The sequence below is a fragment of the Pistacia vera genome, unplaced genomic scaffold, assembly GCF_008641045.1.
Source record: "Pistacia vera cultivar Batoury unplaced genomic scaffold, PisVer_v2 Contig461, whole genome shotgun sequence".
NCBI lineage: Eukaryota > Viridiplantae > Streptophyta > Magnoliopsida > Sapindales > Anacardiaceae > Pistacia > Pistacia vera.
The window spans coordinates 723986-796074 of record NW_022196292.1 but is presented as its reverse complement, the minus strand read 5'-3'; the positions used below and the strand labels follow the sequence as shown (position 1 = coordinate 796074).

The following is a 72089-nucleotide window of genomic DNA, read 5'->3' as shown; positions in this document are numbered from 1 at the left end:
AGGGTGTGTCACGTATGCGCACCACAAGAGGCATATGTCCTTGGTGCGATGCACCGTTGTGTGGTGTAGGATAAACACCTGGTTTGAACGTTAAAAATTTCAAGACGTTCACACCTAAAAGTCTTCGAATATTTTAAACGTCAATTTGAACAGTGTTAGTTTGATGTAATAATATACAGGAAGAACCTTATCTAAGGCAAAAAGAAAGGAATCTAACGTCAAAATCTGGAAGAAGCCAACAAAATCTATGAAATTCACGAGGCCTCAAAATTAAAAGGCAAGCCAATAACAGGTCTATATCTATACATATTTTTATATTATAAAGAATTTAACATCAAGAATCAAAGATACCATTTCTTGAAATTATTGGGTCCCTAGTCCCTACATTGTCCCTTTGTTCTTCTTTTTTAATTCCCTTTATGCTTTAATGGCTATATATATATAACCTACTGTAAATTTGGATTGTTGCTCATCATGAAACTGAAAACAAACATAAATTTAGTACGGTATTGTATTGTTTTTATGCAATTTAGGAACCTTCCACTCTCAGTCTCTCACGCAAAGCTCATATGTTATGTATATGTTGTAGTACTTGGATTTATATTTATGTGCTTGAGATTGAGATTTCATATTTAGGGTTTTGAGAAATATTTGAAGTGTTCACGGCTTGTACAGGAAAAGGAAAGAGATGGAGAGAAGTGATTTAATTTGATGGGATTTCTGGAAAAAGTTGAAGAGGTGGGAATTTTCCCAGAGAAAATATTCTAATTAATGAAAAAAAAAAAAAAAGGAGTTTTCAATGCTCCATAAGTGGGAAAATTACTATAAACTTTAATCCCTTTTCATGATCTTAAATTTAATTAGATTTAGAGTTCTAATTGTTTATTTCTTCAAATCGTCACTCTGAGATAAGTTCAGCGTCACATATCTCAAAACTACAAAGTTTTTTTTTTTTTTTTTTGGGAACTCTTTTCTGATATGAATTTATCTATACTTTAAATGATTTTAGTTTACAATAATTCAGAGTTTGAATTGTCCAGGTTTTCAATAAACAATGTATGGTAATATTAACATATTTACAAGACATATAGATACACATATTTATGCAAGATTTGGATCAATTTCTGGAGGATTCCGATCTCTATAAAAATGACAAAAATCAGACAGATGATGCTAATTAAGGAAACTCATGAGCAACAACAAGATAGAGATCAGAGAGAGAGAGTACTTTGGATAGTAATAATAGAGGGGTAAAAACTGTTTCTAAGATCGAAGATGGTAAATTTATCCATCCATGCATCAAATCAAACAATTCAAAAGTTTTTGCAGAGAGTTACTGTTTCTTTAACTTGTCTTACATATAACTACTGGAAAATGATATTTCATTTCCAGTTTGTGAAACAAAAATGTCAGAAGTTTGAAGCAATGAGAAGAAACGAGAAAGCATAACTGGTTTTATTGTATTTTTGTACTATTGGATATGGTTCATACTTTTGTACTGGGTTGGATAGATCGGATAAACCTAAATGAGGTTAAATTTTCTATTATATGTATTTTGTAATAGTGAAAAACCTAGACTTAAAAAAAAAAATAGAGAACAAGAGTGAACTGTTAATACTTTAAAATTATTGTATTATGTAAATTTTTGAAACTCAATAAAATTACTCTATTTGAATGTTGGACGTAGTTCCTTTGGTGGAATGAATCAAGGTAAATCGATTGTCTTCTTTATTTTTCTGCTTTAAAATAACTGTTGATTCTTTCTTCTGAAATATTCCAAATCTTTTTTCTATGTTGGCAAGAAAACTATTGTATATAAATTTAGAAAGAGAAGAAAGATTCGATTCTTCATTGAAAGAAGATCAGTGCTATGCTTACAACTGAGTAATATAACCAGACAAAAAACAAAGGACAAAGTAGTTATTTTACATAAATTTTATATAATTTTTGTTTAGTTGTATCACTCAATTATAAGTAAATCATTATTGTTGAAAAAATATATTCCTATCCTCAAAATGAATTGTACTAACTATACACCTTGGTCTTGTGACGGAGTTTATATATAAGTTCATTTTATCTTTTGAAAATTTTGAGATTTGGGTCGAGTTATATATTATGTATATAAAAAGTTGATAAAATACATTTAATTAATTGTGTCATTAAATTGATCAATGAATGTGTAGGTAGAGAAAATGAATTTTGATTCAGATCGATTAAATTATTACTAAGAAGCATTAAACGAGTTCATATGAATCATAGATTCATAATTCTATCTATTAACCCATTGAATATCAATCTTAATCTATCCCTAATGAACCCTAATTCAACGTGTTATTTAAACTAATCTATGTTATTATATATAATTTATCAACCCATTTAAAATCAACTTTTAACCGTAATTCCGAATAAAGGTAATTAAATTTTACCTATATCTTTCAGTACACGAAGAATTCTATAATAAATCATGATACAAAATATACATCAAATTAAATACGTAAGTTTTAAGATAAATGAAACGAGGTGAGAGAGACAAGACGTATTGAATTATATATACATGTGCATACATATATGAACCTTCATTTTATGACCGTACATAAATCCTTATCACTTATTAGAAAACATATAATAATACCATTTCCATGATTTTTAATTTTTTTTAAATTTTGTTTTATTTTATCTTCTTTGAAATTGAAGCTATACCTCTTGATAGAGAGGTTGATTTTTATCTCTTAATTTTGAAACTTGTATCTCAAATTCAACCCCATACGTATAATTGAAGATATTGTAATTAATTTCTTGCCTAAATTGTTAAAGGCAAAAGACTTGATCTATAAATTTAAAGTAATACAAAGACATAGGGACCCAAAAAAATATGCTTTGAAATATATACGATCTCATTTGTTCTCCTCATTACCATCAATTAAAAAAAAAAAAAAGAAAAAAAAATCTAAAAATGAAAAGCTACTTTGACCATACCATTAATTATATTTTCCCATTTATTTTGCTAATATTTTAATTAATTAACAATAAACCGATATTAGTTAAACAAAGAAGAGTACTACACACCATTACATAATTAGAATTAAATATATAGAAAACAAAAAATTTGAATAATATTATGAAGGACAGGACAATGAATGAATCCATTCTTGTGACAGACACATGTTTAACCAACTGTTTACTTACCTTCCTAAAAAGGTATCCTTTTAGTTTACTTTACTTTGTTTAATAAATCACGTCGAATCTACAAAATATTGTGTCCAAAATCTAGAAACTCGTGTTAATGCACTAACTTCATTTTCAAACTTTTTTTTTTCCCTTTTTTTTAACGATGGGATGAAAGAGCTAACTAGTATATATCTTAATTAATCTGTTGGGGTCTTTAAAATTATAGACCGAATAAAAGTTTCAATGACTACTCCTATTAGAAGCTGAAATGAATCGACCTCAAGAATTATTAAAATATTGTGTCCAAAATTTAGAGATTTATGTTAATACACAAACTTCATTTTCAAACTTTTCTTTTTTATGATTGAGGTGTTCGGATCAGTATGTGTGCACCTCAACTAATCTTTCAGGATCATAAAACTACTAGTTGGATAAGATTTTCAATTATCACTCTTATTAAAAGCCAAGGTAAATTAAACTTAAGATCCAAAAATTTTAGTTAAACACTCAACCACATAACGGTGTTTTCCATTTCCAAACTTAAATCAATGAAAATGTAGGGTAAATTGATTAAAGGGATTCCAGAAACTACCTCAATTAGCATTTGTACTTTTATAAAATGGGGTTTTTTTTAATTTAAAAAATATGTGTTAAAGAGATGAGCCAAAAAAAAAAGTATTGGTAATCTCAAACACACAAAAACACATGCAATATAAAGGTGGCTCTTCTTCTTTACGGCCAAGACACCCACTTCATGCACTACATGACACTCCCCTAATTTCACTACAAATAAACTTCCCAATTCTCTCTCTCTCTCTCTCTCAACCTTCTTCTTCTTCCGCCATGCCTCTCTCTTCCATTGAGCTCCATCACCTCTCCCCTACAAGGTCTTCATCACTTTTCATTTTTATTCATCTTCATCTTCTTCATTTTCTCATTTAGAAGGAAACTCACTACTTTATTCGCATTTTCTTGGGTGGGTTGATTCTCAAGCTCAAGCTCAAGCTCAAGCTTCAATGGTTGAAGCCACCAAGAGTTTTTCTAACTCTGTTGAGTGCTACACTTGTAGTACTCAACCGGGTATTCCTTTTTTCCACTCTACTACTGGTGACAGTGCCCACCGCCCCAAATGGCAGGCTTTAGCTGGGTCATCCCTCATCCCCATCCGGGTCGAACCCGAACAACCCGACATGAAGACTGTCGTCGGTTCGACCCGAGATGAGGGTTTTCTGGTTCGGTTCGGTTCGGTTTTGGATCCACGAAGCGAGTTTGTACGAAAGTGGAATAGGGTGTTGTTGGTGGCACGTGGTGTCGCGTTGGCCGTCGATCCTATATTTTTCTACGTGTTCTCGTTGTATATAGGCGAGCGTGGGGTCCCGTGTGTCCACTTGGACGCTGAGTTGGCAGTGCTGTTGAGTGTTATTCGCACGTGTGTTGATGCGGTGCATCTCTTTCACATCTGGCTTCAGTTCAGATTGGCTTACGTGTCGAGGGAGTCCCTTGTTGTGGGGTGTGGGAAACTCGTGTGGGACGCACGTGCGATCGCCCAACATTACGTGAAGCCTCTCACTGGTTTTTGGCTTGATGTTTTTGTCATACTACCAATCCCACAGGTAACCGATTTCCCCTATTCAATCATATCTCGACACCTCATGGTTTCATAATACCATAATATACATTCTAAAACAGGGTGTATATATATATGAAATTAAGCAAGCATTATATCTTGTTTCTTTGATTATTTTGCAGGCAGTCTTGTGGTTAATAATTCCGAAGCTCATCCGAGAAGAAGAAATTAAGCAGATAATGTCAATTCTTCTGCTAATGATCATGTTCCAGTTCTTCCCAAAAGTGTACCACAGCCTGACTTTGATGAGAAGAATGACCAAAGTTACAGGTTTCATTTTCGGAACCATTTGGTGGGGCTTCAGCATCAATCTGATTGCCTACTTAATTTTCTCACATGTAAATATAATCAACATCAGATTCTGCAGCAACATTCGATTCAATTTCATTTCATTAATCCTGAGGACACATTGAGCAAAAATGGGTTCATTTTGCAGGTTACAGGGGGATGCTGGTATGCTTTAGCCACACAACGTGTTGTTTCATGCCTCCAGCAACAATGTGAAAGGAGTAAACACTGTGGTGATTTTTCTCCGTTTTGCTCGAAAATCGGCGACGGTTCTCAAACGTTGCCAACGATGATCGGGAGATCATCGTGCTTGGATGACAATGGACCCTTCAAATATGGGATATATGCTGCTGCCCTTCCTGTCATTTCTAGTAATTCTCTTGCTGACACCATTCTTTATCCCATATTCTGGGGATTACTAAACCTGAGGTAATTATCCTACCATCAAAGAATCAGAATTAGGTCTGTACCTGAGAAATTTCCGACGCTGATCATTTGTTGTGCTAACATTTTGCAGCTCGTTTGGCAATGAACTTGAGCCCACAAGTGACTTGCTAGAAGTGATGTTCAGTATATGTATTGTGCTCTGTGGCTTATCCCTCTTCACATTATTGGTTGGGAATATCCAGGTGATTTGAGCTTTAATTTTTTTTTCTGTAATGATTGATGAACATTTCATGAATTCTTAGTCTAATTAATTAATTAAGGACCACCCTTTTATTTTGCTTGAAGGTGTTACTTCATGTGGTCATGGCAAGGAAGAAGAAAATGCAACTGAGAAGTCGAGATATGGAATGGTGGATGAGACGGAGACAATTGCCCTCTCGTCTGAGATGGCGAGTACGCCATTTCGAACGTCAGAGATGGGCAACGATGGGAGAGGATGAATTGCAATGGATAGATGACCTGCCTGAAGGACTCCGGAGGGATATTAAACGTCATCTTTGTCTAGACCTCATAAAAAAGGTAACTTTATTATCTTTGTGTAAAATTTACGATTTCTAATTATCTTTAGAAATTATCTTTAGATGGTTGGTTGAGTGGTTCGATAAAGACACTTAAGTTTATTACACAAAAGGTCTTGAAATTGAGTTTTTTCTCGATTGTTAATAAGGGTAACCACTGAAACTCTTATCCAGTTAGTAGTTTCAAGGTTCCGAGAGATTAGTTTAAGTGTACGTAATCTGATCCGAACACCCTGAGCATCGAAAAAAAAAAAAAATTTACCATTTCTTTGAAATTGAATAATCCTATGGATTCTATCTCTATCCTCAGGTGCCATTATTCCACAACTTGGATGATCTTATTCTGGACAACATATGTGACAGAGTGAAACCCCTTATTTACTCTAGGGATGAAAAGGTACTATCTTGCAACTTTACATTACCTCAATCCATATACTGTGTATATGTATTCAGAAAATGTTTGTGTAAACAGGTAATTAGAGAGGGCGATCCAGTGACGAGGATGTTGTTCATCGTTCGCGGGCGAATAAAACGGAGCCAAACTCTAAGCAAAGGCAATGTAGCCATAACTATGCTAGAACCAGGAGGCTTTTTAGGCGACGAGCTGCTCTCCTGGTGCCTTCGTCGCCCTTTCACAGACCGTTTACCGGTATCATCAGCGACATTTACTTGCGCAGAAGCGATGGAAGCATACGCTCTTGATTCTCACCATCTGAGGTACATTACGGAACACTTCCGGTACAAATTCGCCAACGAAAAGCTGAAGCGAACAGCCAGATATTACTCATCGAATTGGAGAACCTGGGCAGCTGTGAACATACAATTTGCTTGGAGAAAATACAGGATGAGGATTAGAGGTCCTATGAATCCTGAAATGGGCAGTGGGGGCATCGAGACTAGGCTTAGACAATATGCAGCAATTTTCATGTCAGTAAGACCACATGACCACCTTGATTAGTGGCAAAATTTCGGTTATTGTAATTCCCAATAGGAAAATTTTATTAAAAAAAATATTTGTAACTTAGAAAAAAATTAAAAGATTTTTTTTATTTCTAAGTTACAAGGACATAAGAGTTGGGCTAGTAGTGGCAGGCGATGTAGTGGGTCTAGTTGGGCTGGATTAAGAAATTGGCAATATCCTCATTTAAATTTACAATACAACTTTTTTTTCTTTTTTTTTTTTTAATAATTATTTGTATATGAAATTCAAGCATGTTATGTTATCTATTATTTTTTTATTATAAGTAATCGGGCATTCAGACCAGCTTGCGTGCATACTAACTAATCTCAAGATCCACTGAATACCCTACAAATACGTTAGGTAAGTCACAAATGTAGTAACATCCTACAAATACGTTAGGTAAGTCACAAAATGTGGTAGATGACCACTTGGTGGGACTCGAACACAAAATCTATGAGTAACCTAAAGTTTTGTCCATAAGCTAAGTGGTTTAAAAACTCATTTTCATAATTATAACAATTAAAATGAAATTTTTTTTGTAGATACTTTTCAAATGGTCATTGCTAGAAGTCAATGGGTGTGTTTAGATTATAAAATTGTTTCAACGTGTGCTAAAAAATTGATCATATTGAGATATATATAATCTTTTTTTTATTCGTTAAGGATATTAATATACACTTTAAGACAACTATTAAAGAATTTTTATACTGAACACTAGTTATTTGATTGAAAAATTGGTTCTAAAATTGAATTTAAGAAAAACCCACTTTGAAAATATCATAATCAAACATGCAAATCAAATTGCAATGTCATAATTCATAATCTAAGTTGTTATTTTAAACCATCGGTACGTAGTATCCGCGATTTAAGTGAGAGGTCGTGACAGTGAGTTGTTGTATTAGTCTATTTTGAAGATTAGTTGAAGTGTACGTAAACTGGTCCGAACATTTGGTGGCAAAAAAAAAAAAAAGTTGTTATTTTAATATTTGAAACCTGCAAATTGAAATATTTAACCAACATTCTAGGCTCCGTTTGGCATATTATTTCTACCTATATTCCAAATCCTATTCTCAAAATATTATTTGTTTTGTTATTTGAGAAATATTAGTACATTTTTTTAATTACTTTTAGACCCCTTAATTTTATTAATTTCATTAAATACCCCTAAAAAAGTTTAAAAATTAACAAAAACATCCCCACCCACCCATACTTGCCAGATTCCGGCAACCACCGTCGGTGGTAGCCAGAATCTGTCACAATGGTCTACAAACGATCGGAACTGGCCAATAATTCACCGATCTGGCCGTCGTTGACCGACAACGACGACCACATCTTTGGCCGTTAGCTTTGGACTTTTTCGACCGTTGACGACCAGATCTGGCCTTTTTCGACCAGATCCGTAGTGGATTTGGCAAGAAGAGGCCATATCGACGTCTTACCCGCCAGATCCGACCGGTCTGCGTCGTAACACCATTTTTCGGTCAAATTTTGACAGTGGTAGCCGAAATCTGGCATTGTGTGTGGGTGGGGGTGTTTTTGTCATTTTACAAAAAAATTATATATTTGGGTGTTTAGTTAATTAGCAAACCTAAGGGTTTTTTTTTTGNCCTCATGAAATATTAGAAAAGTTCCTATGACCCTTCAATATATAGGGGCAACCTTAATTAACTTTGCAGGGACACTTTTACCTCGTTGAAGGAATTTAGACTTGTAGTTTCATGTTTGTTCTTGTTTCTTTAACAATATGTGAGACTCAGAACAAAAATATATGTTGAGGTCCACATAATTTTTTTCCCCATTGTCATGCAACATAATCAATAAATCGAAATGAATTCAAAATTTTTAAGGAATATATATATTTAGAATAAACCAAATTAATTAAAAGATATTGACTTAATCAAGTAATTTGGAACCGAAACCGACATCTCGGGTACCCTGTCGGTTCTGATTTCACCCTAAAAATTTTATCACCCCTAGAGAATATGATATGTTTAATCTCTTAATTAATATTGTTTATGAAATAGCACCTCTTGTCTTTCCTGGCACATAGAAGATTTTGACTATAACGGTGTGTTTGGTTTAGGGAATATTGCATTACTAGGAATGTTATATTAATTGAAAGAAAGATTACCTTAAAGATTACTGGAAATGTTTAGAGAAATGTCTTTGGGTGGTTGGAATAAATTGGTGGGTATGTTATATTAATATATTTGGTTGAGAGGAATATATTGGTGGATATGTTATTTAAATTACTGAATTATCCTCTAATTAAATATTATTTTTTATATTATTTTTTAGATTATTATACAAAAACAACTCCATAATAAAAGTTTGGACAATCAACAATGCACCCCCACCAATCTAGCCATAGCCGGCAACCTAACGGTACAAGGAAGGCCGAAAATGGCCTTTGTGAGCCAATATGGCCATTTCCAGTCAAAGATCTGGTCAAAAATGGCCAGATCAGGCCACAGCGACTATTTCCAGCCTTTTGTGCACCGTTCTGATGGCAGTAGCGACTGGCAACCGGCGGTGGTTGTCAGCAGCTTGCAATGGCAGGTGGGTGAAGGTGGTGGCTTAGGTGGACTGCAATTTGTTTTGAATTCAAGGGTAATTTTATCTAAAAAGTTAATTAACTAAGGTAAAATTGTAAAATTCAGATTCATGTAAATTGATTTTAAAACAAGGGCATTATTATCCAAAAAATTTATTAATAACGGATAAAATTATAACCAAGTAATCTTACTATATTTAAGAAAATGGAAGTAATTAGATTATCTCTGGTATTGGAAGATTACCGGAATCTTATATACTTGACAACTAAACATGGTAATTAGGTAATATAAGATGATATAACCTCAATAATCATATATAACCCCCAACCAAACACTCCCTAATTATTTAATTAATTCTTCTCTTTTTCTTTATTTTTCTTTATATTTTTATGTATATTTTTAATTGTTAATTAATTTGCTAAATAATAACTTCATCTTGAATCATTGAAATGGTTTCAATTTTTGCTAGAAATTTCAAACTATATACGGCATCTCATGTGTATAATATTAGCCAAATTAATTAGGTACATGTCCTAATTAATTATATATAAATTAATTGAAGAAGGTTTATTTTAGCCATTATGTATTTATTTAATACTAAATTGGAAATTGTGGGTCGTAACGATGTGATACTTGCTATGGTTATATATATATATAGGATAAATATATTATCTATAATATATATCTAGCATACATGATGATCCTAAAAATTTGGATCAAATTATAATATAATTATATATTAGCTTTATTTGCAAGCCGTTTTTATATATTAAATAATCTTTCCTTACCTCACAAATTCACCATTTTTTTTTTCTATTTTTAGTTCTTCATCCTCCAGGATTTGTGTTTTGGATTTTATTTAAAAACGAATCCAAAAATGAAAATAAGTAGCTTGATTTTGAGCTAAAATACTTCGGTATCATGTTTCAAATAGGTAACATAGCAAATGTAAAGTGTTCCATTTCGAAATTCAATTCTCTTTTGAAACGTGCAATATACGATAGTTTTTTGCGTCATCTATCTTTCAGCGAAGCAACAACTAAGATCGTGAAATGGTAAAAAACAACAATAATGCATTAATTTCCATTCTTTAGGTTATAGTTTCAATTATTTTATTTTGGTATGAAAGATATTAATGGCTTTTGCTTGATAAAGTTGAAAGTGATTTTTATGCAACACAAAGTGTTTTGATGATGATGCCTCAAATAATAAGTTTGAAAGGACTTTGTTTATAGTTACAAGGCACTAAGGACACACTTAAAGCATTTTGATTTCTTTCTTCTCCCCACTTTTAATTGAGATAATATGAAATAATTGAATATCGCACGTACCACGTTTTTTCTGGCATTCAAACTATCACTTAACCAACTCCAACTACAAACACTAAATTGGTATAGCTTTGAACGTATTTTACTATTGCATCTTCATTCATTGTATCAAATATTATACCAAAGGAATATTTTTTTAAAATATTTCTTTTTTTTATTTTAGTTAATAATCAACAATCATTTATTTTATTAAGTTATTTTTCCTATATTAATTAATATTGAGAATGATATTTTTATTAATAATACAACTTTGCAAAATTAAATTTAATAAATAATAAGCATTAATTTAGTCAATAAACATTACATTTAATATATAAAAATTACATCTAATATAAATATCACCAAAAAAAAAAAAAAAATGACACCAACCACATAAAAGTAAAATTCCATATTAATAGTAATTTAATTTTCCGAATTAGTATATTATTCTCACAAATGATCAATTAACGCATTTTGAAAGAGCATGGTAAGCCTTCGTACCGTTGATTAGTCTATAATGAGCTCTAGTTCTTTCCAATATTTTGATGAATTTAGAGGACCCAGAACTAATCTACCAGAATACTGGATTGTTATTTTAGTTTATGTTGTATTTTCTTTTAATTTTAGTGTTTTTAAATTAGTGTTAATTTTTATTTTCAGTTATTGTAGTTTAATATTTGCATTGAATAAAATTTTGCTTTTAATTTTTCATCATTTTTTGAATTATATAATTATTATGAATTTATTATTATAAATAATAATCAAATTAACATAAATACAAATTTAAAAAAATAAATAACAAAACTAAACAAAACCTAAAATAGATTGGATACAAATTATAATATATAGTTAGCTTTATTTGCAAGTTGTTTATATAAATTAAGTTCTTGGTTACCTTCTTAAATGAACCCATTTTTCTATCTTTGGTGTTTTTTTCTTTTTCAAAGTTAAATTTTTTTTAAAAAAAAAAATTGAAAATACATGTATTATCTTTAAAGAAAAATGAGAATAATATTATAAGGGCATTTATTATCATTTTCTTTTGTTAAATATTAGATCTAGAGAACAAAAAATAGAAATATCCTTTGTATGTTTAATGGGGTTTCAATTTTTTAGTTATACAATGAATTCTCAATTTTTTCTAAAAAAAATATTATATATTTTCTTATAAATTATTGTTATACATTTTACGCGATAGAACGTATCATTTTTTGTATTAATATTGATGTATCATTTCCCTTATCAATTATTCATTTAAACGTATCACTTGATAAGTTTAAAACATCATTTTGAATGTATAACATTATAAATAAAAATAAAACCCTATATTATTGGATTGATCAAATACTTAAATATAAAATTAGTCCAAATATACTTAAGTTATATTTTTGGATCGAATACCTGAACATAATAAGACCAAATGCCTAATCTGTCCGATAAACGATTTCATATTGGAAGGTGAGAATGAGATGAGAGACGTATACAAACTAGATACTTCTTGAATTTTTGTGAATGAAAACTATTGGCTTTTAGTCAATTATTTCATGACTCAAATTAACAATAGAGGTACGGTTATTATTATAGGTACGGCAATTGAAAATGACCATACTCTAATTTTTTATTTTATGACCCCCCCACGTGTAAAATCCAAAGAAGGTCGCTATTTTTTTATATTTTTGCTCAATTATTTGAGTATCTAATCTTGGCTGGATGGATATTGATTTGACGTGTATACTTTTCAAAACAATATTAAAAAATTAACAAAAATATCTTTTTAAGTTTATTTATTTATTAAATACCCCTATAATAAAATTTTAAAAATTAATAAAAATATCCCTATTAAATATCGACAGTTGGCCGCCACCGTCAAAGGGGGATCAGAGTCGTCGTGTCGGTGCACGACTGGCTGGATCTGACCAGTCGTACGCCAATATGGCTTTTCTGGCCAGATCCACCGCATTTGGTATTCAACAACAACTAAAGATATGGTCATCATTACCGACCAGATCTAGTTGATAGTACGCCATTATACCAAATTTTGACCAGCTTTTGGAGGTGGTGGTCGGAATCTAACAAATGTGAGTTACTGTGGTGTTTTTGTTAATTTCTAAAAAAAAATGTTGGGGGTGTTTAGTTAAATTAACAAATCTAAGGGGTTTAAAATGAATTGAATAAAATAGAATAATATTTTGAGAATAAGGAAATAAATGTGCATTTTAGATAAGATAGGGAATATGGTAGGGAAAAATTGTGTACCAAAAAGGCACCTATATATTTTTTTGCTTTCTATTTTACCTTAAAAAATCCAAATTGAAGTGGGGCTTAAAAAATGTAATATTTCTGTATTTTTCCAAGCATACATGTTTGGTAAGCAATTTCTTTGCTTTGTAATTTCACATGGGAAGAGATTGACATCCATAAAATTAAAGCTTATTGTGATGTGAAAAGCTCGTTAGAAGAGAACAAGAATAGTTGCTACCACTAGCCACATTTTACCCTTTTGGTCCACATTGGAATAGTTTAGGTTTTCGTTCGAAATACGTCCACATAATTCATTATCGGACTCAGTTATGCAATCAGGATGTCTCCATATGGATTTTGTCAGAATTATGTTTGAATACCGATAAATTTAAGCATTATTATTATTATTCTTTTTTACTATTCAGGATATCAACTGAATAAATACTAATTATCGAAACAAGTCAACCTAGTTCAGGGGATTCATGATTAGACTTTCATTCACCAACAATATGAGATATACATTAGATTAAAATAGAGAATGTGGGAGAATAATATAGACAAATAAAGATTAGCTCACAACCTAATCTTACAAACTTTCTCTCACAAATTCGACATGACAACTCACAATTGGTCAGCTTATAATCGAGTAGACAAAATCTATTTGCGAACTGATTAATTACGAACTATCATATTGAGGTTATAAGAAAAAATTTATGAAATTGAATTATAAATATAATATTGTCCCATATGGAAATGCAAATGGAGGCATTGTTATCAGAAAAGATTTTCAAGTATCAATAATGTTGAAAGAGTTACGAAAATGGTCCCTGAATGGAGCCAGTTTGGGTAACCAATCAGATGCACAAGGGTCAGTTTTTATGCAGCAACTATTCAAACAAATTCTCGATAATGATATATGCCTGTGGCCCCCTTTAATTCATAAGTTTATAAAGTTAATCATAGTTGAAGATTCCAGACTCTTATGTCCATCCCTTCTTCATTGTGTACTTCCAGGAAAAAAAAATGATACGTTCAAGTTCATTTGATTCGGTATTTTCGAGTAGAGCTCATAAAAGTATAATCTGAACCTGGTTCGTTGGATTTATTCTAAGAGCCAAAAGAGTTTATTTCAAGCTATATTCTCTTTTGAAGAAAGAAAGAAAAAAACATATGTTCGAGTTTGTTTAATAAGTCTTATTCAAGTAAATCTTACTAAATCATATATAATCTCCATCTGCACTTTCGTGATCATATAGGGTGTGTTTGTTTTATTATTTTGAATAGTATTTTAAAAAAATTAAGTTGAGTTATTATTACGAGATAAGATTTGAATTTGAAAATATGTTTGGTAAGATTATTTGTTAATCCACTATATTTGTTGATTTAGTAAATACCCCTTACAATAAAAGTTTTAAAATTAACAAAAATATCCCCATCCACCCATTAAATGCTGGAAACCGGTGGCTGATTGCTGGGAATATGTGGTTGGATGGGAGTGTTTTTGTCAATTTATAAACTTTTATTGTTAAGGGTATTTAGTTAAATTAACAAACCTATTGGGTTTTAAAAATAGTTGAATAAAACATAATTGAATTTTCAAAATAAGGAAACAAATATGTATTTTGTGTAGGATATGGTAGAAATAATGTCTCAAACACAATCATATATACTTCTTAAAAATAAAAATAAAAACCCTAAAAAAGATTTGAGTTTTATAATTTAGAATACAATAATGTTAAACGTACAAGGAAATTTACAAAGACTATTTGTACAAAGTGAGGTGGTAGGAGATGAATGGAAGAGTGAATACAGAAAGTCAAACTCATCATATTCAGTCTTCTATTAATCTTCTGATACATCATTTTGTATAAAAAATTTTTGTATAGTTATTTGTAAATATAGTATTACCCTTTAGAATAATGCATTCGGGTCTGTTTGGTATGGCTTACTCGAGCGGAATTTATTAGAATAAATCTGTAACGAGGTATTGAATAGTACCCACCATGTAATGGTCCTAATGGAATTTCAATTGGGACCCTTAGCCAGGTAGTTCATTTTGGTTTCTTTCAACCATAAATTAATTACATAAGAAGAAATACAGCTATATATTATATAAAATTAAATTGACATTAATTAATTTGTCATGATATATATTTTATTTTGGAGTATTGGGCCGTAGCATGACATAATAATAATAATAAATTAATAAGAATAGTGCCCATCACAAATACTTGGCTGGCATTGTTCATAAATTCAACTTCTTACCCCCCTTCAGCTTCATGTGTGATCTTTCACCGCTGAAAATAAGGCTTACCCGATGCAGAATTGGTATGGAAATCCGCCGCGATAGGGTTTTACCGGTGGAGGAGTGTGTCAACATTTTGCGATATAAAAGATTAAAGGATTTAATCGGGTTCTTGTTAAGAAATATGGGTTATTTTGTTTTATTGCTTATTAAGGGTAGATTTGTCTTTTCATTATTTCCTTTGTTTAGCCTATATATATATCTTTGTATTTAGGTTAAATCATACTTTTTGTATTCAATTAAATTGTGCAATATTAATGAAACCCTAGCCTCCTCTTTTTATTATTTTCTTTGGATTGTTTAACATGGTATCAGAGCAAAGTTTCATGGGACGAGGCTTAATTTTTGGAGAGGGTATTCGTTCAGTTTCTGCAATCTGATATTTTGTTGGTATTCATTCAATTTCGGCAATCTGGTATTTCGTTTTCCTTTCTTTTGCATTCTGGTTTCTTTGTTTTTTTGAATATGGCTACTGAAAGAGACGATTCGCTTCAGTCTGTAAGTGTGAGGTTAGATGACAAGAATTATTCGTATTGGAGTTATGTGGATGAGAAATTTTCTTAAGGGTAAAAGATGTGGGGATATGTTAGTGGAACTTCTGTGAAACCTAAGAATACTGAGGAGGGTTATGATGCTTTGATAGATGCCTGGGAAGCAAACATGCAAAAATTATTACTTGGATTAATAATTCTGTTGGGCATTCCATAGGTCACACGTTACGGTATGAGACAGCAAAAGGGTTTGGGATCATCTACAAAGTTATTTACCAGTCAAATTTGCAAAGCATATCAATTGGAGAATGACATACGAGCTCTTCAGCAGAAGAATATGAGTGTTCATGAGTTTTATTCTGCTATACAGATCTTGGGATCAATTGGCTCTTACAGAATCTGCAGAATTAAAAGCATGTGGTGCTCCTATTATGCTCAGGGAGCAGCAACGGTGTGGTACGTTTTTAACGGCACTTCGTAGTGATTTTGAAGGCCTAGAGGTTCAATTTTGCATCGTTCTCCAATGCCTTCTGTTGACTCAGTTGTCAGTGAGTTATTGGCTGAAGAAATACGTCTTAAGTCTCATTCTGAAAAAGGAATTCTTTCTACTTCGACTTCTAATCCTTCTGTGTTAGCAGTACCTCGAAGCCAGTCTTTAATAATCAGAATAAACCTTACACAAGGGTTGCCTTCGACGATTGCAGTTTCTGTAAGCAAAAAGGTCATTGAAGGCCCAGTGTCCTAAGTTGAGACAGCAGAATCAATCGCAGCAAGCAATCTCAAGCTGGAAGTCTGCAACCAGTCACAATCTAATGCTCATAGACCATTCCAGGGTTACAAACCACCACAGTCTAATACCGCAGCAGTAGTTTCATCAGATCCTTTCACCCGATCCTAGTACTCTGGCTGAGCAATTTCAGAAGTTTCTCTCTCTTAAAGCACAAGCTATGTCTGCTTCTTCTTCCGTAGGTCAGTTACCCATAGTTCTTCAGGTATGTCACTTTCTGTATGGGTTTTGGATTCTGGTGCTTCACATCATATGTCCCCAGATTCTTCATCTTTGTGCTTCTGTGTCCCTTCGTCTTCTATTCCTGTCACTGCTGATGGCACTCCTATGCCTTTAGCAGGTGTTGGTTTCTGTTGTCACACTCACTTGTCTCTCTCTAATGTTTATCATTTCCAAAACTTACATTAAATCTTGCTTCTGTTGGTCAGTTATGTGATTCTGGTAATTTAGTCACCTTCCCTCTTCTTTTGTATGTGCAGGATCTACAGTCTTAGAAGCTGATTGGGACAGGCCGTAGGAAGGGGGACTATATATTTTGGATGAGTTAAAAGTGCCAGTTGCTGCTGCTACTACTAGTGCTGATGCTGCGCTACTAGTGTTGATTTGTCTTCTTTTTTCGTTTGAGTCCTTCTTCTTCTAGTTTTTATTTATGGCATCTCGTTTAGGTCATGTTTCGTCTTCTCTCGTTTGAGATTTTTGGCATCCACAGGGGCTTTAGGAAATTTCAACTTGTGATATTTCTGATTGTAGTGGATGTAAACTGGCAATTTTCAGCTTTACCTTTAATCGAAGTATTTCTGTTTCTTCTTTTCCATTTGAGTTGATTCATTCTGATGTATGGGGACCTTCTCCTGTTGCCACAAAGGAAGGTCTCGATATTATGTCTCTTTTATTGATGATCTACTCGTATTGTTGGGTTTATTTAATGAACATCGTTCTGAATTTTTTGAAATATATACAGCCTTCGAGCTCTTGTCAAAACTCAACATTCTGCTATTATCAATGTTTTAGGTGTGATTTGGGTGGGGAATACACTTCTAATAATTTTTTGAGTGTTGCTTGCATTAGATGGACTGTTCACCAAACCTCGTGTACAAATACTCCTGAGCAAAATGGTGTGGTTGAAAGAAACATAGGCACATTGTTGAAACTGCTCGTTCTCTCTTATTGTCTTCCTCTGTTCCTAGTGTGTTTTGGGGTGACTGTTTCTACTGCTGTAGTTTGATTAATACAATTCCATCTTCTCATATTTCAAGTTTTTCTCCTTTCGAAAGTTATGGGTATGCCCTGATTTTTCCTTTAAAGTTTTTGGTTGTACTTGTTTTGTTCTTCGTCCTCATGTAAACGCAGCGTTGTCCTCTCGATCTGTTATTTGTGTCTTTCTTGGTTATGGTGAAGGTAAAAGGGGTTCGTTGTTTTGATCCAATAACTCAAACTTTATGTGTCCGTCATGTTGTTTTTCTTGAGCATATACCTTTCTTTTCTATTCCATCCACTACTCATACCTTGACTAGATCTAATCTATTCGATAGATCCTTTTTCTGAGGATTCTGATAGTTTGTCATCAGGTTCCTATTACTGATCATTCTGCAGGTACTGCACTTTACTCTCCCCCAGCACACTTGAAGCTCCCTCTTCTCCTATGGTCACTCAAGCTTCGTCTGAGATTGTGGATCCACCCTACGTCAATCCATACGCATTCATAAGTCCACAAGTTACCAGATTTTGCTTATTCTTGTTATTCTTCATCTTTTGCTTCTTTTTTAGCTTCTATTCATTGTCTCTCTGCCCTCTTCCTATAAAGAGGCAATTCTTGATCCTCTTTGGCAGCAAGCTATGATGAGGAACTTTCTGCTTTGCATAAGACAGGTACTTGGATTTGGTTCCTCACCTCCTGGTAAGACTGTTGTTGGTGTCGTTGGGTGTATAAGATCAGACAATTCTGATGGATCATTGAGCGATACAAACTAGGTTGGTTCAAAAGGGTACTCTCAACAGTATGGTATGGATTATAGAGACATTTGCTCCGTTGCAAAAATGACTACTATTCGTACTCTATTGCAGTAGCTTCGTTTCGTCAGTGGCATATCTCAACTTGATGTTAAAATGCATTCTGAATGGGATCTTCAAGAAAAGTTTATATGGCGCCCCCTCCTGGTGTTTCACATGATTCTGGGTATGTTTGCAAGCTGAAGAAAGCGTTATGGTCTTAACAAGCACCTCGTGCTTGGTTTGAGAAATTTTCTATTGTGATCTCTTCCCTTGGATTTGCTTCTAGTAGTCATGATTCTGCTCTTTTTGTTAAGTGCACTGATGCAGGTCGTATCATTCTGTCTTTATTGTTGATGACATGATTATTACGGGTGATGATATTGTGGTATTCAGTTTTGAAGACAAAGTTAGCTCAACAGTTTGAAATGAAGGATTTGGGTTCTCTACGATATTTCTTGGTATTGAGGTAGCCTACTCACCAAGGTTATCTTCTCTCTCATTCGAAATATGTTGCATATATTCTTGAACGCTAGACTTACTGATAATAAGACTGTCGATACTCCGATTGAGGTTAATGCAAAATATTCTTCTTCTGATGTTTACCTTTGTCAGATCCACTTTATACCGTACTGTTTTGGGAGTTTGGTATATCTCACTATTACTCGTCCAGATATTGCATATGCTGCTCATGTTGTTAGCCATTTGTTGCTTCTCCTACTAAGTTCATTGGGCAGCTGTTTCTCGTATTTTGCGGTATCTTCGGGGTACATCTTTCAAGTCTTACTTCCTCACCTCTTCCTTGGAGTGCGGCATACTCTTGCTGATCATGGCAGTGATCCCCAGATCGCAAGTCTGTTACTGGTTTCTGTATCTTTTTGGGTGATTGTCTTTATTCTTGGAAGAGCAAGAACACATCCATTGTTTCTCAATCTTCAACCGAAGTAGAATATCGTGCTATGGCATCTACTACCAAAGAGATTGTTTGGTTACGTTGGTTACTTGCAGATATGGCGTTTTCTTTTTCTCATCCCACTCCTATGTATTGTGACAACCAGAGTTCTATTCATTGCTCACAACTCGGTTTTTCATGACGAACTAAGCACATTGAATCGATTGTCACCTTACTCGTCATCATCTCAAGCATGGCACCATTACCTTGCCCTTTGTTTCTTCTTCTTTGCAGATTGCAGATTTCTTTACCAAGTCGCATTCTATTTCCCGTTTTCGTTTTCTAGTTGGCAAACTCTCGATTTGTAGCGCGCCGCATCGTGATTTTGAGGGGAGATGTTGAAATTGGGTTATTTTGTTTTATTGCTTATTAAGGGTAGATTTGTCTTTTCATTATTTCCTTTATTTAGCCTATATATATATCTTTGTATTTGGTTAATCATTTTTTATTCAATTAATTGTGCATATTAATGAAACCCTAGCCTCCTCTTTTTTTATTTTCTTTGATTGTTTAACACTTCATATATCGTAAAATCATGCGAAAAATAAATAAAGTTAACTCTAATATATAATCATAAGTGCAATTAAAAAAATTTAATTAAACTTTATCGTATCAAATTATATAATATGATTTTTGTGTTTATTGACGTTATAAGATAAATTAAATAATAAAAAATAAAAAAGGTAGACTGCCATACTTGAAAACTTTAGGAACACAAGAGATGTTTAACTGACAGTAAAATTTATTAAAACTATATGACAATGTTTCCAAAAAAACAAAAAATGATGTAGGGTTGCAAAGGTTGAATAGTGTTGACGATGTCAGAATGCGATGATTTTTTATTGGGTACTCTGAGACGGCCAAATGAAGAAAACTCGTTTTTTTCATGAGAGTTGTCATTTTTTATCCTTTCAAGGTCGTTTTGAGGGCTTTTTGGACTTTTTAAATTTCTAGGGTCTTTTTTGTAAGTTTCTAAATGTTTTGGTACTGTTATGTGATAATTGTTTAATTTTCACTTCCTTTGTTTTTTCATTACCATTTGAAAGAGAACTATTTAAAGCCTGTTCAACCCTAGGAACAACCATTTTTTATTATTATATGTTAATGAAGTATTGACGTTTACAATTTATACAGTATCTGAATCTTAATACAATTTGATGGTAGTTTTTTGATAGTGGTTTTTCATATCACTTATTTATCTTTAGTTTCAATCATCTCTTTACTGTTTCGACACCATAAAATAATTTAAAAAATTCTTAACTTCTATTCACGATGGGATCTTGAAAATTAAACCTTGCGTACAATTATTAGTCACCTGCGTGCAACACGTTTTGCTAAAGGCCAAGACCAAAAAAAAAAAGAAAAAAAGAAAAAACTTGAAATTTATAAAATTAATTAATTGCTGTCGGCTTTAAAAGATCTACATTATTCCAGTATCTTTTTTCAGATTAGACTAAAGAGAAGATCGATTGTCAAAATCTTGTATCACCTTTCTTAAAAGAAGATAAACAAAATGGCTAAATTATTTAACTTGGTGGGTCATTTTAATTTACAACTCAATAATATATTAATTTATTTGATCGAATCAACTAATTAATTAACATATTATATACTTTATTATATTCCTAACTTATTGTATAACCATCCTGAAATTTTTAATCATCTTCTTGACAAAATGGTTTTGTATTGCAGTACACCTTAGACAGTGGCGGATCCAGGAATTTCACTCGATGGGGGTAAAAAATAAACAAAAAAAAAAAATTGAACCAATTATAACTATATTTTTTTTTTTTTTTCATTAGGATGAACTTCAACAAAAAGTTATAAAATACAAATACATATATTCAAAAAACACAACTTTTTTATAATTGTCCTCGACGAGTTTTCATATTCTGAAAACGTCCTTAGAGTTGCCATACACTAACCCTAGAAACTCTGCGAATATCAGACCGTCTAGCATTATAATTGTATCGAACGCCAATCAGGGCGTGTCACGTATGCGCACCACAAGAGGCATATGCCCTCGCTGCGACTCACCGTGGTGTGGTGTAGGATAAACACTTGGTTTGAACGTTAAAAATTTAAAGACGTTCACACCTAAAAGTCTTTGAATATTTTAAACGCCAATTTGAACAGTGTTAGTTTGATGTAATAATATACAGGAAGAACCTTATCTAAGGCAAAAAGAAAGGAATCAAACGTCAAAATCTGGAAGAAGCCAACAAAATCTATGAAATTCACGAGGCATCAAAATTAAAAGGCAAGCCAATAACAGGTCTATATCTATACATATTTTTATATTATAAAGAATTTAACATCAAGAATCAAAGATACCATTTCTTGAAATTATTGGGTCCCTAGTCCCTACATTGTCCCTTTGTTCTTCTTTTTTAATTCCCTTTATGCTTTAATGGCTATATATATATAACCTACTGTAAATTTGGATTGTTAACGTTGCTTATCATGAAACTGAAAACAAACATGAATTTAGTACGGTATTGTATTGTTTTTATGCAATTGAGGAACCTTCCACTCTCAGTCTCTCACGCAAAGTTCATATGTTATGTATATGTTGTAGTTCTTGGATTTATATTTATGTGCTTGAGATTGAGATTTCATATTTAGGGTTTTGAGAAATATTTTAAGTGTTCACGGCTTGTACAGGAAAAGGAAAGAGATGGAGAGAAGTATTTAATTTGATGGGATTTCTGGAAAAAGTTGAAGAGGTGGGAATTTTCCCAGAGAGAATATTCTAATTAATGAAAAAAAAAAAAAAAGGAGTTTTCAATGCTCCATAAGTGGGAAAATTACTATAAACTTTAATCCCTTTTCATGATCTTAAATTTAATTAGATTTAGAGTTCTAATTGTTTATTTCTTCAAATCGTCACTCTGAGATAAGTTCAGCGTCACATATCTCAAAACTACAAAGTTTTTTTTTTTTTTTTTTGGGAACTCTTTTCTGATATGAATTTATCTATACTTTAAATGATTTTAGTTTACAATAAAATTAAGATTAAGAGAGAATCCTGAACTTTAAACATCGGCTACTTCAGAGTTTGAATTATCCAGGTTTTCAATAAACAATATATGGTAATATTAGCATATTTACAAGACAAGACATATAGATACACATATTTATGCAAGATTTGGATCAATTTCTGGAGGATTCCGATCTCTATAAAAATGACAAAAATCAGACAGATGATGCTAATTAAGGAAACTCATGAGCAACAACAAGATACAGATGAGAGAGAGAGAGAGAGAGAGAGAGTACTTTGAATAGTAATAACACGGGGGTAAAAACTGTTTCTAAGATAGAAGATGGTCCATTTATCCATCCATGCATCAAATCAAACAATTCAAAAGTTTTGCAGAGAGTTAAAAAAATAAAAAATAAAAAAAATAAAGAACAAGAGTGAACTGTCGATACTTTAAGATTATTGTATTCTGTAAATTTCTGAAACTCAATAAAATTACTCTATTTGAATATTGGACGTAGTTCCTTTAGTGGAATGAATCAAGGTAAATCGATTGTCTTCTTTACTTTTCTGCTTTAAAATAACTGTTGATTCTTTCTTCTGAAATATTCCAAATCTTTTTTCTATGTTGGCAAGAAAACTATTGTATATAAATGTAGAAAGAGAAGAAAGATTCGATTCTCTATTGAAAGAAGAGCAGTGTTATGCTTACAACTGAGTAATACAACCAGACAAAAAACAAATGACAAAATAGTCATTTTACATAAATTTTATACAATTTTTGTTTAGTTGTATCACTCAATTATAAGTAAATCATTATTGTTGAAAAAAATATATTCCTATCCTCAAAATGAATTGTACTAACTATATACCTTGTTCTTGTGACGGAGTTTATATATAATTTCATTTTATCTTTTGAAAATTTTGAGATTTGGGTCGAGTTATATATTATGTATATAAAAAGTTGATAAAATACATTTAATTAATCGTGTCATTAAATTGATCGATGAATGTGTAGGTAGAGAAAATGAATTTTGATTCAGATCGATTAATTTATTACTAAGAAGCATTAAACGAGTTCATATGTATCATAGATTCATAATTCTATCTATTAACCCATTGAATATCAATCTTAATCTATCCCTAATGAACCCTAATTCAACATGTTATTTAAACTAATCTATGTTATTATATATAATTTATCAACCCATTTAAAATCAACTTTTAACCGTAATTCCGAATAAAGGTAATTAAATTTTACCTATATCTTTCAGTACACGAAGAATTCTATAATAAATCATGATACAAAATATACATCAAATTAAATACGTAAGTTTTAAGATAAATGAAACGAGGTGAGAGAGACAAGACGTATTGAATTATATATACATGTGCATACATATATGAACCTTCATTTTATGACCGTACATAAATCCTTATCACTTATTAGAAAACATATAATAATACCATTTCCATGATTTTTAATTTTTTTTAAATTTTGTTTTATTTTATCTTCTTTGAAATTGAAGCTATAGCTCTTGATAGAGAGGTTGATTTTTATCTCTTAATTTTGAAACTTGTATCTCAAATTCAACCACATACGTATAATTGAAGATATTGTAATTAATTTCAAGAAGAAGCATACAAAGACAGAGGGACTCAAAAAAATATGCTTTAAAATATATACGATCTCATTTGTTCTCATCATTACCATCAATTAAAAAAAAAAAAAAAAAATCTGAAAATGAAAAGCTACTTTGACCATACCATTAATTATATTTTTCCCATTTATTTTACTAATATTTTAATTAATTAACAATAAACCGATATTAGGTAAACAAAGAAGAGTATTACACACCATTACATAATTAGAATTAAATATATAGCAAACAAAAAAATTGAATAATATATGAAGGACAATGAATGAATCCAAATTAAGGACATTTCTTGTGACAGACACATGTTTAACCAACTGTTTTCTTACCTTCCTAAAAAGGTATCCTTTTAGTTCACTTTACTTTGTTTAACAAATCATGTCGAATCTATAAATTATTGTGTCCAAAATCTAGAAACTCGTGTTAATGCAAACTTCATTTTCCAAAATCTAGAAACTCGTGTTAATGCAAACTTCATTTTCAAACTTTTTTTTTTTTTTTTTTTTTTAAATGATGGAAAAGCACCTCAAAAATCAAGGGACGGCCATCCATAATTTATGGACGGTCATCCCTAAAGTTTTTTTTTTTTTTTTAAATGATGGAATGATGGAGCTAATTTATGTGTACTTTAACTAATTTTTCGGATCTTTAAAATTACATATTAGATAAAAACTTTAGTGACCATCCATATTAGGAGCCGAGGTGATTCGAACTCAAGACCTATAAAATATTGTGTCCAAAATTTAGAGACTTATGTTAATGCACAAACTTCATTTCCAAACTTTTTTTTTATGATCGAGATGTTCGGATCAGTATGTGTGCACTTTAACTAATCTTTTAGGATCATGAAACTATTGGTCGGGTAAGAGTTTTAATGACCACTCTTATTAAGAGTCAATGTGAATTGAACTTAAGACCTGTTAAGTAATATAGCAAAAAATCCTAGTTAGAGACTCAACCACCTAACAGTGGTTTCCATTTCCAAACTTAAATCAATGAAAATGTTGGGTAAATTGATTAAGAATAATACTACACATACATCATTCCCATACAACATTTCTCATACAACATTATATGACAAGATGTGATTGGGTGAAAGTTTAATTTTAATTTTAAATTAACTAATCATATCTTATCACATAATGTTGTATGAGAAATATTATATGTGTAGTATTACTCATTGATTAAAGGGATTCTAGAAACTACCTCATTTAGCATTTTTGAGTAGAAATACTTTTATAAAATGGGGTTTTTTTTTTTATTTATTTAAAAAATATATGTTAAAGAGATGAGCCAAAAAAAGTATTGGTAATCTCAAACACACAAAAACACATGCAATACAAAGGTGGCTCTTCTTCTTTACGGCCAAGACACCCACTTCATGCACTACATGACACTCCCTGGCCTAATTTCACTACAAATAAACTTCCCAATTCTCTCTCTCTCTCTCAACCTTCTTCTTCTTCTTCCACCATGCCTCTCTCTTCCATTGAGCTCCATCACCTCTCCCCTACAAGGTCTTCATCACTTTTCATTTTTATTCATCTTCATCTTCTTCATTTTCTCATTTAGAAGGAAACTCACTACTTTATTCGCATTTTCTTAGGTGGGTTGATTCTCAAGCTCAAGCTCAAGCTCAAGCTTCAATGGTTGAAGCCACCAAGAGTTTTTCTAACTCTGTTGAGTGCTACACTTGTAGTACTCAACCGGGTATTCCTTTTTTCCACTCTACTACTTGTGACAGTGCCCACCGCCCCAAATGGCAGGCTTTAGCTGGGTCATCCCTCATCCCCATCCGGGTCGAACCCGAACAACCCGACATGAAGACTGTCGTCGGTTCGACCCGAGATGAGGGTTTTCTGGTTCGGTTCGGTTCGGTTTTGGATCCACGAAGCGAGTTTGTACGAAAGTGGAATAGGGTGTTGTTGGTGGCACGTGGTGTCGCGTTGGCCGTCGATCCTATGTTTTTCTACGTGTTCTCGTTGTATATAGGCGAGAGTGGGGTCCCGTGTGTCCACTTGGACGCTGAGTTGGCAGTGCTGGTGAGCGTTGTTCGCACGTGTGTTGATGTGGTGCATCTCTTTCACATCTGGCTTCAGTTCAGATTGGCTTACGTGTCCAAGGAGTCCCTTGTCGTGGGGTGTGGGAAACTCGTGTGGGACGCACGTGCGATCGCCCAACATTACGTGAGGTCTCTTACTGGATTTTGGCTTGATGTTTTTGTCATACTACCAATCCCACAGGTAACCGATTTCCCCTATCCAATCATATCTCGACACCTCATGATTTCATAATACCATAATATATCTTCTAAAACAGGGGTGTATATTTATATATATATATATATATTTTTTTTTTTTATTTGATAATCGGAGGTGTTCAAAACCAGTTTATGTACAATTTAACTAATTCTTCGAGACTTTAAAATTGACAACCAAATAAACCTTTTAATAATCATTCATGTCCGTGAGGAATCAGGAGCTTATGAAATTAAGCAAGTATTATACCTTGTTTCTTTGATTATTTTGCAGGCAGTCTTGTGGTTAATAATTCCGAAGCTCATCCGAGAAGATGAAATTAAGCAGATAATGTCAATTCTTCTGCTAATGATCATGTTCCAGTTCTTCCCAAAAGTGTACCACAGCCTGACTTTGATGAGAAGAATGACCAAAGTTACAGGTTTCATTTTCGGAACCATTTGGTGGGGCTTCAGCATCAATCTGATTGCCTACTTAATTTTCTCACATGTAAATATAATCAACATCAGATTCTGCAGCAACATTCGATTCAATTTCATTTCATTAATCCTGAGGACACATTGAGCAAAAATGGGTTCATTTTGCAGGTTACAGGGGGATGCTGGTATGCTTTAGCCACACAACGTGTTGTTTCATGCCTCCAGCAACAATGTGAAAGGAGTAAACACTGTGGTGATTTTTCTCCGTTTTGCTCGAAAATCGGCGACGGTTCTCAAACGTTGCCAACGATGATCGGGAGATCATCGTGCTTGGATGACAATGGACCCTTCAAATATGGGATATATGCTGCTGCCCTTCCTGTCATTTCTAGTAATTCTCTTGCTGACACCATTCTTTATCCCATATTCTGGGGATTACTAAACCTGAGGTAATTATCCTACCATCAAAGAATCAGAATTAGGTCTGTACCTGAGAAATTTCCGACGCTGATCATTTGTTGTGCTAACATTTTGCAGCTCGTTTGGCAATGAACTTGAGCCCACAAGTGACTTGCTAGAAGTGATGTTCAGTATATGTATTGTGCTCTGTGGCTTATCCCTCTTCACATTATTGGTTGGGAATATCCAGGTGATTTGAGCTTTAATTTTTTTTTCTGTAATGATTGATGAACATTTCATGAATTCTTAGTCTAATTAATTAATTAAGGACCACCCTTTTATTTTGCTTGAAGGTGTTACTTCATGTGGTCATGGCAAGGAAGAAGAAAATGCAACTGAGAAGTCGAGATATGGAATGGTGGATGAGACGGAGACAATTGCCCTCTCGTCTGAGATGGCGAGTACGCCATTTCGAACGTCAGAGATGGGCAACGATGGGAGAGGATGAATTGCAATGGATAGATGACCTGCCTGAAGGACTCCGGAGGGATATTAAACGTCATCTTTGTCTAGACCTCATAAAAAAGGTAACTTTATTATCTTTGTGTAAAATTTACGATTTCTAATTATCTTTAGAAATTATCTTTAGATGGTTGGTTGAGTGGTTCGATAAAGACACTTAAGTTTATTACACAAAAGGTCTTGAAATTGAGTTTTTTCTCGATTGTTAATAAGGGTAACCACTGAAACTCTTATCCAGTTAGTAGTTTCAAGGTTCCGAGAGATTAGTTTAAGTGTACGTAATCTGATCCGAACACCCTGAGCATCGAAAAAAAAAAAAAATTTACAATTTCTTTGAAATTGAATAATCCTATGGATTCTATCTCTCTATCCTCAGGTGCCATTATTCCACAACTTGGATGATCTTATTCTCGACAACATATGTGACAGAGTGAAACCCCTTATTTACTCTAGGGATGAAAAGGTACTATCTTGCAACTTTACATTACCTCAATCGATATACTGTGTATATGTATTCAGAAAATGTTTGTGTAAACAGATAATTAGAGAAGGCGATCCAGTGACGAGGATGTTGTTCATCGTTCGCGGGCGAATAAAACGGAGCCAAACTCTAAACAAAGGCAATGTAGCCACAAGTGTGCTAGAACCAGGAGGCTTTTTAGGCGACGAGCTGCTCTCCTGGTGCCTTCGTCGCCCTTTTACAGACCGTTTACCTGTATCATCAGCGACATTTACTTGCGCAGAAGCCATGGAAGCATACGCTCTTGATTCTCACCATCTGAGGTACATTACGGAACACTTCCGGTACAAATTCGCCAACGAAAAGCTGAAGCGAACAGCCAGATATTACTCATCGAATTGGAGAACCTGGGCAGCTGTGAACATACAATTTGCTTGGAGAAAATACAGGATGAGGATTAGAGGTCCTATGAATCCTGAAATGGGCAGTGGGGGCATCGAGACTAGGCTTAGACAATATGCAGCAATTTTCATGTCAGTAAGACCACATGACCACCTTGATTAGTGGCAAAATTTCGGTTATTGTAATTCCCAATAGGAAAATTTTATTAAAAAATTATTTGTAACTTAGAAAAAAATTAAAAGATTTTTTTTTTTATTTCTAAGTTACAAGGACATAAGAGTTGGGCTAGTAGTGGCAGGCAATGTAGTGGGTCTAGTTGGGTTGGATTAAGAAATTAGCAATATCCTCATTTAAATTTACAATACAACTTTTTTTTCTTTTTTTTTTTTTAATAATTATTTGTATATGAAATTCAAGCATGTTATGTTATGTATGATTTTTTATTATAAGCAATTAGATATATTTGAGAGAAGGCATCTGATGTATTAAACTCAACTCATTTTTTCTTCTTTTATAATCGGGGTATTCGGGCCAGTTTGCATACACATTAACTAATCTCGGGATCCATCGAACACTCTACAAATACGTTAAGTAAGTTACAAATATGGTAGATGACCACTTGATAAGACTCGAACAAGAGCCAAGTGGTTTAGAAACTCATTTTCATAATTATAACTAGAGCTGGGCATTTGGGACCGAGCCCAAAAGCCCAGCTCCAAAACTTGGTCCTAGGACCGGTCCTTGAGAGGACCGGACCTAAGAGGTTTGGTCCTAAAACGGGACCAGACCTAAGGAGGAGGGCCTGTCCTAGCCTAGGCCCAAATTTTTTTGTATTTTTTCAATATAGTCCCTTGTCAAATTACATAAAAACCCTTATTAATTTTGAAATAAATATAAATTACGAGGGTTAAAATAAAACAAATTTATAAAATTTACCCCTAAAAAAAAAAACTAAAAGGCCCCTATAAAATTTTGTTTTACCTTAAAATATAAAAAAAATCAAGGGGTAAAAAAAATTATCCAAGCTTCATGAGACCAGTCCCTATCAGGCCTAAAGCCTGGTCCGGGTCTTAATTTTTCACATGGGCCTGGGATCATGAGTGACTGGTCCATTTGGGACCAATCCCAAGGGACTAGGACCGGTCCCTGGTCCCAGACCAGTCCCTGCCCACCGCTAATTATAACAATCAAATATGTAATTTTTTTTAGATGCTTTTCAAATAGTCAATGTTAGGAGTTAATGGGTGTGTTCAGATTATAAAATTGTTTTAACGTGTGCTCACGAATCACGAACAAATAAAAAATTGATCATATTGATATATATATATGTATTTTAAAATAAAATATATTTAAAAAATCATTTTTTTATTCGTTAAGGATATTAATATACACTTTAAGACAACTATTAAAGAATTTTTATACTGAACACTAGTTATTTGATTGAAAAATTGGTTCTAAAATTGAATTTAAGAAAAACCCACTTCGAAAATATCATAATCAAACATGCAAATCAAATTGCAATGTCATAATTCATAATCTAAGTTGTTATTCTAAACCATCGGTAGATAGCATCCGCGATTTAAGTAAGAGGTCATGACGGTGAATTGTTGCATTAGTCTTTTTTGAAGATTAGTCGAAGTGTACGTAAACTGGTCCGAACATTTGGTTGCCTAAAAAAAAAAAAAAAAACAAGTTGTTATTTTAATATTTTTGAAACCTACAAATTGAAATATTCAACCAACATTCTAGGCTCTGTTTGGCACATTATTTCTACCCATATTTTCAATCCTATTTCCAAAATATTGTTTGTTTTGTTATTTAAGAAATATTAGTATATTTTTAATTACTTTTATACCCCTTAATTTTATTAATTTCATTAAATACCTCCAGAAAAAAAGTTTAAAAATTAACAAAAACACCCCACCTACCCATACTTACCAGATTCCGGTAACCACCATTGGTGGTAATCGGAATCTGTTACAACGGCCTACAAACGATCGGAATTGGCCGGTAATTTATCGATCTAGGTAGAAAATGCCAGATCTGACGGCCAAATCTTGGTTATCGTTGATCGAAAACGACAACCATATCTTTGGCAGTCGCTGACGGCCAGATCTAAACTTTTTCAACCATCGACGGCCAGATTTGGCCGGAAAAGGCCATATCGACGCCCTACCTGTCAGATCCGACCGGTCTGCATCGTGACGCCATTTTCTGGCCAAATTCCAACGGTGGTGGCCGGAATCTGGCACTGTGGGTGGGTGGGGGTGTTTTTATCATTTTACAAAATTTTTATATATCGGGGTGTTTAGTTAAATTAGCAAATTTAAGGGTTTTTCTTTATAAATTTTTAAATTTTACCTCGTAATACTCGCTTATTCAACTACCCAATACTATTCTCAAAATCCTATCCAAAATAATAAAGAGTAATACTATATTTATACCACTCTTTTATACCATATTCATTACATCATGATGTGGCATATGCCACAACCACACAAAATTTTAATTATTTTAAATTTTTAACATTATAATAGAATTTGTGTGGTTGTGACATATGTCACATCATGATATAATGAAAATGGTGTAAAATGGTGATGTAAATATAACATTATTCAATAATAAAACAAAGTACCCCTAGAAAAATATTTTTTTTTTTTTTTTTTTTTGTTTATGTGTGTACAAATCATACTTAAAGTAATTAAACGTGTTCGGGACTTTAGATTGTACACTAAACACTATTTTAAATTTTAATTGCTTTCCAAATCTAGAAAGATCTAAAAAATTAATAAATTATTTTAGAAGTTGTATTTACAAAAATGCCCTCTCCAATTACATTGTTTTCTTATAACCCAAAAACTAAGGCAAGCCAATCATCTTCGGGGGAAACGCAGCGTTTTGAAGATACCGACAATCAAAACGCTTTCGTTTTCGAATTCTTTAATGGCGACCATAGGTAGTTGAAAATACTTGAAATTGAAGAAGAATTCCTTCATTCACAGGTCACAGCCCATGAAATCCTCAACTTCCCACAAAAAAACAAATACAAAATTATCAATTTAGTCCTTCTTCTTTTTCTTCAATACTCATATTCAGAGAGAGAGAGAGAGAGAGAGAGAGAGAGAACGAACTGGAGGCTTTCACTCAAAACCCTCTCCTTCTTTTCTCTCTCTTCATCAGTCAACCGGTAAGATCGCCTCTTAATTGGTTAATAATTTTTTAGTCCAAGCGGATCCCACGTTAATTACGATAAAATGTTTCTGGGTTTTTCGTTTCGCTCGATTTTGTTTCTGGGATCGTATTTGATCGATAGTTAGGTCTTATTTCTTTTATGCTTATATAATTAGGGTTTAATCATGTATTGTTGTATATTTTTCAAATTTTTTTAGCTTTTGTGAGGTTTTTTTGTTTGTTTAATTCTTGGATTTAGTTGTTTGATTTTAGTTTTGGTGTTTGGTTGGTTGTGATATCATTATATTAATCTAGGGTATATAAAATGTGAAATGATGCACTGTTTGCACCAACAAAAGAATTTGATTGAGTTGAATCGTTATAATTGTTAGGCACTGAGTTGGCTGTTTAGGCTCTTATTGTTCTCATTGATTGAACCCAAATGAAGCAAGAAATGAATATGGACTAGTTATTGCTCTAGCTTAAAGCAGTGATCGTAAACATACTGAAAGTAGGGGATTTTGAACTTTGAACTCTGGAATTTTTACGATCTGCAGTTATGATTTCTCTGGTATAGAGAAAGGAAATTGAAAGCCTGAAAAAAGTAAAATACAAGAACAATTGAAAAATTGGTTGAATCTTGAGATTTGGGAGTTACGGGGCTTGCGGTGAAATTCATCCTTTTTAAACTTATTATTTTAATAGGAATCTCAATAATTTGAGATCTTGGGTTTTATCTCAATAACTTGTTAAATTTTGTTGTTGAATATATTACCTATCTTTCAGTATATCAAGTTATTTACACTTTTCCTTCCAGGTTCACTTGTGAGAGCTGTATTGCTTGCAGTCATAACTTGAAGGACATTCTCAGGGTTTTGGTTGATGGATATTGGTTTCCATTGCGAGGTTCAGTTTCTACTATAGTAGCACATGATGTTGTTGGTATAGTCATTTGCCCCAAACTATCAAAATGTGGAACTTTGCTTCCAATTGTATTGCTGGAAATGTTGGATTGAAAAATGACTCTCTAAAGCTAACTCAAACTGCTTCAGAATGCTCAGATGATGAAGTGTCTTCTATTGTTAGCAGAGAGGAAGGTCTGGAGTGCCCAATATGTTGGGAATCCTTCAACATTGTGGAAAATGTGCCTTATGTTTTATGGTGTGGCCATACTCTTTGTAAAAACTGCATCCTAGGACTGCAATGGGCAGTTGTGAAATTTCCTACTTTACCAATTCAGCTTCCCCTTTTTATCTCCTGTCCATGGTGCAATCTCTTGTCTTTCCGCCTGATTTACAAGGGAAACCTCAAATTCCCTCGCAAGAATTATTTTCTACTTTGGATGGTTGAGAGCATGAATGGTGATAGATCAAAGTCTCATTCTGGTTTTTGTGAAGATCATCTGCAATCCTGGCCAACAAACAACAGTTTAAGTTTTGGAAATCAAGTGAGTTGTGGTAATTACAGGAGGGCACAACATAATCATCATGCTGAGCCATTAGGATCAAACCATGATCACCTTCATGTTAATAATTACCTCAGTGTGGAGAGAATGCATTCCTCCCTCCGAAAGTCTCTGCTTTTCTTTGTTCATCTGACAGCCAAGTTCCCACTGGTTATCATATTTCTTCTGATTGTCCTGTATGCAATACCTGCCAGTGCAGCCATCTTGGCCTTGTACATACTTGTCACTATTTTGTTTGCTCTGCCATCATTTCTCATTCTTTACTTCGCGTATCCTAGTTTGGATTGGCTTGTGAAGGAGATAATCACGTGAGACGCTACTGGATTTTATTTGTAAGCACTGTGAATAGAAGTTTGGACCTATAAGATGACATTCCTTTATCTGTGTGTCATCAACTCTTCAATTCGTCGACTTTTTAGCTTCTAAAGATTTCCCCAGTTGTCACCGCCAAAGCTACTCAATGCTAGTTTCTCTTAAAGTCTTTAATGATCAGAACCTTTCAGTGCCTTTAGGATGTGGATTGTATGATAGTTGTGATGTTTATTGCAGGGATTTGGTAGATTGCTGGTAATGAAGGTTTAGACAAAATGTAATGTCTACTCAGTGAATATGCAGAGCTATTGCTAGTATGTAGTTGAAATGATGATGGCAAGAAACTTCCCTTATGTGATGAGGTTGATGTTAATTAAAGCTTTGTAATAGTTCTGTCCTTGTTATGTTTCTTTTCTTCTCTTCTCAGTCAGTTAGAATGGAATCAGTAAAATATGAATATATGTTTTCGACAGCGGGGTGTGATTGCATCTCCTGCAGGGAGTGTTTGGCATCTTCTGGAGCCCAGATAATGCCATGCAAGGATATAGTCTTGCTGGAGCTGGGTGATCTCCCTTTGTGTTCATTTTTATATTGCTTAATATGAATCTTTTGCTTTTTTTAATTTTGGTGCTCTGCCTCTGCATTTAAATGGCCATCGATGTAGAAAACAGTTGAAGCTTTTTGGTGATTCAGTAACAGATTTGAGTATGACCTTTGTATTCAGTTTTTGCTGCCGTTTGAAATATCGCAATAGAATATTTGTACATTTTTTATTTTACAATTCTGAAACTCAGTTTTTAACCTGGACTATTACACACTTCCACTGGTTCATTGGTGTAACATCTTGGTCATCGGAACTTGTTTACTTAGTTGGAGGGTCTGAAAACTCACTGTAACTCAGGCCTTTGATTGTCGACCGAGCTTGAAGTTTAAGAAGGTGGTCATTGACACCTTGAAGGCGGTTGCAGTCAGGTTTTTTCAGACTAGATGCCCAACTTTAGTGACACTACCGAAGCACAAACATGGCAGATGCTCTTATCATCCATAATATGAGAATTATTCCTGGGAATTTATTGCTTAAAACAAAGAGTGCAATAACAAAACCCACCAGGAGTAAACAGAAACTAAATAATAAATGGTAAGATGGAGCTTCTAATAGATGAACATACTAATAATTTTGAAGAATTTGGGAGCCCAAAGTATGCAACTCTAGTGGCCTGGCAATTCTAGAGAAGTCTTTCTTACACGGTTAGACTAATCAAGTTTTTTTTTTTTTTTTTTTTGTCTCTTGATGTAGCTATTGTTTCTCATCATCCACAATAATTAAAAACTACTCAGAATTTCCATGTAGGGCAATCTAACATAAGCCTCCACGTGTCAAAAACATAGCCTGTAGTTCCAATTTCTGGGTCCTGTAAATTCTGTCCCCACAGCTCCTGTTCAACTATTGAGCTCTCTTCTTGTTGGTTAATGGTAGAAAAAAAATAGACTCGGTTTGAAACAATGGTGGCAGCCGTTGCTGTTGCTTCTCCAAAATCAAAACTTTTTCACAACCCAGTTCCTCATAGAGACCCCAGTTCAAGTTTTTTTGGTGGGTCCTTGAACGGTCTGTCTTTGCAGCTGAAACCCAGAAGCAAAACAAGAAATTTCACCACTTTGGTGGTTGCTTCAGTTGGTGACTTAACAAAAAGTAGTAACAGTGAAAGTGGCAGGTTTTATCTCAACTTTACTGGTTTCCCATTTCCTCTCGGCCCTTTTCTCAATAGGCGCACTATCAGGACTGAGGTTAGCTTCTTTCAAACTTTAGTGATCTTTAAATAATTTTATTTGTGATTCATTTAAGCTGTAGTCAAATCACATGTTTTTGGTAGAGTTTTCAGCTTGAGAAATCCACTCTAATAAGTTCTTAAAAAAGAAGAATGTTTTTGGTTGATTGCATGTAGCTAGCTTGAAGATATATATATATATATATATTGTTTGTGTTATTTGAGGTGTATCAAGAAAAATCTTTAGTATGATATTTGAGAATTTTCATTATGTCACTTCATGTGGACTTATGATATTTGATATTTGAGTTTATAAATTTTTCTTAATCATTGAGGATTTTTGGAGTCAAAGAATAAAGCATAAAATTATGATATATTGCTCCTTTCTGCATAAGGTTCCTCTTCATATGAACTCAGACTACGGACTACCAACTGGGCGTATAGCTCGTTAATTTGATGCTGTTTCATTGTTCTAACTCACAATATTGCTTGTTTATAAGGCGTTTACCTTGAATTATACGAGTGTTTGTTTAGTAGATAATGCCAGAATGACAACCATAGTCTGTAAGTGTGTCTTTAGGATGCTCTAATGGGGTTTTGAATTTTTCTTTTCTGCTTTCTTATTCTGATTAGGAAACAAGGGCAGCTTATTGCTCGATATACATTGATTGTTGACTATACTTTGAGTATCAGAATAGAGAAAATACATTCTGCACTGCAAAATTTAGTGTTTTAAATGGAAATGTTAGTGTAGAGAATCTGTAGTTTAGATGCTCAGAATGAATATGCAACGTACCAAAGTAGTGAATGTTAAAAGGAATTTATGTGTCAACAAAATTTTTTGTTCACTGGTGACCACATTTCTTTGATTGCAAGTGAAGATGTTATAAGACATAAAAGAATTCTATTTTAACGTGCATAGAAATTTGATTGATTTTGCATGACAGAAATCAATCATATGTCATGTATAGTAATTCTGTTTTTGTTTCTCTGAAAGTTTCCTCTTCTTTCGCTTTTTCCACCATAGGCTGTGAAAGGCTGCATATGGCTATTCGAGCAAGAGCAAGCACTAGGATTCAGCAGTGTTTCTACAAACATCCGGATGACAGTCATCAAGCTTAAATCTGGAGGATTATGGGTGCATGCGCCCATTGCTCCAACTAAGGAGTGCATTCAGGTTCTATTTTTAATTTACTGCTTATTTGGATAAGTATATCTGTCAGACAATTTGGTGGCTTTTGAAAGCTTAGGGCACATGACATTTCTGAGTTTAGTTGTCGACAGGTTTTTCAAAGTTGGGTTTATTTCAATATAACAATAATAGGGATGAAAGAAAATTGGTTTTGCAGTCATGCTTGGATGTACAAATGAGACACTCATTCATAAGGATCTGATCACCTGCCCTGTTTACTTAGGAAATAGTGGTGACAACTTGCTATGTCATGATATATTTGAATTCTTGAAGAGAGAAGCTTTCAACTTCTCTGAGAGAAATTTCCATATTCACTATTTTTTCTCATTTGTGGAGACTTCTTCTTTGCCATTGTGCTGTACATTATTTTAACTCTCGACTTTGGCAAGTTCCATATGCTGTGTACTTGAATGAATTTGGGATGCGTACTTTAACTAAAAATTTCCTGCTATTTTGGCAGCTTGTGAAGGAGTTGGGAGCTCCAGTGGAGTACATTGTCCTGCCAACATTTGCATATGAGCATAAAATTTTTGTCGGTCCATTTTCAAGAAAATTCCCCCGTGCTCAGATATGGGTGGCACCAAGGCAATGGAGTTGGCCCTTGAATTTGCCTCTGGAATTTTTTGGGATTTTTCGTGCTAAAACCTTGAAACATGAGGATTTGTCAACTCCATGGGCTGATGAGATTGAGCAAAAGGTCTTAAGCTCACCGGAAGTTGGTAATAAACTGCAGTATCCCTGTGTCAAACTTCAGTAAGAAGCTTCATATTACATACTACATATTACATGCTCATTTGCTTGTTAACTATTTCAGGAATTGGACCATATGTGGAGGTTGCTTTTTATCATAAACGTTCAAGAACACTACTGGTTACAGATGCTGTAATTTTTGTTCCACGAAAGCCACCGGAGTGTATCAGCAAAGAGTCCTTGTTAGCCTCAGCAAAGAATGGTTTGGCAGTAAAACTTCTTAGTAAAGGCAAGGAAGTCCCCCAGGAACCCATAGTTGACAACCAGAAGAACCGTCAGAAAGGTTAGTTCTTCATTCCATTGTGATCCAAAGATGCCATACTTTCATTTTCCAATTGAATTTGACCTCAACATTGATGCAACTTAAAGGTGATGAACATGTTTATTTTGCGAAGAAACCGAATGAGCCTAGTTTCTTGCTGTAGGGTGGGAAAGAATGGTTCTCCAAATCTTGTTCCTTGGTCCTTCCAATCTGTTGGAACCTAATGCTAGCTTTGCTCAGATGTCACAGAAATTGATAGTTTCACCAATTGTAAAGACACTAGTATTCAGCAAAGTTCCCGAGAAGGTAAAGAAACCATTCTGTTGCTATACTGTTTTAATTTGAAATGAATTCTAGTATCAGCTCTATAAACATACTAAGTGTGACAACCTCAATTTCTTAAACATTCAGGTCCGGGACTGGATTGATGGTATAGCACGGGACTGGAGATTCAGGAGAGTAATCCCTGCCCATTTTGCAGCTCCGATAAACGCAAGCAGGTCTGATTTCTTAGCTGCATTTGCATTTCTTGATGACCTTCTAGGCGAGCGTTATGTTACTCAACCTTCGCTCTCTTTCCTCTTCGCATCTCTCATGGGAAAAACTGCTAGTTATTTCCCTCCTGATGACATGAAAACCTTGTCATCCCTTGATCAGTTTTTAGTCTCTGTGGGTGCTGTGAAGAAGACTGTCTCAGGCCAGAAACGATGACGCTCAAATCTTCATCTGCAAACCACCTTATAATTTTACAAACACCTCTATACTTTAAGATTATAGTGGATGCAGGAAGCCTCTTTGCAACATTGTTCTGTATGTTTTACGTTTGAAATTGTAATGCTACTAGTTTTCATGCTTCAAAATCTCAATCAAATGAAAGTGAACATAGATAATTTGGAATTAGAAAGTACATTTAATTTTTTTTCAAGCATTTTGTGTCACAAACTATATTACTAGCCAATGAACTCGGGATTCAATTTATAGGGTTTTGGTTTCCATAATTAAGTAGATGTTTCTCTACCTCTTCCCTTGTGACCGGATGACAAGCCGTTAAGCTACCCAGGGGTTTTGTGTTTAAGTCGTAGGAGAAATATCTACTACATTTGTACAATTACATTGGGCTTATAAGGTATTCTATGATCCTGAGAATTAGGCGGGTTTAGCTGGCAATTGTGTTCGGATATTTCAGCCATTAATAAAAAAATTTCACTTAGGTCAGCATGTTTTCTTCCTAATCATAAATCATACCAAAGATTATCTCTTACCAAAAGAAAAAGGTGTACAAAGGGAATGATCATTAACAGTAAAACCATAATACATTGTCAATAAAATCCCATATAACTTTGCACCATTTTGGCCATTTTCTGACTCAAAACTTGCTTTTATAAAGTAAAGACAACTCTTATAATTATTATTATTTTTGTCATGGTGTGATGATAATTTTAGAAATGGCATCATGCTTCCTTGATCACCAATCAAACAAATTTGATTTCAATGGCACTTTAATTACTACATTTATAAGGTTATCATAAAGTTTAGGCCTACATACATAGAATTTGAAGTTCATAAGCAACTCCTTAAAGGTGGTTGAAAATTTAAAAGTTAGGTTAACATAATTACATTTAATTATTATTGTTATTGTCACAAACCTAGATTATGTACATGGTAATCTTTTTATAAAATTTCCAAATTCATTATAATATTTTCGATGCGGATATAGAATGTCAATCTAAATTCCCCCAAGTTATCTTTTGAATGCATAAATGAACTCGTAACGGTAAAAAACCGATAAGAGTTCATGAAATGGTCTTTTGAGAAAACTCAGTAACAAAAAAGTAACACATAATGTCTAAATTTAACTTATGCTCTAAAGAGATATTATCACCCGACGATACTTATCGAAAAACTCACACTTAGAAAATGACGTAAATACCCCTAAATTTTTTTTTTTTCTTTCTTTTATGTTGTGAGCAAACTTTTAGTTGGATGGTCAACTTCCTCAACCAATCTACCAACCATGTTCTTCTTATTATTATATTCTATCTCACACACATAAAAAAAAAAAAAAAAAAAAATCTTCTTTCTGAATTTTAATTAATTAATTAATTTTATGTGGTCCAAAATTACATCTTAAAAGAATGTGCTAGATCTTGAAGGAAGCAGATCATGAAGTAAAGAGAATCCAATGTAAATTCTTTTTGCTTTTACAATGTGGGCATTACTTAGTTTTAGAAAAGCATTAACTTTTCCCCCCAAAAGCAGAAGCCAGAAGCTCAGGCTTTTTTCTTCATTGGAAAAGCACTTGCTCCTGCCAATGCCTCATGCCTCTGCACCATCTTTAAAAAGTGCTTCTACACTGGCTTCCACAAGCAACAAATAGAAAAATAAAATGTATTGTGCAAATTTGGAGTTAATCGCATTTATCCCCTTATATGGTTTAGGTTTATTAGTTAAAATCATGTAGTTTAAAGTACGTTCAAGAGAAATAAATAGTTTAGGGCAGAAACTGGGATACATCTCTGATTGTAACAGACGTTCAAGAGAAATAGATAGTGTTGTGCGGTAAATCCTTGAAGCATGGATTCACGTCACGTGTCATTCTTTTTAGGTTAATTTTATTTACAAGTTTGTCACTGTAATAGTATATATATGCATGTTTTTTACTCAAATTAAGGATCGGATTTCATTCATACTTTGTAAGTCATAATTGTGCACAACAAAAACAAAAAAAACAATATAAAAACAGTGGATATAGGATTTACGTCAAACATCCGAACCATTTTAAAAATATTTTCTTTGTGTTATTGTTCATCCATTGATTCACCATCGAAATCATGAGTTTTCTATAAATGTAGACCCCACTATGGACCCTATGTACTTCTCGTTAGTGTAAATCGCAACATTAACAGGTAGTTAAAGGTGGAATCTAGGTTTTTGAAATTGGGTTAATATGAAAATGAGGGGTATTTTGGTTTTTAAATAAAAAATCCTGCCAACTTTTCAAAAATGAGAAAACTTTATAAGTTAAAGTTTTTAATCCGAAAATCTTAACTGAAATGTTGTCCATTAGTAGTTTTATATCTTAAAAAAACTAGGTGGAAGTCTTTAAAAGGAAAAAAAAAAAAAAATTAGAAGATTCGCACCAAAGATTTTCACATAATAATAATAATAATCTTAAGCTAAGTAATTATATATTATGATAAGTTGATATCATCGACTAATTAATATTTTATTATATTATGAAATTAAGGATAAAATTTAATACTTGTAATAGAAGAAGATGACTTCAAATTGAATGAGTTGGCATATTCTAGAGAAATTGAAACATTTCATTAAATAATGAGTAATGTTACAGTAATCGGGAGTAGTACATTGAATATGTGCATCGAATAACGTGACAAAATCATGACCGTCGATTAATATTAAGTTATAATTAATCAAAGGTCAGAATTACGTCACGTCATTCGATGCACTGTTCCCGGTGTCTCTATTATTTTCCTTAAATAATTATACAGAGTGAACAACTTTTTCCCAACCAAGGTTTGCCTTCATGACATTTCACACCTAAAAAGTTTAAAATACCATTTTTCCACCCAAAGTTAATGTTCTATTACTACCCAAAGTCGATTCTAGCCCATTATGGCAACAAAAATTCTCTCTTTCATAACCACTTCAACCTCCGACCTCCTTTCTACAAAACCCTTCTCACCCCGGCACTTGATTTTTCATCGATTGTCGGTCATTACAAAGTTAAGTTTTCATGTTCTTAGATGATTTCTGATTGATTGTGATATCGAATATTCAGATGGTCATCACCATTTGATCCACCGGCCTCCATTTTATAAAACCCCATTTACTTTAGCTCCTGGTAACTCGTCGAACGTCGGTTGAGAAAGTGAAGTATATTTTGGATATCAACGGAATATAAACTTTGGGTGAAAAAATAGTAGTTTGAAATTTTTTGGATGAGAAAGTATCATTAAGGAAAACCTTAGGTAGGAAAAAGTCGTTCTATTCATACATCATTTTCTAGTGTGATTCACACTAATTAAAGAAAATGGGGTTCGCACCGACTTTATAGATACAGTATTTAGGTTTATAATATTATCCTTTGAGAATTAAGTCCCTTTAATTAATTAATTAATTATTATTATTTTTACATTTTGTTCTTTTAAATTAATTTTTTTTTGCCTCCCTCTTTAACTATTTATATAATTAAAATAAAAATGAAGAAAAAAAATGGATTTCTTGCCAGAAGGGCAAGCTTAAGTTAAAACCCTCTTAATTAAAGCACTTAATTAAAAAGTTGATTATGGGGAAATTAATTGATGTGAAAGAATGAGTTGAATTTTGAGAAAGTATTAAATGAGATGATTAGAGATTGAAGCTATTCCCACTTTAATTAAATTAAAATATTAATTAAATAAATGACCAACCAGGGCAGAATCTGAGTTTGAATGTTTAAAATAAGAACTATTAAAAAGTCAATTTTATAATTAATAAAGAGTAATCACCTTTCCCCACAAATAATGTTTGACACTTTTCTATCCAAAAATTTTCAAAATACAATTTTACTACCACAAGCGCCATACACAATTCTGTTAAATAATTTCGTTATGAAAAGAGCATATGGTCCAAAGGTTGATAATACGTAGGGTAAGATGGTTAATTAACATTATCATAAAAAAAAAAAAAATCAAAGAGTTGGCATAAATAAAATCAATTTTATAATTATATGTTTATTTATTTCCAAGATTTTGTATAAAAAATAAAATCATATCTTCACCAATTTTTTTTTTCTATTTCTTTTTTAATTTCAAACTAAATCTCCTTCTTATATTTGCTTAACATCAAGACATTTATTTATTAATTTTTTAAACATATTTTTTAAATTATTTAAAATTTTATTTTCAGCTTAGAATTATATGATACAATTAAAAGAGAGAGAGGAGAGAATCTTAACTTAATTATTCAAAAGTATATAATATAGAAATATATTTAATGGATTATATTTTTTCCTCTAAAATAGTAATATTCTATAAATATTAAAGTTGTAGCTTTCCATAAAGTCACCAAAAAAAAAAAAATGTATTGTTACAATTAATCAATGAAAACCACAAGAATAAGATCATGTTCAAATTAAAAGAATTATATTTATTTCCCAATTTTTGAGGCCATAGAATATTAAAAGAAAACTATATTTATTTCCTAATAATGACAAATTATTATGAACACTTAATTTCTAGAACCAGATTTGGAAAACAACATTTCATCTAAAATGTCACATTTATATAAAATTGATTAATTTTCATAAATTTATTTCCTTCAATAATTAAAATAGATTATTTATTTTGTTTATATTATTACTTATATTTAATGTGAATTTAATAAAAATTAAAATTTTAACCACTAAACTTATTAACCACATAATCATAATTAAAATGTATTTTTATTTAAAAAAAAAACATATGAAAATGCAGTATTCTTAAGGTATTGTTTTATTCTTATAGAAGTTTCCAAAATAATGTTAAAAATTTAATAATTCTCTATTAAAATAACCTTGGGTTTCTCTTGACATATAATTAAAAACTAAATATCAACTCAGAAAGATTCTCTTACTTTAAAATAATAAATAAATTTTAAATTACTCCAAAAATATATTTCAATATACTAAACGAAATTATATATTTATTGTATGTGCATTTTACAAATTTTTACGTTTTTGGTTTATAATTATGAGTTTATAATTTTACGTCGATGAAAACACTATAAGATGTAAGTAGTAACATTATTAAATTGGTTCGAAATAATATTACAAGTTTCATGTTATAATTTTACAAACTTTATGTGAATATATTTTTTACATCATGATAATATCTTTAAGTCAATAATGTTTTTCATTTACGTTTTATGTTATAAGTTTATAAATTTTACGTTGATATATTGTTTGTAATATTACCAAGTCGATAACTTTATTGGATTGGTTCGGAAATAATAAATATTAGGTAAACAAATAAATAAAATATTTTCTATAAAATTCGGAAGGAATTTTGAGGTGGCTCCCAATCCATCCCACAGTCCTCTCAACGTTTTTTCCTCTTCTTCAACGCCAAATAATCTGCAAGAACGCGGTGGAGCATAGGAAAGTTCCCCCCAACCAGACTTCAATACACCCACAGTTGCTTGCACGATCTCTCAAGCAGACAAAAACAATCCAAATTACACAAACAACAAGACCAAGAATATAAAAGAAGAAACATTCATTTTCTTTTCCTTAGCTTCTGGTTAAGCTCAACACTGCAACAAAAGGTAATTCTATTATAGCCCTTTTGCTTTTTCCTCCAAATGCTTTGTGGGTTTCTTTTATCTCCTCGTTTTCTCAAATGGGTCGGTTCCAAAATCGATTTTTTTTGGTTTGTTTGTTTGGGGTTTGGCTAAAAAATTATCTTGTTTCTTTTCCGTTTTTTGTATCTGGTTTTATTTTAGCTTTACCTGTTTTTTATTTATGGTTCTTTCAGTTTGTTTGATGTTTAGAGTGGGGTTGCTTAGCTTGCTGCTTGTTTAGTAATCTGTTTGCAATTTTTGGGAGATGGTTTGGTTTGGATCATATCAAGGTATTGTTGAATAAATTTAGACCTGTGACATTTATATATATATATTTCAATATTTTTGATAATGTATTACAGTTGTGAAGTTATAGGTCTGTTATTAACTTGTTTCCAATTAGTTTCTGGTTGTTTTTGTTTGGTAAATTGGAGATTGGATTGCTTGTGTTCTGCTCACATGGCTTTTTTGCTTTCTTTCATGCAATTTGGGGTACTGTTTTTTCTTTTGTTCTATATTTGCTTTTTTTTTTTTTTTTTTTTTTTTTTTTGGTGACTTGAAAAGTTTTCGCTATTATATTTTTGATTGAATGAGTGGACTGGTATTTTAGAAGTTCAAGTTTATGATAGACTCGGAAGTTATAATAGAGGGTTTCTTAATTTCTTTCTGGAAGTAAAGGTTGATTTGTTGTGTTTTCTGGAATATTTCTTGTGTGCAAATGTGGAGTGCATAAAGTCTACCATTTGAGTTAATGCTTCAAGCCTGTATAAGAAAAGAAAAGAATTTATTCTGTTATTGATGATCTAATAGATTTGGATGCTTTTCCTTTTACCTTTAGTTAAATATCTGCTTTTCTATTTGTTATTGTGGAGATCGTTTGGTTTCCTATTCATCTGTGCCAAATTTAATGAAGCTAAGATTGAAGACATCTTTTTGTCATTGGTGTTCTTTAATTGTTAATGCTTTCTAAGGTATATGTTTGTTTTTTTTTCTCTGAAAGTTGATTGGAACATGAGTTTTTACTGATTTTAGAAGCATGTTTGATGTTATTTATTGTTATTGTTTTTCAGGTTGAAGATTTTTTGAAATTTGCTCTAGTTATATTTTTCTTGATTCACTGTATCGGTGAATAGATTGCGGTGAGTTGGCTACTTGCTAGATTGTGTCTGCTAATCTATTGTCGTTTCACTACCATAAATATTATAATTACTTTTCGAGGTTGTCTATTCTGAACCTTTTTGGTTCCCTTTATCTTTACCTAGTTGATGTGAGGAGAATGGCAATTTCTGGTACATCCAGAAGGGACCAAACTGATGGAGGTACTTCGGAGAAAATCTGTTGGAAATGCAAGTTCTTCCGAAAGTGGAGAGAAGGTTCTTCCTCATTATCTCAGAGCCTCTACTGTTTCTTGTCACGACTTTTGCAAGTATGGCAAGAAGCATGCATTTGAAGCTAAGGGAAGACCTCGCATAGCAAAAAGTAATAGGAAACCATCAATTGACAACCAAAGTCCAACGGCAACATGATATTGCCGGAGAGGAAAAAGACATTGGTGGCAAGACCCAAATCGTCTCCCATTCAAAACCTATTCATCTGACATACCTGAGATCATCAAGCATGAAGTTCTCCAAATCATTGAATGTCCGAAATGTGCTTAATACGTCAGTGGATAGCTGTATCCTTAAGGTGAAGTTCTGTCTGGGATAAAGAGGACATCACATCCAACTCAGACCTTCACCCACTTCTAAATCCCGTCTGTCTGAATCCCCAAATTCAATGGGCGGAACTGTCCGCTTCAGCAAAGACAGAGGTGTCTTCGATACCAATTAAATCTAAATCTAAAGAAAAAAATGCAGCTTCAAGCATCCTCTTCTTGAAGGCAAATCTCTGGTGCAGAAGCATTATCATCTCCCGAATTTCAGGAGGTTTAAGTGGCAAGAAGAAACAGTGACATCAAGACAGGCCCCCCTAAAGTAGCTGTCAAGAAAATGATAGCTTCCCCTAGACTTTCACTGGCATCCCCAAGGCATCATTGTTCCTCTAAGCCTTCTATCAGTAGAGTTGCAAAGAAAGTAATGGCTTCCCCAAGAGTTTCGCAGGCATCTCCAAGGAACATCGTTGTCTCCTAAGCCTTCTATCAGTAGAGTTGCAAAGAAAGTAATGGCTTCCCCAAGAGTTTCACAGGCATCTCCAAGGGCATCGTTGTCTCCTAAACCTTCTATCAGTAGAGTTACAAAGAAAGTATTGGTTTCCCCAAGAGTTTCTCTGGCATCCCCAAGGGCATCATTGTCTCCTAGACCTTCTCTCAATAGAGTTGCAAGCCTAAATGCCAGAAAGCATAAGAGCTTGAAAGTTGTGTCCCCTATGAAGAATCAGGGCCAGACTAAAACAGATGAACCGAAGGAATCCAAGGTTGAGCTTAAGCACACTAATGATGATTTGGTCCAGGAAAAAACCCTGTATGTTATCAAGATGGAAACTGAGAACAGATCTTTGGAATCTGATCAAAATGAAATCTGTGTTGTTGAACCAGCTCCGCCTCCATCATGCTCGTTAGCCGAATCCCTTACAGCTTCTTCATCATCATCATTACATAATGAAGAACAGCAAGAGGTATCAGAGTATACAGAGACTGGAACAGAAGACGACTTTCTTTCTGAATCTGATGAAACCTTCAGCATGGAAGAAGAAGAAACTATGGAGAATGAACACCCAGGGAGGTCTAGAAAAGATGGGATGGTTTACTCTGAGGAAAAAGGTTCCCAGGCAATGAAATTACATTTTAGGAAGGGAAAGGTGGTTGACATTCAGTCTGACAACAATGGTCCAAGAAGGCTCAAGTTCAGGAGAGGAAGAGTGCTTGGAGAGAAGCCAAATCTCAAGGGTGATGGCAGAAGAAGCTTTAAGAAGAGAGGAACTGATGGTGTGGTGATTGACAGCAAATCCAGTTCACAAAAGGTTGTTTTGAGACATCAAGATGTTCAGGGAAAGAAAGATTCCCAAATCCTGTTTAATAACGTCATTGAACAAACAGCAAGTAAACTTGCTGAAATCCGGAAAAGTAAGGTTAAGGCCTTGGTTGGTGCTTTTGAAACAGTTATCTCCCTCCAAGAGACCAAACCTTCGGCAAACACTGTCGCCTGACTTGGAATACATCGCTTTTATTAACAGTTCTTAGTTCTTTTTCAAATATGGTAGTGAATAAACCTAAGCTTTTGCGTGAAGAAGTGAAGTTCACAAGCTTATGTAGTTGCAGAAGTGTTAAAGTAGATTGCTTCGGTGGACTCGAGAGAACCCAGATACTGAGCTGAATGTCCGAATCCTTTGTGTACTGACATTGACTTGCTTCATATACATTTTCTGGAGGGTATGCTTCATTTCCTCTTTGAATCCCATACCCAATGTGATTGTTAATATACAGTTAATAAAAAAAATATACTCATGACTTCCATGTACCTTTTAAGTGTGGAAAGGGAAGCTTCTTGACTGTAAAATTGGCTGGCTTATGTGTGCTTTCTTAGATTTAAATTTTTTTACTTTCTCTCATTCAATGTTGTTGGTTATTTTTTTTGTTCTTGATTGAATAATACTTTTTGTTATTTACAATTCTTTGTTATGCATACTTTAAAATGATCATATAACACCTATAAGTGTTTGGCCGGATACTCGGGCTTGTGTTTTGCTCCCACAAGGTTTGAGTTTTGAGCCCTCTCATGGACACTTGTATAGCAAAAGGGCGTTATTTCTCGTTTCTCAAAGATTACAAGTAGAGGTGGAACAAATGGGTCGGGTTAGACGGGTCAACCCAACCCAAACCGTCTTATAATCGGGTCGGGTTGAACCCAACCCACATGCAAACCCTGGGCGGGTCGGGTTACTATATGGCAACCCGTTGGGTTGGCGGGTTGCTATTGGCTATTGGTAAAAAAAAAATAAAAATAAAAAAATTTATTTTTTTCAAGTTTCCCCTATTTTTTAATTTTTTTTAATTAAACTATTATGATCAAACTCTTACAAATAATTTTACACAATAATATTAAACTATACTTCTAAATCATAAATATTAAAATGTATAAAACTTCGTAATCATATAATTTGAGTATTTGACACACTGTTATTATTATTTTTATAATAAATTATTTATTAGATAATCCAAAATATTATTTATTATTTATAATAAATTTTTAAATACTTTAGCACTAAAATATATTTAATTAAAAAATCAAACATTTTTTAAGACTAAGTCCTAATACGGCCCATTATAAAACGACTTATTAACAAATTGACCATTGATGACCCAAACCGATAAGAGTAATAGTACATATACAAAATTCTCATACAATATTTCTCATATAGCATTATGTGACAAAAGATGATTGAGTGAAAGTTTAATTTAAATTTAAAATCATTCAATCTTATTTTGTCATATAATATTATATAAAAATATTTTATGTGTAAACCACCCCCAAATTAGTTGTTTTGTAAATTGTAACTAGTAAATTAATTGTCAATTATTGTACTCTTTTTTCTTTACTAAGTTTTTCTCCTATTGGGTTTTTCTTGGTGAGGTTTTTAACGAGGCAATAATTATTGTAATTTCTTATTTTACTTTTTGATAAATGAATAAATCTAATTTTTCTTATATTATAATTTTATTGTATTAAAATTGAATTAATCTTTGAAATGTTAATAAAAAAAAAATTAATTGAATTATTGATATTTAAAAAGTTAGCTAAAAACAATTACATTTATAATTTATTCATTTATAAATTGTTAATTATTTATTTGAAAAGTTAATTAAATAAAAAAAAAAGGGCTAACCCGGCCCTGCGTGCAGCCTAACCCGGCGGGTTAGGGTTGGCGGGCCGAGCTGGGCTAACTATTCCCCTAAAAATGGTGGGCCTAACTCGGCCTGCCTTTGTTGGCAGGCAGGTTAGGATCGACCTGCCAAAAGTAGTAACCAGCTGTGGGCCAGGCTGGACGGGTCACTTTTCTAGTTCTAATTACAAGGTTCAAGAGGGCCTCTAGTTTAAAACTTGGGCTTTGGCCATTGTTTCTCGTTTCCTAAAAATTATAGGATTCGATGGGAGTTCTAGTTTCGAAGTCGGCACACAATTGAGACTAAGAGGACCTACCAAACCTAGTTTTACCACTTGCTTTGCACTTTTAAATTTCTGGATTTGTTAGATTTGACCACCAATGGGAAGAGTAAGGATTTTTGCAATCACGTTTTTTAGTCACATCCATTTCCTTCCAAATTCAACCAATTCATGCTCACTTGATAACTCCACTTCACCTGCCCCACTTCTTCATCCAAAACAAAACAACAAAAAGAGCCCTAGATTTTCCTCAAGACATCATGTTAACATTTTCATCTTTATGAACCTTTTGTCTGCTCTTGATGTTATCCTGGTTTTTAAGAAGAGTAATGCTACAGTTACCGAAAGATGTGCACAGAATTCGTACACCAAATGATGTGACGTAATCTTAACCGTCGATTAATTATGAATTAATATTAATCGACAGTCAGGATTGCGTCATGTCATTCGGTGCACATCCTTCGGTAACTGTATTATTTTCCTTTTAAGAATACTTTCTCAAATACTCAACTCCTTTTAAAATAATTTTTATTTATGCATAAAATCACAATAAATCATGTTTTAGATGTCAATCTAATTAATATTAACTTGATGACATTTGTAGTGCAAAGATGATAGAAATTTTTATTATAAATAAAAAAATATATATTTTTTTTTTTATATTTAAGATCATATGTTAAAATTATTCTATAATTAGAAATGTTTCGTTAGTGTATCCTTGGATTGACAAATCACTTTTGGATCATAATCCAAAAATAATGTGTTGTAAGTAAAAATATCCCATTGAGTGATAATATTTTTGGCGCTAAAAATATATCAACTAAATTTAGCAATTATTAAATTACAAAAATCTATAAATTTAAAAATATAGTAAGTACTATTACGCTTACAACCCAATCTCACAACCTTCTCTTACAACCCCAATATGGTAGCTGATTTGACAATTGTCACGTTATCTCTAGAGGTGTTAAAAAAAATGCAAAAATTGAACCGAACATGAAAACTGGTTAACCGAAAAAGCGGTTTAGTTACGGTTTGAAAAATTCAAAAAACCAAATTTCCGATTCGGGAAAAAATAAAAAGCGGTTAATCAAAACCGGTTTTTTGAACCGGATGTATATATATATAAATAAAAATTATATATTAAATAAAAAATAATATATCATATTAAATATTAAATAATTTTTTTTTAATGTATTGTTAGTAGTGGTCAATAGATATGTATGAATGTTTAATTTTTATTAGGATATGTATTATTTATATTTATAATTTAATTTAGGAAAAAATAAAAAAATAAAAGTTTGATTAAAAGAAGGGAAAACCGATTATCCCTTTTTTTTTTTTAAACCGGTTTTCCCTCCAAATCAGTTTGGGAATTTTTTCGAACCAAAAAACCAGTTCGGTTAATCGTTTTTTAACACCCCTAGTTACCTCTCATCACACTTAAGACAATAAATAACTTTGACTAAACAAGAACGGTCATTTCTTAGATGTGATAGTGTCAACTCAGCTATCACGTTAGAGTGTAAGAGAAGGTTGTGAGATTGAGATATAAATATAGTATTTTTTAAATATAATCCAATCTTTTTCTATAAATAAATTATATCAATATAATTAAAATTTATATATACTAATATTTAAATAATTAATATTAATATTATAAAGTGTAAGGTAGGCGTGCATCCTCGAGGAAAAATGCAAACAGGCAATGACAATCTGCAACGTATACAAAACAGAAATCTCAAAATAAGGAAAAAAATCCCAAAAATTCAGTGTTCTGACACGTGGACAAATACAGGGTTTAAGAATCTTTCTGTGGACATGAAAGCACTTACCTTTCATCAGTCCGACAACGGCAACAGTAAAAATGTAGATGACAGTCAAATACGTTGCCGTTATTTTCAAAAAGTCACCTCAATCAGACGCTGACAGATAAGACAAAGTGGATCCCACTTGCCGCCTATGCACCGCCACGTAATCGTCTACGTGCTCATCAGTACGTGACGTCTCTCATTTGTCGTTCCTTCGATTAAAAAACTGACCTGTCAACATATCTGTCCTTCAAATATTTAACATTTTCTTCTTCTATATGGAACCCAAAGCCCTCTCTCTCGCTTCTATCACCCTGCAATTTTCTTGCCTTTTCTTTCTTCCTCTGTAAATATAAATTCGTTTTGACTAATTTGCCCTGTGGGGAGTGGAAATTACCAACTTTTCTTTGTTTGTGAGTTGGGAATTTGTTGCTCTTTAAAGTTTTTTATTTTTTTTTTTTGGTTAATTTGTTTGGTTTGGTATTTCAGCACATGCAGGCCCTAATATTTTCGTTTTTGTGCAGAGATGGTTTTTCTAGGGTTTTGAGGCTGTGCATGCAAGGAACTTATTAGCTGAGGTGAAAAGTCGGGTCTGATTCATTTCATTTACGATCTAGCTCAGTTCAGCTTGTTTGCTTCTGTTGAGCTGGTTTTGATGTGGTTTAATTGTTGGAGATTTTTTGTTTTAATGTTGATTTAGTATTATCAAGGGAAGTTGTGAAGTGGGTTCTCTTTGGATTGGTTGATTGCTTGGTTATTGTGGGTTCTTTGACAATGATGTCAATTTTTATAAGTGGTTTTCTGGTATGAGATTTTGGCTTTGAGTAACATGCATTGATTTATAGCTTCTATTGTTGAAGAAAAAAAAATTTTCTATTGAAATGCAAAAACCTACTTCATGATATGTGTGTAGGCTCTCAAAAAGGTGGATGATTGACGGAAATAAATAATGTTATGAAGTGTTGATGTGCGTCGATTGAAACTTAAAAGCCATGATATTTTGTTGGAGTATGTGTGTGACATAAAGTGTACAATGCTCTAGAGTCTTTGTGTTTCTTAACTAACTGCTCGACTGGTCAGGCCTTGTTTTAGTTCATTTGATTGGGGCTTTTCGATGTTCGCCCGAAGGCGATTCCTAGTAATTTAGTTCACTGTTGGTGTGCTTTGATTCTTGTGGTCTTTTTTGTATGTTAGAGTTTAATTCACCATTTCTTTTTTCTTTACCGTTATTGGGTTTATTTTTTTATGGATGCTGTGAGAATTATTTGAAAAGAAATGTTGTAACAATAATGGAAGAAGGATTTTCCCAAGAGTAGCTTGAGGCGTCCCTCTGCATAAAATTATATTTTAAGCAGGAAATTATTCTCTTTTCATTTTAAATGGAGCACATTACAATCAAAGACTGGAGTGTGCCTAAATAAACTGATGCTTAGTCATAGCCACTTTAATCCCTTTGATATGTTGACTTATACATGTCAGTCATTATCATTATCTTTCTCTGTTCTCAGTAGGTGGATAGTAGAAACAATGATTATCACCAAGCAGTATCGTTGCATACACTCAGCAAGCTGTCAATGCACGAAAGGACATCTTAGTGAAGATGTGATTTTCCTAGTATTTCAACAATTGAACTGGAACCCCAAGCTTATTGCCACTCTGTCCTGTGTATGCAAATGGTTTAACGATCTTGCCAAGCGAGTGCTATGGAAGGAGTTTTGCCGAACAAGGGCTCCAAAGATGATGCTTGATCTGCAATCTAGTGGGAGTCATAGTGTTGATGGAAATTGGAGGGCACTCGGGAAGCTTCTTATTTATTGTTCAGGATGTAGCAAGGGTGGCTTGTTCAATAGCATTCAGATCCCTGGCCACTTTGTTTACAGGACCAGGTTCTCTCGGACATCAGGAAAGAGTTTTCTTTTGCCACAATGCAGAACAGATATCTTGTATGTATCTGATCCATGCGAGCATCTAGACCAAGGGGAGGAAGGGGATGTAGGATTTTTCCGTGGAGTTTTTAAGTCATTCTCAATGTCAAAGGTTAGGAAAATGCTGATTGAAAGGAGGGCCCAGCTTCATCCAACAGAAGTATGCCCTTATTGCAAGGCAAAGTTGTGGAGCATGCTGCAAGCCAAAATGATTCCACAGAGTGCCACCTGCAGATTGGGTGCTTACGAGGATTGCATCGAGTATTATGTGTGCCTCAATGGCCATATGCTTGGGATTTGCACCCTCTTACCTTTGTCTGATTCAGAGGAGGCATCTGAGCGGGAGTAGTAGTTGGAATAGATCCCAGGTACTTACTTGCAGCAACCATCTCATGCATATCTTGTCAGTGAGGAATTGGGATGCTTAAAAAAATCGTACTCATCACTATGCAGGTTTTAAAAGATCTTTCTTTCCTTGTTTGATAAATACCTAAGACTCTCATGCCTTTTTTGACTTAATCATCTTCTGCATAAAGTGGAAAATTATAATTGTGAGGTAGTTTGTTTGTTTTCTTACCTGCTAAAATTTGTAGCACCACCCTGACAAGATTATTTTTTTATTGGCATTTTGCTTAGTGTTGCAGGCAAGGATTTAGTGTCTGCTAATGGATTCTTACAAGAATTTTAGAAAGTGAGACATCCGATAAGATGGTCAGCCAACCTCATTTTCTACAAGCTTGAATCAAATGATCAGTCTGGTCTCGACTCCTGGGTCAAGTGCTCTCGAGTCTTGCTTGCTCCAACGAAATGTTTCCTTGTGACGGGTTAGAATTATTGCTAACCGTTACTTTTCAAAACATCCATTACTCAACAGGTTATGTCTTGTAATACCCTGTGTTTATGTATGGTCATTTTTGTGGATGACAGTTTGGCCCTGCAATAATTCATATAGATTTCCTGTTAATGATAAATCAGTTGCCTTGTTGATATCCTCTGCAAAAATTTCTTTTTAAGTAGGTGTGAATTTCTTTTGCAACCCAAGCTCCAAGTTGCCATGACGATAAGTCTGCGGATTCAAGTGTCACTTTCTGTTTTATATCTTATTTAATTTTTGTCGCCACGTTCAAATTGCTTGACAAAATACAGAGACGTATTAATGAGGGTTTGAACATCGACCTTTTCTGATAGTTTTGAGCCCACTCCATTATATTATGTTATCCTTGCCACCAAGACCTTGCTATATTTATGTTGAAATGTCATTGGGCACTGCCCATCTCCAGTCTATTTGGACATGCTCATAATTGATCACGTGCCACTAAGTAAGAGTTTAGTCATTCATATTTCTGCCATCTCATTCCAGCAAAATAAATGTGCACGGAGTGGCTGAGCAGGTCCTCCCATTTTGTTTCCTGTTGTTTCAGCCAGTTCATTACCGTTCTCTTTAGAGTTTTCCTTATAGTTTTCTTTATAAAGAATGAATTTACAACTAATCAATCATGAGACAAGCGAATATCATGTCTTAATGTGACATTTGATGATGATATATGAAATATTTTTGGGTTAAAAATGTATTAAAGGTTTAGACATGGTCTTGTTCTGGGAATTGCAACACCTGTGATGGAATAAGTTTTTGAAACAATAGGTCAAGATTCAAATCTCCTTTGTCGGTTGATATTCGAACATGTAAAGTTTAGTAGTGAGCCCAATTCAGATTTTGGTGAATGAATAAGAAAAGGATTTGTGGGCATATAAGAAAAGAAAAACAAAAAGTCTCTTAAAGCATGTTCTCCTGAGATTTAAATCTTAAGGGTGATTTGGCATATGCTCTCTAGGTGTAGTGCCTATGCCGAAATATAGGATTAAAAAAGTCTATATATTTGAAGCACAAAAGGATACCCTTAAAAAGAGCCTAAACCTATAGTTCACCTGTACTCCTCAAAACTCCAAGACTTATTTCCAAATGAATCTTTTGACAGGGGGTCATTATGCCACTCCGCAAAATCTTGGTAATTTAGTAGATATGGTGGTAAGGGGACTTAAAGAGAAATCAATTACAGAGAATTAAAGAAGAAAAGGCACACAGGGTTGAACCATAAACTGCATCAAAAGTGTTATGCCTAAAAAATTAGAGCTGATGTAGACTTACGTTAGTGAGAACCAATCATAATTCAGGAAGGTATTGTGCCATCCAGGCGTTGCCATGTTGCCCAAAGACAGAAGGAGTAAGACTGTCATCAACTTGGCAAGTAAAGGCTTGACGAGTGAGTGGCTAGGAGTCACCCACTTGCCCAAGTCCTACGCGATTTAAGGATATCTTCCATGCAACTGACCAATGAGAAGCAGGGTAGAAAGTGTACGACACCTACCCGTTGGCAGACTCATAATCATTACCTAAAAACCTCTTACTATAAATAGTTCAGGATTCTAGTTCTGATAACAAAAGCACTCTCTCTCCCTCTCTGTACTTCTGTTCTCTTAGATCGCTGCATGCGACCTGATTGTACTCTTTCATAAATAAAAAGGCGGTGGATGTAGGATTCGCTTTGAGCATCCGAATCACTTTAAAAATCGTCTTCCTTTTATTTGTTTCATTTTCCAACTCACGTGTAATTTCTAAGTCCGCTTAGCACTTTGCATGTGCAAATAGTTGGTGTCACAATCCAGCATTAATAGTTTGGCGCTAGAAGGATGGCCTGATTTAGTATCCGCTCTTCATCATGAATTTCTGATCAATCAAGTCTATTTGCTAGCAAATGGCTCGTGGTTTCGAAACCGAGCGAGCTAGCCCCAGCAACAAGGAGGTCCCCCGGGTACAGGATGACACTTCTCTCGAAGTGCCCCCGATTTACCATACTACCGCAGCGGACATTCCTTCGAGCTCACAGCTCGACCCAACTATGACGGATTACCTGGAGAGGTTCAACAATACTCTCCAAACGATTAATCGAAGGTCAAATCGTTTGGATCAAGTTGTACCACCCGAGTCCGACAAGGCGGTGTTACCACCAAAAACATTTGTAGGTCGTGTTAAAGCACAGAAATGGGCGAAGGCCTATGCCGCGCACACTACAGCGCAAAAAGGCAAGGGAAAAGAGGTGGCAGATAGTGGGCTAAAGGCCTCCAAGGGACCAACGAATACCGGTTGCATCATGAACCGTCCCACGCCACATCGCATGGGCAGTTGGGCACCCCCACATGAGTACAAGACAGGGAAACCCCCACCAACCACAGGTCGGTTTTGACAACCGCGGAGGTCGGGCTAACTCCCCTAACCTTTCATTGCCTTCACATGGCTTTAGTCAGTGTGTGTTGAGATATACCGGAGCCTCCGACCGAGGCAAGGAAGAGTCTGATCTGCGGTCTTTCCTCAACCATAATCGTGAGGATCAAACCCACGTTGTGGAAAGTGATCTCCAGGTAGCTGCGCTGCCTCAGATTGAGGAGTTACAACCAGCATTGGATCAGCTTAGACCTTAGCAAAATGAGCACGGGTAGGTCGCTGAGGTGTCCCCCTTTTCTCCCACAGTGTTAGTTGCTCCTCTTCTGTCGAGGTTTATAATGCTCGATATGCGAGCATTCGATGGGAATTCTGATTTATAGGATCACTTCTATGAGTTTAACGACCTCATGGAGCTTCACCAAGTTTCCAACTTGGCCAAATGTTGTTGTTTAGCAGTGACCCTGACTGCCCATGCCAAGCACTGGTTTATATTGCTTTCGTCAAGATCTATTAACTCGTGGCCGCAAATGAACTCATTATTCTTGAGACACTTCCAGGTGAACAGGAAGTTCTCAATGCCGTTGAGCTATCTGAGCAACATACAGTAGGAAAAGAATGAATCCTTCTAGTCTTACATTGACATGTTCCATAGGGAGCTGCACAAGGTGGCTAACACACCTAAAGAATATGTTCGAACTCTCATTATTGCGGGAGTCTACCCGCAGACTAACTTGTGGAAGAAGCTGCAATCTATGGACAACATTTTCCTCGCCCGCTTCTACGACCTTATGGAGAAGTATCTCCAAATAGAGAATTTTGTGACTGCTCTTAATCGCCACGACCCCAGTCCTTCGCCAATGCTCCCAACCAGGGGGAAGGTATTAGAAGAGTTGATTGCAGGTGGGCTAATGACGATCAGCGGAAAGAAAAGAAGCAGCGGTTTAAGCCCAAGAAATCCTATGCCCAGGTTCCTTGTCGCGATCACGACAAGAATCAATATACTCATCTGAACGCGTTAGTATCGACTATTTTGGACAAGTCAACGCCCATGAACAATCCCCCTTTAGCAAGAAACAACAAGAAATATTGTCGTTATCATTGGGATAATGGGCACCACACCGATGAGTGTCGGACTCTCAAGCAAGCAATTGAAGACTTTATCAAGTAGGAGCATTTCAATGAGCATGTTGATAGTCTGACTCCCGTTTAGGAGAAAGATCAAGAGGAATAGGGGAAGAAACATCATGGTCGTAAGGGTCTTTACTTCGTGGGTATCATCTTTGAAGGACCGCACCTCGTGGGGAATTCTCGAGGCGCCCAGGAAAGGTACGCTCGGGAAGCTCGCCATGACCTCGTGAGTGTGATGAGCATGGCGTCGTAACTTGCTAAGGATCGTAGAGAATAAGAGATTACCTTTTTAGAGAAAAACGCGGTGCGACTACATCATCCCCATGAGGATGCACTCGTCATTGCGCTTGAAATAGGTCAATGTGAAGTCCACAAGATGTTGGTGGACAATGGCGGTGTTGTGAACATTCTATTTCAGCGAGCTTTTGAGGAGATGCAATTGGACTAGGCAGATCTGAAGCCTACCTCTATCCCTCTCTATGGTTTTACTAGGGATCATCTGATTCCTAAGGGAACAATCGCATTTCCTGTCACTTTGGGTGAGACCAACGAAGTGACCAAGATGATTGAGTTCTTAGCAGTAAACTGCCTGTCCGCTTTTAATGGCATTTTGGGATGACCTCTACTATGAAGTTTCAAGGCTTTCACCTCCATTTATCATTTGAAGATGAAGTTTTACACTCCGATAGGTTGTGGGGAAATGAAAGGGTCTTAGAGCGAATCTCGCGACTACTATAAGGGCAGTGCATATGACATGCAAAGGGAAAGAGATGCCGGTAGGTATTCTCAGCAAACAATGATGATCAGTAGGATCGAGCCACAGTCGGGTCCAATGGAAGATTGCATAGATCCTCGTGTTCAAGAGTATTCCCACAGTGGGCTGGTTGAGTCTCTGTTAGAGATATCTGTCGACCAGAATGAGTCGATGCGAGTATTGAGAATCGGGAGTAATCTCAGCCCGCAACTTATTGCATATTTAATGAGCCTCCTCCTATAGAATATCGATGTTTTTGCATGGACTCATGCTTATATGGTCAGGATCAACTCGAATATAATATGTCATGCACTTAACATCAACAACGCAATCAAGCCAATTTGCCAGAAGAGAAGAGCAATGGACCTAGAGCGCTATGTTACCCTTAAAGTTGAGGTGGATAAGCTCTTCTCAAACAGGTTCATTCGGGAAGCTCATTACTTGAGTTAGGTCACCAATTTGGTTTTGGTGAAGAAACCCAACGGAAAGTGGCAAACTTGCGTTGATTTCTCTTACCTCAACAAATTCTGTCTGAAGGACAGTTTCCCTTTACCCAGGATCTATCAGCTTGTCGACGCCACCTCTGGGCACGAGCTGTTAAGCTTCATGGACGCCTACTTAGGGTATAGTTAGATCCCGATGTATGAGCCTTACGAGAAGCATACCTTGTTCATCACAGATCAGGGACTATACTATTATAAGGTCATGCCTTCGATCTGAAGAACCCTAGGGCAACCTACCAGCTTTTGGTTAACCGTATGCTTTCCGAGCAGATCAAAAAATCAATGGAAGTCTATGTCGATGACATGCTGGTTAAGTCGCATATCGCTTTAGATCACATAGCACATCTCGCTGAGATGTTCGACGTACTCCGAAGGTATAGAATAAAGCTTAATCCTCTCAAGTGTTCGTTCGGAGTATCCTCTGGAAAATTCCTAGGGTATATGGTTAACCACCGGGAGATTGAAATCAACCCCGAAAAGATCCCAGCTTTCCTAGATATGACAAGTCCCACAAATCGAAAGCAAGTTCAAAGCTTAAATAGGAAGATAGCGGCTCTTAGTCGCTTCATATCGAGAGCAACAGATTGTTGCTTGCCATTCTTTAATATACTCAAGGCCAACAAGAAGTTTGAATGGACTCCAGAATGTGAGTGGGCCTTCCAAAGCATAAAGGAACATCTCGAAAAGTCGCCTCTTCTATCCAAGCCTTTTCCCAATGAGATCTTAATTATCTACATGTCCGTCTCCCAGTATGCGGTCAGCATAACTCTCATTCGGGAAGAATGCAGAGTTTAGTGGCCAGTGCATTATACGAGCAAGCGGTTTCTAGATGTCGAGACATGGCAGAGATGGAACGATTAGCCTATGCCTTAGTGATCACTTCCAGGAAGCTGCGACCTTACTTCCAGGAAGCTGCGACCTTACTTCCATGCCCATACCATCTATGTTCTGACCAACTACCCACTTAGACAAATTCTTCAGAAGTCAGAGGCTTCGGGTAAGTTGCTTAAATAGGCTATGAAATTAAGCCAATTCGATCTGCATTATAGACCGAAGACAGTTGTCAAAGGGCAGGTTGTTGCTGATTTTATTTTGGAGTTCACTTATCAGCCAAATTGAGAACCCAAACAGACAGCCAACCAAGTTTTCCTGGAAACTGTTAAGAACTTATCGACTTTGAGCCTCTATGTTGATGGGTTTTCAAACAGAAGATGAGTCGGAGCTGGTCTTCTACTTCTTAGTCTGGAAAGGACTCAGATTCATGGAATCCTTAGGTTCAAATTCAAAGCTACGAATAATGAGATCGAATATGAAACGCTACTTGCTGGTCTGTGACTAGAAAGAGAAACGGAGTCGGAAATAATCGACATCTATAGCGACTCTCAGCTGGTTGTTAATTAGATCCTGGAAAAATATCAAGCCAAATAAGAGAATATGATCAGCTATCTGAGGAAAGCTAAGCCACACTAGAGCCTTTTAAGCATTATATGATCAGTCAAATTCTGAGAGACAGTAACTCTATCGCGGATGCTTTGGCAAAAATAGTCTCCTCGTCGGACTTCGATGTCCCGAACAACATTCTAGTTCGGTATATCGAGGTTCCCAACATCAGCTCACCTGAGCAAGCCATAGATACGACCGAATCTACTTCCTGGATGAGTTCAATTATTCAATATCTCCGGGATGAGACTCTGCCCAACGATAAATCTGAGGCAAGAATCCTACGAACTAAAGCTGTTAGTTACACACTTATCGGGAATCAGCTGTACAAGCGAAGGTTTAACACTCCTCTCCTCCGATGTGTAATCGATGATGAAGTAGACTACATCATGAGGGAGATACATGAAGGGATCTGCGTAATCACATTGCTACACGATCTCCCGCCAATAAGATTACTCGTTAGGGATATTATTGGCCCTTACTTCACGAGGACGACTTCAACTTTATGAAGAAGTGTGACAAGTGTCAGAGGTTCACGAATGTTTCGCGAGCTGTAACGCCCCACTTGAGGTACGTAGTTGTTGTTTCTTCTTTCGCTCTTATTTGAGTTGGTTTTGGTAATATTGTTTGGTTGAGTGTTGTGTTGAATGTTTGCCCTGAAATTGGTTGAAAATAGAAGAAGTTTAGTGTACCAAGCTTCGCCGGGGTGAAGAAGAATCTTCGCCGCGGCGAAGATGTGTTGAAATCACGGGGAAACTCTCTGGACAGTTTCGCCGCGGCGACAGAAGTTTCTTCNAGGGCCAACAAGAAGTTCAAATGGACTCTGGAGTGTGATTTAGCCTTCCAAAGCATAAAGGAACATCTAGGAAAGCTACCTCTTCTATCCAAGCCTCTTCCCAAGGAGATCTTATTTATCTACCTGTTTGTCTTCCTGTATGCGATCAGTGCAGCTCTCATTTGGGAAGAGGGCAAAGTCCAGTGGCTGGTGTATTATACAAGCAAGCGAATTCTGGATGCCGAGACATAGTATCCAAAAATGGAACAATTAGCCTACTCCTTGCTAATCACTTCTAGAAAGTTGTGCCTTATTTCCATGTCCATACCATCCATCTTCTAACCAACTACCCACTTAGACAAGTTCTTCAGAAGCCGGAAGCTTCGAGTAAGTTGCTTAAATTGGCTATGGAATTAAGCCAATTCAATCTGCATTACAGATCGAAGACAACAATCAAAGAGCAAGCTGTTACTGATTTTTTTTTTTTTTTTTTTTTTGCAATTCTCTTATCAGCTAGATCGAGAACTTGAACAGACAGCCAACGAAATTGCCAAGGAAACTGTTTGGAACTTATCGACTTAGAGCCTCTATGTTGATGGGTCTTCGAAAATAAGAAGAGTCAAAGCTAGTCTTATATTCCTTAGTCCCAAAGGGATTCGAATTCATGGGATCCTCAGGTTTTGATTCAAAACTACGAATAATAAGGCCGAATATGAAGCGCTACTTGCTGGTCTACAACTAGTAAGAGAAATGGGGTCGAAAATAATCAATATCTATAGCAACTCCCAACTGGTTGTTAATTAGATCCTAGGAGAATATCAAGCCAAAGAAGAGAATATGATCAGCTATATAAGGAAAGCTAAGGCTGCACTTGAGCCTTTCAAGCATTATATGATCAGTCAAATTCCGAGAGACAGTAACTCTGTCACAGATGCTTTGGTAAAAATAGCTTTCTCGCTGAACTTCGATGTCACGGATAACATTCCAATTTAGTACATTGAGGTTCCCAACATCAGCTTGCCTGAGCAAGCCATAGCTATGACCAAATCTACTTCCTGGATGACTCTAATTATTCAGTATCTCCAGGATAAGACTCTACCCAGCGATAAAACTAAGGCAAGAATCCTATGAACTAAAGCTGCTTGTTACACACTAATCGAGAATCAGTTGTACAAGCGAGGGTTTAACACTCATCTCCTCTGATGTGTAACCGATGATGAAGTAGACTACATCATGAGGGAGATACATGAAGGGATATGCGGTAATCACACTACTGCATGATCTCTCGCCAATAAGATTATCCATCAGGGATATTATTGGCCCCTACTTCATGAGGACGCCTTCAACTTTGTGAAGAAGTGTGACAAGTGCCAAAGGTTCGAGAATGTACCGCGAGCTCCTTCCCACCAGCTAACAAAAATGATCAATCCTTGGCCATTTTCTATGTGGGGGAATTGATATAATTAGGCCCATATCGACCGATAAAGGGGGCATCAAGTATGCAGTGGTCGTAGTGGATTATTTCACTAAGTAGGTCGAAATTGAGGCTTTGACCGTGATCACTACCAAAAAGCTCAAAACTTTGTCTTCAAGAATATAGTGACAGCTACAGGATTCCTCATACACTCATCTATGATAATGGAAACAATTCAACAATGAGGAATTCAAGTAGTTTTGCGATGAGTTGGGGATTCATAAAAATTTTGCCTCAGTAGCAAGGCCACAAGCCAATGGTTAACTTGAAGCTGTCAACAAGACTATTAAGCACACATTGAAGGCCAAGCTTGGCGCGGCCAAGGGTAATTGGGCCGATGACCTCCCAGAAGTCCTATGGGCATATAGGATAACCTCTAAGAACCTCTACTGCAAAAACACCCTTCTTGCTAACGTATGGCCGCAAGGCGATGATTCTAATAGAAGTAAGAACTGGTTCACTTTGGAAGGAGTCTTTCAATGAAGCAGATAATAAAGCACTCTTGCGTGTAAGTCTGGACTTGGTTGAAGAACACTGCGGCAAAGCTCGGTTAAGGATAGCTTCCTACCAGCAGTGGGCAAAAAGATTCTTTGACTTTGGTGACCTGGTTCTGAAAGAAGTCTTTCTTGGCAAAGGGAACCGAGTGTGGGGGTATTAGGACCCAATTGGGAAAGTCCGTACCACATCACAAAGGTAATACGACCTGAGTCATATCACTTTAAAAGGCTCAACGGTTCCGAAGTGCCATGAGCTTTGAATGCTGAGCATCTTCGCCCCTTATTATCAGTAAGTTTGAACTCGCTTACAGCTTTGATTATTTCTTTGAACTTGTAAAATTTTCCTTCTTGTAAATATTATGAATAAGATTGTTCTACTTCTTCTCAAAGAAAAACTTGTGTCGTGATCTCAGGTCTTTTGTTAATAATCTTGTTCTTTATAACATTTTGTAAGTTCAATGGTCAAATAAGTCATATTTGTTTTGTGAAGTGCTTGAGTTATAAAAGTGCTATCACAAGTGACGAATAGTTTCTTTTATATATTGAAAAAGTATGTACAAGAAAACGACAAGGAGTTACCACTGCCAATTTTAAAATAGACATAAATTATGAGGGCTAAAATAAATTTTATAAAATATAAAAAAAAAAAAGAAAGTTTGCAGCAGCCAACGGTTATATATATATTTTTTTTTAAACCGTTGGCTGGCAACGGTCACATGCCAGCCAACGATTATAATTCCCCCCCCCCCCAATCAATTTCTTCCATTCAATTTATATTTATATGTATAATTTATTCATATTATTTATTTATATTATTCATTTTTTTCTATTTTTTAATATCATCGTAATTTCATATTATTATTTAATTTCTTTTCATTTTAATTATTATTATTTTATCATAAATTTTAATGGCTTCCCCAAATGAGTTTTACATTCCATCCACCAAAGAAATGGAAGGCTTCAATCCATTTTCACCATTTCCTCCAGAGAAGCGCTTGCAATTTCACAATCACATTTGATCGGGACGTGGTGTAGCCAAACACATTCGAGCTGCAAGTCAACGGGCACGACATAGCCCAACACCCCCCCCCCCCTCCCCACTGTCAAAGAGGGTCGTATCCGATTGTATGGCGATACTTCATCAAATCAAAACGGCCAAAGACAAATGGGTAGGGGAAAAATCGTGTGGGATATGTAATTTATATGCCATTATGGCGCTGAGAAGGGAACTTCGACGATGCGACGACACGTGGAGAAGAAGCACCCCAAATAATGCAGTTGCTCGGTGCATCTTCAAGTAGATCATGTAGACAAATTCAAACTCAACTTAATTTTAATCCACAATCCTCAACTCTCTCAACATGGCAATACAATGCACATGTTGCACGAGAGGAAATAGCAAGATATATAGTTGCTACGGACTCTCCATTTGTTTATCTGAAAATCTTTTTTTTTATTGTATGGTTAAAACTGCATTTTGTCCAGCATTACCCCTGTTAGTAGAACTACAAGTAGAAGAGATATACTAAGAGTTTATAACAAAATAATAATAAACTTAAAAACGAATTTCAAAATTTTAGAAATATACTATTACAATTACATTAGACATATGGGCTTGTAGATCAAAAATCAATTTTTTAACTGTCACAGTACATTTCTTAGATTATAATTAGGGTTTACAACAAAAATTGATAGGTTTTAAACCATTATATAAAAACATGGTGCTGAAACTATTTATTTTACAATTTTGAAGTTTTGCAAGAATATTTATTAACTGATAGAGTTGTAACGCTAACGCTTGATAATGCAGCTACTAACACCGCGACAATCTCTTTATTTGAAAAGAGTGGATCCGCGTGATGAAGACAAATTTTTTCACGGAGATGTGTTTTCCACTTCATCAATTTAATTGTTAAAGCAGATTTAGATGATATACATTCGAAAATGGAGAGGGTGCGCAGAGCTATCAGATTTATTGTCGGTGGTAGCAATAAAAGATGGCAAGTATGTCAAATATGTAAGCAAGAGGACCCACGGTTCTACCTTTGAAGTTATGTACAGACATGCCTATCTGTTAGAACTCTACCTACTTGTTGTTGAAAAAACTTTGCCAACCCGCGAAACAAATTACAGATTTCGTCAACCAGAGAACCATCCAGAGGAAGTTGTTAGCTATGATATTGGGCAGTTGTGAACTTTTATTCATTTCTTCAAATTTTATATGATGCTACTAATACTTAAGTGGTATTTATTATCCAACTACCAATTTAGTGTTAGATATTTTACTTCAAATTGCTAAAACTTTTGCTCAATATAGATATAATAACATTTTAAGTGAAATTGTTTTAAATATGGAAGAAAATATAAGAGATATGGTTAGATATTCCATTCTTATATGGATTAGGCCTTGTTCTAGATCTTAGGTTTAAATTACATGTAGTTAACTGTATATTACTGAGATAGACCAGCATTTAGGATATGATTATACGTCTATTTGACTGACTTTAAACCAAAATTGGATAGCTTTTTTTTCTTTATATGAGAACATGTACAATGGAAGTGGAAGTGGAAGTGGAAGTGGAACGTTCAGGAGAGAGGATCCGGACCTTAATGCAGCCCTCCGTCAAGGATCGAGCAAGTAGACGTATGTGGAACGTGGTGGAATATGAAGGAGCAACATGATATGAATATTCTTCAGTTCCGGAACCAACATGAAAGTCGATTCCCTATTGTAGCCCAAATAGAATTTGACATTTTATCTGTGCCGGTTTCTACAATTGCATTCGAGTCAATATTTTCAACGAGTGGTCAAATTGTTGAAGACAGAAGATGTCTTTAACCGATGAGATGATTAAAGTAATAACGTGTTTACGGGATTGGACTCATGCAGAAAGAAGACTACAACAACACCCTGAAGATCCGAACTACTCGAACTTTTAGGAATACAGATTTGAATGATGTAAATATTGTTGACGATAAAAATGAATAATTTAATTAAAAAAATTATTTAATTGTTTATTTGTGAAGCGTGAATTTATGTTAAAAATTAAAATTAACTATTAATTATTTATTGTTTTTTAAAATTAATTAATTTTAGAAACTTACTAATCTACCCTTGAAAAAACTAAAAACCCCCTACAAAATTTCGTTTCGCCCCCAAAATATAAAAAAAAAATGGGGGGGGGGGGGGGAATTGTCCAGGCCCATAGGACCAGTCCTAGGACCGTCCGGTCCTCATTTTGCTCATAGGTCCTAGGCCCATGAGCGACTGGTCCCATTTGGGACCAGTCCCAAAGGACTAGTCCCAAACGGCCTAGGCCCGGCCTACTTGGGACTGGTCCTTGCGCCACCTCGGAACGCCATCCGGCCGTACCTCCGGTAAGATGAGGCCATGATGTTTAGTAGAAACAGAGATAGAATCAGAAACAGTATAAGGAAAGAATTAAGAGTTATACATACGGGGACAGACAGATAGAGGGTTTTACTTACTGAGCATTATTTTGTGCTCACCCCGTTATTTTCCTTTGTGGATGCAGGATCTAGGTGATGATGTAGTCGGAGGGGCGTCGGCAAGCGAAGAGAAATAGCTACACTGTTTCCCCTGTTTTGTCTTTTTAAAATGCATTTTTGTAAACAGTACTCTTTGTGTATAAAAGACATATGAATTATAATGAAAAGAAATTTTTGGGGCCCAATTTTATATTGTTATTATGCATGCATTGTACTAGTTTTCAGCAGATGTTACACGAGCCCCTTCCTACCAGCTAATGACAATGACCAGTCCCTGATCATTCTCTATGTGGGGAATTGATCTCATCGGGCCCATGCCAACAAGTAAAGGGGGCGTCAAGTATGCAGTGATCGTAGTGGATTATTTCACTAAGTGGATCAAAGCTGAGCCTTTGGCTGTGATCACTACCAAAAAGCTCAAAGACTTTGTCTTTAAAAATATAGTGTGCCGCTGTGAGATTCCTCATACACTCATCTCTGATAATGGGAAACAGTTTGACAATGAGGAATTCAAGCAGTTTTGCGACGAACTGGGGATTCATAAAAAGTTTGTCTCAGTAGCAAGACCGTAAGCCAATGGTCAGGTTAAAACAGTTAATAAGACAATTAAGCATACATTGAAGGCCAAGCTTAGCGCAACTAGGGATGTATACGAGCCAAGCCAAGCCGAGTATCTCAGTACTCGAGCTCGACTCGTGACGAACAGTATCAAGCTCGAGCTCAATCGAGCTTCAGTATTCGTGTTCGAGCTCGAGCTTGGTATTGTGAAGGTGTACTCGAGCTCAGTATTAAAATATTGTACTTTCTCTTTCTCCCTTCATTTTCTCTTTCTTCCTTTCACCTATCAGGTTATCACCTCATTTTTTTTTCTCTTTCTTCTTTTCACCTATCACCTCATCTTTTTTTTTTTTTTCTCTCTTTCTCCCTGTCCTCTTCTCTTTTTGCCTTATTCCCTTCTCTTTTCTTACTTCTTCAAATCTTCTCCTTCGTCTTTTTTTCTTTTCTTTCTCCCCATTCTCTTCTCTTTCTTCTTTACTTCTTCCATATTCTCTTCCCTATTCTCACCTCCTTTTCTCTTTCTTCTTCTGCTCCTTCAGATTTTCTCCTTCATTATTTTTCTTTCACATTCTAAGCTTGAATGGAACCGAGGATGAATGAAGGTGAAAGAGAAGATGAATGAAGTTAGATTTTTGAAGCCGAAAGAAAAAATCCCAAATGGGTTTTGAGTTTTTGTTTGAGCTTTGAAATGGGTTTATCGTTTTTGTCTGTGAATGGGTCATTGGTGGTGTTTGTAATTTTGACAACTTAAAAATAAAACTTTTGAAATCTTGCAAATTGGCCCCCAAAGCTCGTTTAAGCTCGCGAGCTCGACGAGCTGAGCTCAACTAGGATCAAACTCGATCGTTACTGTTCACGAGCTGCTCGAGCTCGAGCTCGAGCTCGAGCTCGACTCGACTGGTTTTGAGTCGAACTCAAACTTACGACGAGCCGAGCTCGAGTAGCTCGCAAGCTACTCGACTCCTGTCTCATCCCTAGGCGCAGCCAAGGGCAATTGGGCCGATGACCTCCCAAAAGTCCTAAGGGCATATAGGACAACTCCTAGAATCTCCTAAGGGCATATAGGACAACTCCTAGAATCTCTACTTTAGAAACACCATTCTCGCTAGCGTATGGCTGCGAGGCGATGATCCTAGTGGAAGTAGGAACTGGTTCACTTCATAGGGAATTTTTTAACGAGGCAAACAATGAAGCACTCTTGCGTGCGAGTCTGGACTTGGTTGAAGAACACCGCGACAAAGCTCGGTTAATGATAGCTTCATACCAACAGCGGGCAAAAAGATTTTTCGATTCCAAAGTCAGGAGAAGGGACTTTCAAGTTGGCGACCTAGTTCTAAAAGAAGTCCTTCTCAGTACAAGGGAACCGAGCATGGGGATATTAGGACCCAACTAGGAAGGTCCATACCACATCACAAAGGTAATACGACCTAGGACGTATCACTTTACAAGGTTCAATGGTTCCGAAGTGTCGTGAGCTTGGAATGTTGAACATCTTCGCCTTTATTATTAGTAATTCTTAACTCGCTTACAGCTTTGATTATTTATTTGAATTTGTAAAATTTTCCTTCTTGTAAGTATTATGAATAAGATTGTTCTATTTCTTCTCGAAGAAAAACTTAACTTTTGTCGTGATTAGAGGTGGGCATTTGGGACTGGGCCAAAAAGCCCAACCCCAAAACTCGGTCCTAGGACCGGTCCCAAAACGGGACCAGGCCTAAGGGCCCTCCTCCACCAAATTTTTTTGGATTTTTTCAATGTAGTCCCTTGCCAAATTACATAAAACCCACTGCCAATTTTAAAATAGACATAAATTATGAGGGCTAAAATAAAATTTTATAAAATTTATAAAAAAAAAAAAAAGAAAGTTTGCAGCAGCCAACGGTTATATATATATTTTTTTTTAACCGTTGGCTGGCAACGGTCACATGCCAGCCAACGATTATAATTCCCCCCCCCCCCAAATCAATTTCTCATTCAATTTATATTTATATGTATAATTTATTCATATTATTTATTTATATTATTCAATTTTTTTCTATTTTTTAATATCATCGTAATTTCATATTATTATTTAATTTCTTTTCATTTTAATTATTTATTATTTTATCATAAATTTATAATGGCTTCCCCAAATGAGTTTTACATTCCATCCACCAAAGAAATGGAAGGCTTCAATCCATTTTCACCATTTCCTCCAGAGGAAGCTGCTGCAATTTCACAATCACATTTGATCGGGACGTGGTGTAGCCAAACACATTCGAGCTGCAAGTCAACGGGCACAGACATAGCCCAACACCCCCCCCCCCTCCCCGACTGTCAAAGAGGGTCGTATCCGATGTATGGCGATACTTCATCAAATCAAAACGGCCAAAGACAAATGGGTAGGGGAAAAATCGTGTGGGATATGTAATTTATATGCCATTATTGGCGCTGAGAAGGGAACTTCGACGATGCGACGACACGTGGAGAAGAAGCACCCCCAAATAATGCAGTTGCTCGGTGCATCTTCAAGTAGATCATGTAGACAAATTCAAACTCAACTTAATTTTAATCCACAATCCTCAACTCTCTCAACATGGCAATACAATGCACATGTTGCACGAGAGGAAATAGCAAGATATATAGTTGCTACGGACTCTCCCATTTGTTTATCTGAAAATCTTTTTTTTATTTGTATGGTTAAAACTGCATTTTGTCCAGCATATACCCCTGTTAGTAGAACTACAAGTAGAAGAGATATACTAAGAGTTTATAACAAAATAAATAATAAACTTAAAAACGAATTTCAAAATTTTAGAAATATATCTATTACAATTACATTAGACATATGGGCTTGTAGATCAAAAATCAATTTTTTAACTGTCACAGTACATTTCTTAGATTATAATTAGGGTTTACAACAAAAATTGATAGGTTTTAAACCATTATATGAAAAACATGGTGCTGAAACTATTTATTTTACAATTTTTGAAGTTTTGCAAGAATATTTATTAACTGATAGAGTTGTAACGCTAACGCTTGATAATGCAGCTACTAACACCGCGACAATCTCTTTATTTGAAAAGAGATTGGATCCGCGTGATGAAGACAAATTTTTTCACCGGAGATGTGTTTTCCACTTCATCAATTTAATTGTTAAAGCAGATTTAGATGATATACATTCGAAAATGGAGAGGGTGCGCAGAGCTATCAGATTTATTGTCGGTGGTAGCAATAAAAGATGGCAGGAGTATGTCAAATATTGTAAGCAAGAGGACCCACCGGTTCTACCTTTGAAGTTATGTACAGACATGCCTATCTGTTAGAACTCTACCTACTTGGTGTTGGAAAAAACTTTGCCAACCGCGAAACAAATTACAGATTTCGTCAACCAGAAGAACCATCCAGAGGAAGTTGTTAGCTATGATGATTGGGCAGTTTGTGAACTTTTTATTCATTTCTTCAAATTTTATATGATGCTACTAATACATTAAGTGGTATTTATTATCCAACTACCAATTTAGTGTTAGATATTTTACTTCAAATTGCTAAAACTTTTGCTCAATATAGATATAATAACATTTTAAGTGAAATTGTTTTAAATATGGAAGAAAAATATAAGAGATATTGGTTAGATATTCCATTCTTATATGGATTAGGCCTTGTTCTAGATCTTAGGTTTAAATTACATGTAGTTAACTGTATAATTACTGAGATAGACCAGCATTTAGGATATGATTATACGTCTTATTTGACTGACTTTAAACCAAAATTGGATAGCTTTTTTTTCTTTATATGAGAACATGTACAATGGAAGTGGAAGTGGAAGTGGAAGTGGAACGTTCAGGAGAGAGGATCCGGACCTTAATGCAGCCCTCCGTCAAGGATCGAGCAAGTAGACGTATGTGGAACGTGGTGGAATATGAAGGAGCAACATGATATGAATATTCTTCAGTTCCGGAACCAACATGAAAGTCGATTCCCTATTGTAGCCCAAATAGAATTTGACATTTTATCTGTGCCGGTTTCTACAATTGCATTCGAGTCAATATTTTCAACGAGTGGTCAAATTGTTGAAGACAGAAGATGTTCTTTAACCGATGAGATGATTAAAGTAATAACGTGTTTACGGGATTGGACTCATGCAGAAAGAAGACTACAACAACACCCTGAAGATCCCGAACTACTCGAACTCTTTAGGAATACAGATTTGAATGATGTAAATATTGTTGACGATAAAAATGAATAATTTAATTAAAAAAATTATTTAATTGTTTATTTGTGAAGCGTGAATTTATGTTAAAAATTAAAATTAACTATTAATTAATTTATTGTTTTTTAAAATTAATTAAAATTTTAGAAACTTACTAATCTACCCTTGAAAAAACTAAAAACCCCCTACAAAATTTCGTTTCGCCCCCAAAATATAAAAAAAAAATTGGGGGGGGGGGGGGGAATTGTCCAGGCCCATAGGACCAGTCCTTAGGACCGGTCCGGGTCCTCATTTTGCTCATAGGTCCTAGGCCCATGAGCGACTGGTCCCATTTGGGACCAGTCCCAAAGGACTAGTCCCAAACGGGCCTAGGCCCGGGCCTACTTGGGACTGGTCCTTGCGCCACCTCTAGTCGTGATCTCAAGTCTTTTGTTAATAATTTTGTTCTTTGTAATATTTTACAAGTTCAATGATCAGATAAATCATATTTGTCTTATGAAGTGCTTAAATTATAAAAGTGATATCGTAAGTGACCAAGAATTCCTTTTATATATTAAAAAAGTATGTACAAGAAAATGACAAGGAGTTACAAAAAGCTAAAAAGCTAGGAGAACTACAAGGGCAGAAAAAAGGGGAATCATTGGTCTTCATCTCTAGGCCCCCCGATCCTTTGGACGATCGTCCGCCTGATCTTCGAGAATGCTAGGTTGATCATCTTCTGGAGGAGGTTCCTATTCCTTCTGCTGCTCGGCCTCTTCAGCTTAAAGCATGGAAAAAAGGATGGACTGGTATTCTTCTGGAAGGTCGGAGATGTCCATCTCCGGGTTCTACGGTTGTAAGCTCTAAATGGCCTATATTGCCCAATGAGCAGTCATCCTCTCAAGCTCAAGGTTTTGTTACTTCATCTACTCGGTCAATGAAGCAACTCGCCCTTGAGACAGCTCAAGGTCCGCCTCTATTGCCCTCTTTTGCTTCTCAGAGTTCTCCCACAGTTGAGTCTGACTCTCCTCTGTTGCCTTAGCACGATCGGTGCTCACCTTCAGCTCTTTCTCTCTCTCACTCAACTCCTTGGTGAGTCTTGCCATCGTCCGTTGGAACTTCTTGTTGTCCCCGTCCCTCTTTTCAAGCTTGACCTTCTGAAAGTTCGTAACCCGAAGTGCAGAATCTCTTTGCCAAGTACTAATCCGCCTGGATGCGAGTCGCTTTAGCCTCCGCGTCCATGGCCACGAGGTC

At 35.0% G+C, this 72089-nt stretch overlaps 6 protein-coding genes across 8 annotated transcripts; all 6 read left to right on the top strand.

The window, feature by feature from the left end:
* Positions 1–4184: 4184 nt before the first annotated feature.
* Positions 4185–7006, top strand: LOC116145422 (cyclic nucleotide-gated ion channel 2-like). Its single transcript, XM_031430885.1, has 7 exons — positions 4185–4781; positions 4918–5133; positions 5232–5512; positions 5601–5712; positions 5816–6049; positions 6359–6445; positions 6521–7006. Exons 1-7 carry the CDS (start codon positions 4185–4187, stop codon positions 7004–7006), a joined length of 2013 nt encoding a protein of 670 aa, XP_031286745.1.
* Positions 7007–18836: 11830 nt separating this feature from the next.
* LOC116145421 (cyclic nucleotide-gated ion channel 2-like) lies at positions 18837–29046 on the top strand. Its single transcript, XM_031430883.1, is given in 11 exon segments — positions 18837–18901; positions 19015–19093; positions 19300–19440; positions 19590–19726; positions 25878–26514; positions 26803–27018; positions 27117–27430; positions 27486–27597; positions 27701–27934; positions 28246–28332; positions 28408–29046. Coding segments are annotated over 11 exon segments (2508 nt in total). The 3' UTR covers positions 28894–29046.
* Positions 29047–31835: 2789 nt separating this feature from the next.
* On the top strand, positions 31836–34172 carry LOC116145389. The gene is made up of 2 exons (XM_031430855.1): positions 31836–31918; positions 32720–34172. Exon 2 carries the CDS (start codon positions 32873–32875, stop codon positions 33677–33679), a length of 807 nt encoding a protein of 268 aa, XP_031286715.1. The 5' UTR covers positions 31836–31918; positions 32720–32872; the 3' UTR covers positions 33680–34172.
* Positions 34173–35101: 929 nt separating this feature from the next.
* Positions 35102–38618, top strand: LOC116145313. Its single transcript, XM_031430760.1, has 6 exons — positions 35102–35464; positions 36473–36622; positions 37098–37356; positions 37452–37670; positions 37813–37955; positions 38061–38618. Exons 1-6 carry the CDS (start codon positions 35183–35185, stop codon positions 38358–38360), a joined length of 1353 nt encoding a protein of 450 aa, XP_031286620.1. The 5' UTR covers positions 35102–35182; the 3' UTR covers positions 38361–38618.
* A 6665-nt stretch (positions 38619–45283) lies between these two features.
* On the top strand, positions 45284–47483 carry LOC116145420. The gene is made up of 2 exons (XM_031430882.1): positions 45284–45487; positions 46047–47483. The coding sequence occupies exons 1-2, from the start codon at positions 45284–45286 to the stop codon at positions 47112–47114; spliced, it is 1272 nt and encodes a 423-aa protein (XP_031286742.1). The 3' UTR covers positions 47115–47483.
* A 4626-nt stretch (positions 47484–52109) lies between these two features.
* LOC116145341 (EID1-like F-box protein 2) lies at positions 52110–54104 on the top strand. Of its 3 annotated transcripts, none has more exons than XR_004130382.1 (2): positions 52110–53258; positions 53442–54104. XR_004130382.1 is itself a non-coding variant. In XM_031430794.1 (2 exons), exon 1 carries the CDS (start codon positions 52306–52308, stop codon positions 53152–53154), a length of 849 nt encoding a protein of 282 aa, XP_031286654.1. In that variant the 5' UTR covers positions 52110–52305; the 3' UTR covers positions 53155–53173; positions 53450–54102. The 3 variants fall into 3 exon arrangements, 2 of the variants coding, with proteins under 2 accessions (XP_031286654.1, XP_031286653.1); XM_031430794.1 differs by having other exon boundaries at positions 52110–53173; positions 53450–54102; XM_031430793.1 differs by having other exon boundaries at positions 52112–53173; positions 53442–54094.
* Positions 54105–72089: the final 17985 nt, after the last annotated feature.

Excerpts from the sequence above, each read along its gene's own strand:
- LOC116145422 (XM_031430885.1), top strand. The coding sequence starts at position 4,185 with ATGGTTGAAGCCACCAAGAGTTTTTCTAACTCTGTTGAGTGCTACACT. Across the intron at positions 4,782-4,917 it reads TCATACTACCAATCCCACAG|GCAGTCTTGTGGTTAATAAT; the intron begins GTAACCGATTTC and ends ATTATTTTGCAG. Across the intron at positions 5,134-5,231 it reads CCTACTTAATTTTCTCACAT|GTTACAGGGGGATGCTGGTA; the intron begins GTAAATATAATC and ends TTCATTTTGCAG.
- LOC116145389 (XM_031430855.1), top strand. The coding sequence starts at position 32,873 with ATGTGGAACTTTGCTTCCAATTGTATTGCTGGAAATGTTGGATTGAAA.
- LOC116145313 (XM_031430760.1), top strand. The coding sequence starts at position 35,183 with ATGGTGGCAGCCGTTGCTGTTGCTTCTCCAAAATCAAAACTTTTTCAC. Across the intron at positions 37,357-37,451 it reads CTTAAGCTCACCGGAAGTTG|GAATTGGACCATATGTGGAG; the intron begins GTAATAAACTGC and ends TAACTATTTCAG. Across the intron at positions 37,671-37,812 it reads CCAGAAGAACCGTCAGAAAG|GGTGGGAAAGAATGGTTCTC; the intron begins GTTAGTTCTTCA and ends TTCTTGCTGTAG.
- LOC116145420 (XM_031430882.1), top strand. The coding sequence starts at position 45,284 with ATGGAGGTACTTCGGAGAAAATCTGTTGGAAATGCAAGTTCTTCCGAA. Across the intron at positions 45,488-46,046 it reads TTGACAACCAAAGTCCAACG|TGGCTTCCCCAAGAGTTTCG; the intron begins GCAACATGATAT and ends CAAAGAAAGTAA.
- LOC116145341 (XM_031430794.1), top strand. The coding sequence starts at position 52,306 with ATGCTTAGTCATAGCCACTTTAATCCCTTTGATATGTTGACTTATACA.